This window comes from Trichomycterus rosablanca, chromosome 1 (genome assembly GCF_030014385.1).
Source record: "Trichomycterus rosablanca isolate fTriRos1 chromosome 1, fTriRos1.hap1, whole genome shotgun sequence".
Classification (NCBI taxonomy): domain Eukaryota; kingdom Metazoa; phylum Chordata; class Actinopteri; order Siluriformes; family Trichomycteridae; genus Trichomycterus; species Trichomycterus rosablanca.
In genome coordinates this window covers 38,817,843-38,878,560 of record NC_085988.1, presented here as the reverse complement: position 1 = coordinate 38,878,560, position 60,718 = coordinate 38,817,843, and the positions used below count along the sequence as shown (strand labels likewise).

General features: G+C 37.2%; 1 protein-coding gene and 1 long non-coding RNA gene across 2 annotated transcripts; both read right to left on the bottom strand.

Moving 5' to 3' along the window:
• Window positions 1-3,736: 3,736 nt before the first annotated feature.
• Window positions 3,737-35,446, bottom strand: hsd17b12a (hydroxysteroid (17-beta) dehydrogenase 12a). The gene is made up of 12 exons (XM_063001287.1): window positions 35,436-35,446; window positions 32,744-32,946; window positions 18,508-18,554; window positions 14,009-14,084; window positions 11,337-11,444; window positions 11,180-11,244; window positions 10,198-10,242; window positions 10,024-10,058; window positions 9,516-9,597; window positions 6,123-6,188; window positions 5,868-6,017; window positions 3,737-4,259 (listed from the first exon to the last, which is right to left on the bottom strand). The coding sequence occupies exons 1-12, from the start codon at window positions 35,444-35,446 to the stop codon at window positions 4,152-4,154; spliced, it is 996 nt and encodes a 331-aa protein (XP_062857357.1). The 3' UTR covers window positions 3,737-4,151.
• A 710-nt stretch (window positions 35,447-36,156) lies between these two features.
• Window positions 36,157-45,690, bottom strand: LOC134321077 (uncharacterized). Its single transcript, XR_010013787.1, has 4 exons — window positions 45,631-45,690; window positions 44,042-44,140; window positions 36,906-36,980; window positions 36,157-36,388 (listed from the first exon to the last, which is right to left on the bottom strand). It is a non-coding gene; the product is annotated as an uncharacterized LOC134321077 (long non-coding RNA).
• Between the last annotated feature and the right edge of the window lie 15,028 nt (window positions 45,691-60,718).

The following is a 60,718-nucleotide window of genomic DNA, read 5'->3' as shown; positions in this document are numbered from 1 at the left end:
CCCAGACTGCTCCACCTGGGAATCAAACCCAGGACCTTTTTGCTGTGAGGTGACAGTGCTACCCACTGAGCCACTGTGGCCCCTATGCCGGGTGTTTCTTGGTAAAACTGTGAAACTGGTCTTTTCAGTTACTGTAACTGCTGCAAGGTGTGAATGTCCATTGGAAACAAAATAAACTGCAACACGATCTGAGGCTCTGCTGTGCCATATTCATAAAGAATCACTGCAAAGAGTTGCTCCTAGTAACGAAATTCTAAGATTAATTTTTTTGAGGGTGTATCGTAATAACTCCCAATTAAAGTTAATTTGTAATAAAGTTAATCCTGGTAAAGATAAAGCTTTTCCATAAAGTAACCCACTAAGGCTCCTAAGGTAAAAAAAAATTTTAGGAGTAGGGAACTAAGGAAGGAGGACTTTTAGGAGGATTATGAGAACATAACATAGATAGAAGGGGCGGCATGGTGGCTAAGTGGGTTTGATCCCCAGGTGGGGCGGTCCGGGTCCTTTCTGTGTGGAGTTTGCATGTTCTCCCCATGTCTGCGTGGGTTTCCTCCGGGTGCTCCGGTTTCCTCCCACAGTCATGCAGTCATGTCCATGACTGTGTTCGATATAACCTTGTGAACTGATGAATCTAGTGTACTGATTAACTACTGTTCCTGTCATGAATGTAACCTAAAAGTGTAAAACATGATGTTAAAATCCTAATAAACAAACAAACAAACATAGGTAGAAGATGTGCTCCAACGCTACAGATCAGATCATGCAAAATAAACGTTTGCGGTTGAGCTTATAAGAAATGCAATCACATCTCCTGCCCAGCACAGAAATGCCGTGATGGCAGAAATGAAAGTCATCACAACTCTTAGATATTTGGCAAATATACAAATGGGAAAATGCAACAATGCTGCAGTGATGACTTGGGTCTGTTTGCTCATTAGGACGTTACCGTCATGTTTTACACTTTGCTAACATTCATGACAGGACAGGTAGTTATGTTACACTTAATTAATTAAACTTAAATGTCTTTGGACTGTGAGAAGAAACCAGATGTCCTGGAGGAAACCCACAGAGACACAAAGAGAACATGCAAACTCCTTACAGAAAGGGCCCAGACAGCTCAACCTGGGAATCAAACCCAAGACCTTCTTGCTGTGAGGTGACAGTGCTACCCACCAAGCTGCCGTGCCCTTCCTGACTTGGGTCTGTCACAGCCTTCCATCATCAGAGAGATGACACAAACAATTACAGCACTTTTAGATTCATATTGGGTCGCAGTTCATTCTGTTTCCACTGGACATTCAGACCTTACAGCAATCACAGTAATTGAAAATAGAGAAGCCATTTTCTCCTCTTAATATCATTAATGTAATTAAAATAACTTATTTCTGTGTTTCTTTTAAACCTATCGCAGTCTTCAGAAGAATTTCATACATAGCAAGAGAGTCAGCCCTGCCTCCTAAGTGAGATAAAAGTTTTTGTTGCTCTGAGCTAAAATTTCTAGTTCTCTGAGATTATTTTTCAAAGCTTTATTAATATGGCCCTTGATTTATAATGCAGAGATGGCACTCCATCTAACAGGTTCTCCCATCTCAACAGATAAGTTTTTGTGCTTTTTTTTGAGTGACTGTTGGGTTCTTACTTACCACACTTCTTGCCCAAATGCCAAATTTGGCTGAAGGTTTAAGGTTGTGCCAAGTTTCTTCCATTTCAAATTATTGAGTCCTCTGTGGTCCTGGGAACACTCAAATCCTAAAATATAGTTTATATACTTAATCCACAGATAATACCTATTGTTTGTAGGCTTCTTTTTTTTTAACAGCACAATGCATACACTCAGATGTGAATTAAAATTGCAACTGGTGGACTCCAATTGAGTTCTAGACACATCTTAAGGGTAATTAAAGAAAACATGATGCATCTGACCAAAATCTGGAGTATCACAGCAAAGGGTCTGAACACTTTGCGTTTTTTATTTAAACACATTATTAACCAATGTTTTCAGTTTATCATTATGGGTAAGTGTAGATTAATAGGTAAAATGGCAATTATCATTTTAAATTCAAATCCACAACACAACAGTGTGCAAAAAGTCAATTAGTCCACTAAATGTATAGAATAGTGCACAACTGCAATACCACATTTTAAAACTAGTGCTGCACTTGAATAAACAAGCTTAATTTAAAACATGCTCATGAATATTAAATATCATGAAATAAATTATGGTGTGTAAAAAATAAAAAAATATGGGAATGGTTTAGACTAATACTGGTCAAAAGTATGATAACAGCTAAACTTTAAAGAACAAGATCCAGTTTGTGCAGTAGCATTAATCTGTTCCTGTAGTTTGTTAAGGAGATAAAAGCCAGAACATTGTTTTCAGCAGGTCCAGAACTCTTAAATAAGTTCTCTAACTTTATGATAATCAATAACCTTATTGAACGCTGCATTGTACACCCTATTCTGGGCTGGTAGGAACATAACAGTGCGAAGCATAGTGACTTCTGGGTTAGAGTCCATGAAACCAAAGTTATCCAGCTAGCAGCATTCCTGTGGTTAAAACTAACTAAGCACTAAGTCTAGAAGAATTTTAACATTGGCTTGACACCTGTACTACCACAAACATTAACATGCTGTTATCAGTCCACTACCCACCTAATATCAGCAGTAGTCAGTCTATAGTTGGACCTGGTGATGGGCTGACTTTTGCATGCAATGAAATTGTATTTAATAGTTTATTTTAATTCAACATCCTGGATATTGATGTTAAGAAATACTACATTTCTTCATACTGCAACAAATTTTCCCCCTGGTTTTGTAGTATGATTACTGGCCTATTCCTTGTAAAAATGTGTTTATGCCAAATAAATCAGTGTGCAGTTTATCGTGACAGCTTTATCATAGAGAGCAGTTTGCATGTTGTCTAGGCATGATTCAGATGATGAGTAGATACCCACCTTCAGCATGGTATTTTGAATATGGCATTACTCATGGATTAAAGTGGGCACTTGTTGTGCAGCAGATACTGTAGCTCAAAAAGCAAACATAACCAGGATTTCTGTACCAAAGTAAATTCACATTTATTTAAAAAGACAAAAATGACAAACAATCCATAAATCTATTAAGCAGGACACTAAGCAACATAGGCACATTTGTTTTCCACGCTTAAATATTCTGGAATGTAAAGATTCAAGTTTCAATCTGATGTACCCAGTGAGGGTTAGACACCAGAACATTTTCATTTGACTGCCTCTGACTTAAACAAGTCATACAGAGACCTAGGTCAAGGGTAAACACCTAAAAATGAGACTTTATGAAAATAAAGGCATACTTATTGCATTGCACACTCTTTGGTGAAAGTTGTCAAAACCATTAAGTGCATCGCTATATTTCAGACATACTAGCAGCTAGTAGATATCTTCATGAACATTGAGGAAATCTTTTATTCTCCTAAAAGGCACATCATTCTAAACGATCAGAGATTGACATTGTGTTCGAGGTGGCTCAATATAATAAAAAAAAAAGCACCATTAAATATAATAAGTTTCATGTACAATAACCAAGAATCCCACCACCAGTTTCATAAATACAATAGTAATGTGGTACAAAATGTAAAAAATAGTAAAAAATGTCAATACTCATTTGACCATTCAAGAAATAAAAAGGCACTGCATAAATTACTTTCCTTTTCAATGTAAACAAACATCACAGGGAACTGACATCAGTGGGTAACTATGTAACTATGTACATGTGACTTTTATATACACAGACAAATGTGTCAAACCCACTTTCAAATACCCTCTGCTTGCAACAGCAGTAAAACAGCTCTCAATGCACCAATACAACATTCTACAAATGCTGCTTGTAAAGTTGCACCCCCAATTCCCCAAATCACCCAAGCCAAGAGGAAACCTGTCACCAAGTAAAGCCCAAAATCTGAACTACTTCATTCAAGACATGTCAGTGTGACATCTGTATGGTCAGTAGTTCGTACATGCATGAACTGCTTGTAATGAGATAATACAATACACAGGCCTTGAAACTTAACCTTTTGAACACTGATACAAAGTCCGGCACTCGTGCCTAAACTAGGAAGTATAGGACACTTTGGATGTGGTTTGCATTGTAATTTCTCTTTAGACAATGGCCACGAGCTATCTCAGCTTTCTTCTTCTGAGGTAACCGCTGCGCTGAGCCTTGTTCATCCTCATGGCAAAGTAAATGACCACCCTGATAGGAGCCAGAACAGTGGTCACCCATCCCTGCAGGACGAGACACACAAACACAATGTCAGAAAAAAAATTTAAATATAAATCCAGTTAATACACCTTTTAAAATGATCTTAAAGTTGTATTGGATTACCACACTGTTACTGCTTCCCTACTGAAACTAATCAGTTTGCAGTGCATCAATGGTTCACACAAAGTCTTTGGTGTTTAATAACAGCCTTTACCACAGTAGAATTCTGACAGGTAATTTAGGAGCAAGTTTAATGTTTAGGCTTTTACAAAAATACAGGACGAACACAGTTCATGGCTGTTTAAAGCAAGACTAATCAAATTCCTTGATGGTCAAATTATAAAGCTATAGCTGTCTAAAAACCAAAGACCAAGTCCGAAATCTTGGCGTTCTAATAGACTCAGATTTCACATTCACCAGCCATATAAAAACCATCACCAAAACAGCCTTCTACCATCTTAGAAATATAGCCAAAATCAAGGGTCTAGTGTGCCAACAAGACCTAGAGAAGCTGATCCATGCTTTTATCTCCAGTAGGGTGGACTATTGTAATGGTCTCTTAACTGGACTTCCCAAAAAGACCATTAAACAGTTACAGCTCATTCAGAACGCTGCTGCTAGAGTTTTAACTAAGACGAAGAGAACTGAGCACATCACTCCAGTTCTAAAATCTCTACACTGGCTTCCAGTTAGTTACAGAATAGAATTTAAAGTGCTGCTACTGGTCTATAAATCACTGAATGGGTTCGGCCCAGAATACATCTCAGAAATGTTTAGAGAATATAAACCCAGTGGATCTCTTAGATCCATGGACTCAGGTCAGCTAGTTGAGCCCAGAGTCCAAACTAAACACGGTGAAGCAGCATTTAGCTGTTGGGCTGCATATAACTGGAACAGACTGCCAGGAGATATTAGATGTTCCTTAAATGTAGAAATCTTTAAATCCAGGTTAAAAACTTTTCTTTTTTCTTGTGCCTATGATTGAGCTTAAAATTTTTGCTATTACCCTCATTTTACCATTTTTCTTTTAGTTTTTCATGCTCTTCTAAATTGTAGTGTATATTTTACTATATTTTCTTTTAGTTTTCATGTTCTTAATTTTTTATCTCTTGTTTTAATTTCATATTCCCTAAATTGTAGGTTATATTTTACAATATTTTCTTTAAATTTTTCATGTCCTTAATTTTTTATCTCTCTTGTTTGAATTTCATGTTGTCTTAATTGTAACTAAATGTTTGCAAGAAGTCTTTCTGAGGTTCTAGATCTCAGGAATGTTTTAATGCTTTTAATTAATTTTTTCCTTATGTAAAGCACTTTGAATTGCCACTGTGTATGAAAGGTGCTATACAAATAAACTTGCCTTGCCTTGCCTTAATCATATCAGTCTTCATTTTCTTAGTCACAAGACCAGTGACCAGAAAATACTTAATAAAAGTAATTCAGAGTAAGTATAATGAAATGTGTCAGTGAACTTGATGAACTGAGGGATGTGGCACATTTACCTCCATGAATTAAATATATTTTTCTTTCCATTCACATTTTAAAATGTAATGTTTTGACCTTATTAAATAAAACTCACTGTCCAAATAATACAGGCTAAGGCATAGCATTTATATAAGTTGTGTCCTTACCATGACTGCATGGGGAAAGTAGCCATTAGTCTGATCTTGAAGCCCCACAGTGGTCAGCTCAGAAGCTACATAGCGATCAGGCAGAGGTTTGTCCAGAGTGGGCTTCCTGATCTTTGTCATCTTGGTGGCCACGAAGAAAGGCAGCACGCTCTGCAGAATAAAACCCCAGGTTTACACTCTAGGTTTCTTAACTGAACCAGATGTTTCAAAAAAGCAAAATACACAACTACAGCAGTTTGTTAAACCATGTCTGACCTGGATAATGATCCCCTTTGACTTGTACTCCGCTTGAAGTCCACGGGAGAAGAAGTCCACAAAAACCTAAAATATAGTAGACAATAACAATTTAATTCACTTAAAAAGCACAGACATACTTTAAAATGTGTGCAATCATACAAACCTTTAAGTCACACTTTCTAAACATGCTATTAAAAACTAAAAACTAATTTGTATTGTATCTTATTTTACCTCGGTCACAACTTTAAGGTTATACTAGTAACACTGTTCTGAAAGATTCCACAATTAGCATCCACCAAACGCTTAGTTTTTGGAAGTAAGGGTGGGTCATGGTTCACCACTTTGTCTTTTATATGACCGTGCTAAACTTAGTGAGAAAGTTGGCAATGTTTCTCAGTGCAAGATTGCAAAGAATTGAGGTCATTAACCATCTATAGTTCATAATATCATAAAAAGATTCAGGGAGTCAGGGGAGATCTTGGTGTGTAAAGGCCAAGGGTGGAAACCACTTCTAAAACGTGCATGACCAACAAGCCCTCAGGTGGTACTGTTTGAGAAATCATCATGCTGCTGTGATGGACCGGGTGTACTTCAATAAAAATGAAATGAAAATAATTGTCATTTAACACAGTCCACCACTGCACCAAGAAATGCAACCCAACATTGTATTATGCAAAGAGACAGCCATATGTTAATTTTGCACAGAAACACCAGCTACAGTGTATCACAAAAGTGAGTACACCCCTCACATTTCAGCAAATATTTTATTATATCTTTTCATGGGACAACACTATAGAAATAAAACTTGGATATAACTTAGAGTAGTTAGTGTACAACTTGTATAGCAGTGTAGATTTACTGTCTTCTGAAAATAACTCAACACACAGCCATTAATGTCTAAATGGCTGGCAACATAAGTGAGTACACCCCACAGTGAACATTTTGTGCCCAAAGTGTCAATATTTTGTGTGACCACTATTATTATACAGCACTGCCTTAACCCTCCTGGGCATGGAATTCACCAGAGCTGCACAGGTTGCTACTGGAATCCTCTTCCACTCCTCCATGATGACATCACGGAGCTGGTGGATGTTAGACACCTTGAACTCCTCCACCTTCCACTTGAGGATGCGCCACAGGTGCTCAATTGGGTTTAGTCCATCACCTTTACCTTCAGCTTCCTCAGCAAGGCAGTTGTCATCTTGGAGGTTGTGTTTGGGGTCGTTATCCTGTTGGAAAACTGCCATGAGGCCCAGTTTTCGAAGGGAGGGGATCATGCTCCGTTTCAGAATGTCACAGTACATGTTGGAATTCATGTTTCCCTCAATGAACTGCAGCTCCCCAGTGCCAGCAACACTCATGCAGCCCAAGACCATGATGCTACCACCACCATGCTTGACTGTAGGCAAGATACAGTTGTCTTGGTACTTCTCACCAGGGCGCCGCCACACATGCTGGACACCATCTGAGCCAAACAAGTTTATCTTGGTCTCGTCAGACCACAGGGCATTCCAGTAATCCATGTTCTTGGACTGCTTGTCTTCAGCAAACTGTTTGCGGGCTTTCTTGTGCATCAGCTTCCTTCTGGGATGACGACCATGCAGACCGAGTTGATGCAGTGTGCGGCGTATGGTCTGAGCACTGACAGGCTGACCTCCCACGTCTTCAACCTCTGCAGCAATGCTGGCAGCACTCATGTGTCTATTTTTTAAAGCCAACCTCTGGATATGACGCAGAACACGTGGACTCAACTTCTTTGGTCGACCCTGGCGAAGCCTGTTCCGAGTGGAACCTGTCCTGGAAAACCGCTGTATGACCTTGGCCACCATGCTGTAGCTCAGTTTCAGGGTGTTAGCAATCTTCTTATAGCCCAGGCCATCTTTGTGGAGAGCAACAATTCTATTTCTCACATCCTCAGAGAGTTCTTTGCCATGAGGTGCCATGTTGAATATCCAGTGGCCAGTATGAGAGAATTGTACCCAAAACACCAAATTTAACAGCCCTGCTCCCCATTTACACCTGGGACCTTGACACATGACACCAGGGAGGGACAACGACACATTTGGGCACAATTTGGACATGTTCACTGTGGGGTGTACTCACTTATGTTGCCAGCTATTTAGACATTAATGGCTGTGTGTTGAGTTATTTTCAGAAGACAGTAAATCTACACTGCTATACAAGCTGTACACTGACTACTCTAAGTTATATCCAAGTTTCATGTCTTTAGTGTTGTCCCATGAAAAGATATAATGAAATATTTGCAGAAATGTGAGGGGTGTATTCACTTTTGTGATACACTGTAGTTCCTCTGGCCAGAAGTCAATAAGCCATCTGAGATGGACTAAAAAGACAGTGAAAACATGTTCTGTGGTAAGACGAGTCCGAGTTTTAGCTTGTTTTTGGTAAAACAGACAAAGATGAAAAAAACCATCCAGACTGTTGCCAATGAAATTCAATTCAATTCAATTCTAGTATTTTGACTGTATAATGCACAGGAAAAACTTCAAGTCTGGACCAAACTGTACTTAGCCCTATTTTACCATTACTGGACTGGACTAAACTTTACTTAGTTCTCCCACCAACACAGGTCTCTCATCTCTTTGACAGCAAAAGATTACAAAACATTTTATGGTTTAAAGTTGATAAATCTTAATTTTTGCATTGTATATGCTGACACATACGCTCCCAATTCTGTAACATACTGTGTATTTAAATTATCACACTCTCTAATAAACAATTTATATCTATAAGTTATGCTTTGACCCTGACTATGACAAATATTAATGAAACAATCTGAAGTAATTAGTTTGCCTGCAGGGTCAGTCCTGACTTTATTTTGTCTATGTTGTACACTAAATAGGGTGTAAAGTGCACAGATGTAAAAAGCATAGGTGAACTCTACTCTAAGCCTACCCAAAACTAACAAAACAAAACAAAAAAAGTACAGGTAAAGCCAAATTGGCTAAAAATATGCGGTCATGTTAAGGATGTTCAGACTGAAAGAACAGGTTTAAGTTGTCATATTGCGGTATAGGTGAAACAAAATGCTGTATAGGAATGTCAACATGCTAGCTTCAGTTCCATACAGTGTATAACATGCTGACTAATATACATCATCTACATTTGTAGATTCAGGTTTAACCCTGACAAAGTTATTGACTTTTTTGCAGGGTTATTAATAATTAAATCTAAAAATACCTGGCTAGTTTTACAACAAAACTGTGGGCAATGTTAGTCTCAAATGACTTAGATGACTCATTTTTCCATTTTATTACATTTTTTAAAAAACACCCTTGTACTGTGAATCTACCACAAAATGTCATTTTTTAAAAATCAGTTAAGCAGAATTGCTTTGTCACCATTTCTTTTTAACTTGGTGTAATATTTGTGTAAATGTGATTGACTTGCCTTAGTGGCAGAATAGACAGTGAGCAGTGGAACTGGGTACATGCCACTGGCAGATGAGATGTTGAGGATAACTCCTTTGGCCCTAAAACAAAAAATAAGTTACAGATTACTGTGCTGCATTTGAACTCAACAGAATATTTAAGCAGAGATAACTTGATTAAGAATCCATGCACTGTACCAAACCAGTGCATTACACAAACTAATTGTGGCTGCTTTGTGCATTGGCACCGGCTCTCACAAACAGTAAACCTGCAGCCACAGTTGTGTGCTTTAGAAACTTTAGGTTGGTCCCATTTGTATAAACATTTTCCAGCTCTGCGTTTGGCCTTACAGAGCCATTTGCAACACCAGAGCCCACAATATAAATAATAATAATACTACATACAATGATCATAATAAGTAATAAATCGTTATAAATATAGAATGATCAAATGAAGTTAGAACTTCTACTGAGAAAAAGGAAGCTGGCTAATTTAGGCTTTGATCTAAAGAAATTGTCTGAACTCACCTAGCTTCCATTCTGGGCAACACCAGTCGAGTCATCTAATAAGAGAAATAGAGCGTTAGAAAGTTATTGCTATTGAAGAGTACTGTTAGGATATAGCCTTCCCTTTATTAAATGACATTTAAACTAGCACAGGATGTATATTGATTTAACCTACTAATAAATAAAAATACTTACATGGCATACTGAAGTAATGTTGACATTGATCATATTGTCAATAAACTAGAAATGGAGGGGAAAAAAAAACAACTTTAATCTTTAGTGTAGATAAGTCATATATGTACAGTACTTTCCTGAAGCCTGAAATAGTTGTTAGACATATGTCAGCAGGATGTTGTACTACTGTCAAACCAAAAACCAATTTATGTCTGTAGGTTATGCTTTGACCCTGACTGACAAATATTAATGAAACAATCTGAAGTAATTAGTCTGAAATAGTTGTTAGACATATGTCAGCAGGATGTTGTACTACTGTCAAACCAAAAACAAATAAATTTGAAGATGTAATTAATTGCTTTGTTTGTTTATTGGGATTTTAACGTCATGTTTCACACTTTAACTACCGTTCCTGTCATGAATGTAACCACTCATTACACAAGGTTCATCAGTTCACAAGGTTATAATCAAACACAGTCATGGACAATTTTGTATCTCCAATTCACCTCACTTGCATGTCTTTGGACTGTGGGAGGAAACCGGAGCACCCGGAGTAAACCCACACAGACACGGGGAGAACATGCAAACTCCACACAGAAAGGACCCAGACTGCCCCACGTGGGGATCTAACCCAGGACCTTCTTGCTGTGAGGCGACTGTGCTACCCACCGAGCCACCGTGCCACCCAGATGTAATTGCAAGCAACATACAACTTTAGATAGATAGATAGATAGATAGATAGATAGATAGATAGATAGATAGATAGATAGATAGATAGACAAACAGAACGAACACCAACTTTAAATAAATTAAAAAAATACCAGGACAAGTACCACCCAGTTTGTTTCACTAAATATTTCTAGCCTCTGGCTTACGTTGTTTTAAGAAAGCAAGGCAACTTGAGCAAAATTTGTCCCAAAACCATAAACTCAGGGGTGCTGTAAGGGGGATGGGTACAGCAGGGGCAGCGGGAGCAGCACTTTACAATCAAAACTGTACTTACAAGGCTCAAGTCAGGAATATGAAGGAAGAACTCTGGGTAGGGGTAGGAAACTCCAACATTATTCACTGTTGAGGAAAGAAGTAATAATATATGAATTAGATAGTAAGTATATAGTGTGAAACCAATACAGAAATCAAATATTAATTAAGCTACTTACCAAGGATTCCTATTTCTATCTCAGCAAGTGCAGTCTCAATTTTAGAATAAATATCATTCTGACCAAAATCTATGGCAACAGTCTTGGTCTCCACATTATACAGGCTCTCTAAATGGAAAAAATAAATATGTTTTATTAAGTTGTTTCGGAAAAACTTAAGACTTATACAAAACAGATCCAGCATATTTAAATGTTTTATTTTAAAGTCTATTTTAAGTCATATATTTTGTGAACATACTAAAAATAACATCGCTTTAGGTTTGAATGACATGTTTTGTACAGTAGATGGCGCTGTGTACCAAGAAATGAGCCACGTTTTTGCTTCCCACACCCTCCTTTACTTTGACGTGTCTGCTGCAATTAGAATGCATTGTCTAAAGAAGCATTTATCTGAAGCCAGTTCGAGGGAGTTCTGAGAGGAACGTTTTCCTGGTGTATCACACACTTACACATGTCAAACACGTATATTAGGACGCACAGAGGAAGGAAAAAGAACCTGTAGATCACTGAAAATGATCAAAAATGACTTCCGTAGCAAAATATGAATACTACTACAAGGCTTTTAGCTTTAAATAGCGTCGTGACTAATAGAAAGTGGTCTTGGTGACTCCAGCGCACTAGGGCTTTTATTAAGGCGTGAGCAGAAGTGCCAGGTTTAGCAGGGAGAGACCCAGCTCGTGACTACCCATAAACTCCCCTCCCTCCTTCTCTCAGATTGCCTCAGCACGACAGTTATGGCAGTATTTTCCATTTTAATCTCTTATCGTCTCCACAGAGCTAAAATATGCCTGGAGGAGGACCTGACTGGAGGTGTAGTTGCACTTTTGGTGATGCTGGGGAGGTGAGCATTAGTATGTGTTATATGTAGGAACATATTGTACTGATATTTATATGTTTGAGCCATATTTAATATGGGAAATCTATATGCATGAGGAGAGGAAATTCAAATTTCCAATCTAATAATAAGTCAAAATATTATGGCTTTAAACCTATGCAGCTATTCAGTACTGGTATGCTGCTGGGCCACTCAACCTGTGCCAACAGAATGCGCATATAGTATTCATTATTGACTAAAATAAATGAATGAATAAATAAATAAAAACTCCCATTCACAGCATTTCTTCATTCAGGCCTCAGAGTTAGTGTTACAGAGCAAGTGACCTGTCAAAATCTTTAGAGACTGCACTCCCATATTCAGAAAAAGTAGGGCAAGGTTTTGTAGAAAAGAGCAACTTGACTAAAATGTCAGTTATTTATTTATTAGGATTTTAACGTCATGTTTGCAACACTTTGGTTACATTTCTGACAGAAACAGTAGTTACTCATTACACAAGGTTCATCATTTCGCAAGTTTAGTGTCAAACACAGTCATGTACAATTTAGTATCTCCAATTCACCTCACTCGCATGTCTTTGGACTGTGAGGAAACCGGAGCTCCTGGAGGAAACACACGCAGACACGGGGAGAACATGCAAACTTCACACAGAAAGAACCCAGACTGCCCCACCTGGGGATCGAACCCAGGACCTTCTTGCTGTGAGGCGACAGTGAGCCACCGTGCCACCCCACTAAGATGTCAAATAAGCTTTTAAGTAAACATCACACGCTCAGCAAAAATAATATTAATTTGATTATTTTTTTTAATTGCTCTTTAGTTACCAACCAAATAACCAGATTCAGCTCTAAGTACATTTGCTTGGTTCTTGCTTGCCCAAGTTGGTAGGAAGCAAACTTGTGTCCAACGTGCATTTTTATTTATAATAAGCTTTATTCTGATTTGAGTCATAATGTAGCACCACCTGGAAACACTGGATAGATGCATAGCTGTAATACATCCTGGATATGGCAAGGTACCACACACTCCCCTTCTTGTTTGGGAAGTGAAAGGGAGTCAGTTTAAACCAAGGAAAAATGTCAAACCCTACAGTGACAGAAGGAGTCACTACATAGGGCACCAGAGTGTCACCTGTTTACTATGCAGTGAGAGCTTATTGGTGACAAATTGTATAACTTGCACAGTCATTTAATTGAACGCACCACCATGTTGATACTATCTGCACCCTAAGCTATAATAAAAGTCAAAACACAGTGATTACCCTTTTATTTCTGACCCATAACCTGATGTAATTTTGTAAAATTGTCCACCATTTCAAAATAACTTATATTCTACACTGCAGGACCATAACATGAAACCTCATTTCCATGGTTAAATCAAATGTATAATGTTTGTGGAGGAACAATCTGGACAGAACAACAGTACATAGCTGGAGAGAAGAGAAGAGTGATGGCAACTGAAAATGGCTTTCCTGCATAAATGCTCAGAAAGAAACAAGTTGAAGGGGCTTCTTAATCTTTTAATCTTAATTGTTTGTTGCGGGGTTGGGTAACTGAAATTCAATACAACTAAATGGATTACATATGTTTGCAACACACATTTAGCCTAGGTGTCGGAGGCAGTTCCATTTAACCTAGGTAGAAGAGGTGCTCAAAAGGCACTAAGGGGCTAGGCAGTGCTTCAACTATGTTTGCCAGGATGCATTAACTAGCCAGTATTCAAAGGTATCAAATCTAGTTCCGTCCAGACACCAAGAAAAATGAACATGGATTCTTTATGTAGGACTGTCCATTATTCAGTATGTTAAAATATTTAGCTTTGCAGCAGAAATACTTACCTAGGGACCTGGCAACATCATCCAGCTTCTCTTGAGAGCGGCTAATGAGCATTACAGAAAATCCTCGCCGAGCAAGCTAAGAAGGAGAAGATTCAATCACATATTGAAACAAACTACAAATTATATACTAAAACGAAACAGTTGCAATCATAAATATTTAAGCCCACTCTAAAAGACCTAGATTTCACCTTAAATAAAGCCTTAGTTTAATGATACAGCAAATGAAGGAAGAAAATGAAAGATTTAATATTTTGGAGTACCAGGATATTTTGTTAGTACTGCCATGTAACATATATTCAACCCCTACATAAGATCACTGAAATTAAAACCTACTGCTAGTCTATATGACTTAAAGTTGGGTAAGAACATGATTAAACCACTGAAACCTCAATAACAGTTCTTAATTTGCTTCAGCTGTGATGTATAATATAAACACCACCTATCGATTCAAGTGTTTACAAGCACTGATGCGTGGATGTTTTTTTTTTGCTGCAGGATCTGGCAATCTTCACCTTGTGACTGGCATAATGGAATCACACAAATGCCAAGGCATTTTGTGGAGAAATGTTATGCCATCTCTGGTGAAAAGTTCAAAGGTTCAAATGATCCCAAGCACACTTCAGTCATCCAAAAAGAATCAAGGAAATCCTTGGTGGGATTTAAAAAAAAAAATAAAAAAAAATATATAGTTGTCACTTGTTAGGACTTAGCGAAATGGTTTATTAGATGTTAACAAGGCAAAAGAATGTTCCACCAAGTACATATGCTGGGAATTGAATAATGAACTAGATTTTTTATTTTAACTCAAAATTGTCAAATTGTTTCTGTTTACCAAGACCTCTACAGTAGGCATGTTATTTATATTAAATTCTATGCACATCACCATAATATAATTGTAATCAGAACTGTTTAACCCCCTTACTTTAAAAGGTATGTTTAGCTTAGATATATACAGTGTATCACAAAAGTGAGTACACCCCTCACATTTCTGCAAATATTTTATTATATCTTTTCATGGGACAACACTATAGAAATAAAACTTGGATATAAGTTAGAGTAGTCAGTGTACAACTTGTATAGCAGTGTAGATTTACTGTCTTCTGAAAATAACTCAACACACAGCCATTAATGTCTAAATGGCTGGCAACATAAGTGAGTACACCCCACAGTGAACATGTCCAAATTGTGCCCAAAGTGTCAATATTTTGTTATTATTATTATTATCCAGCACTGCCTTAACCCTCCTGGGCATGGAATTCACCAGAGCTGCACAGGTTGCTACTGGAATCCTCTTCCACTCCTCCATGATGACATCACGGAGCTGGTGGATGTTAGACACCTTGAACTCCTCCACCTTCCACTTGAGGATGCGCCACAGGTGCTCAATTGGGTTTAGTCCATCACCTTTACCTTCAGCTTCCTCAGCAAGGCAGTTGTCATCTTGGAGGTTGTGTTTGGGGTCGTTATCCTGTTGGAAAACTGCCATGAGGCCCAGTTTTCGAAGGGAGGGGATCATGCTCTGTTTCAGAATGTCACAGTACATGTTGGAATTCATGTTTCCCTCAATGAACTGCAGCTCCCCAGTGCCAGCAACACTCATGCAGCCCAAGACCATGATGCTACCACCACCATGCTTGACTGTAGGCAATATACAGTTGTCTTGGTACTTCTCACCAGGGTGCCGCCACACATGCTGGACACCATCTGAGCCAAACAAGTTTATCTTGGTCTCGTCAGACCACAGGGCATTCCAGTAATCCATGTTCTTGGACTGCTTGTCTTCAGCAAACTGTTTGCGGGCTTTCTTGTGCGTCAGCTTCCTTCTGGGATGACGACCATGCAGACCGAGTTGATGCACTGTGCAGCGTATGGTCTGAGCACTGACAGGCTGACCTCCCACGTCTTCAACCTCTGCAGCAATGCTGGCAGCACTCATGTGTCTATTTTTTAAAGCCAACCTCTGGATATGACGCCGAACACGTGGACTCAACTTCTTTGGTCGACCCTGGCGAAGCCTGTTCCGAGTGGAACCTGTCCTGGAAAACCGCTGTATGACCTTGGCCACCATGCTGTAGCTCAGTTTCAGGGTGTTAGCAATCTTCTTATAGCCCAGGCCATCTTTGTGGAGAGCAACAATTCTATTTCTCACATCCTCAGAGAGTTCTTTGCCATGAGGTGCCATGTTGAATATCCAGTGGCCAGTATGAGAGAATTGTACCCAAAACACCAAATTTAACAGCCCTGCTCCCCATTTACACCTGGGACCTTGACACATGACACCAGGGAGGGACAACGACACATTTGGGCACAATTTGGACATGTTCACTGTGGGGTGTACTCACTTATGTTGCCAGCTATTTAGACATTAATGGCTGTGTGTTGAGTTATTTTCAGAAGACAGTAAATCTACACTGCTATACAAGCTGTACACTGACTACTCTAAGTTATATCCAAGTTTCATGTCTATAGTGTTGTCCCATGAAAAGATATAATGAAATATTTGCAGAAATGTGAGGGGTGTACTCACTTTTGTGATACATTGTATATACAGTGTATCACAAAAGTGAGTACACCCCTCACATTTCTGCAGATATTTAAGTATATCTTTTCATGGGACAACACTGACAAAATGACACTTTGACACAATGAAAAGTAGTCTGTGTGCAGCTTATATAACAGTGTAAATTTATTCTTCCCTCAAAATAACTCAATATACAGCCATTAATGTCTAAACCACCGGCAACAAAAGTGAGTACACCCCTAAGAGACTACACGCCTAAATGTCCAAATTGAGCACTGCTTGTCATTTTCCCTCCAAAATGTCAAGTGATTTGTTAGTGTTACTAGGTCTCAGGTGTGCATAGGGAGCAGGTGTGTTCAATTTAGTAGTACAGCTCTCACACTCTCTCATACTGGTCACTGAAAGTTCCAACATGGCACCTCATGGCAAAGAACTCTCTGAGGATCTTAAAAGACGAATTGTTGCGCTACATGAAGATGGCCAAGGCTACAAGAAGATTGCCAACACCCTGAAACTGAGCTGCAGCACAGTGGCCAAGATCATCCAGCGTTTTAAAAGAGCAGGGTCCACTTAGAACAGACCTCGCGTTGGTCGTCCAAAGAAGCTGAGTGCACGTGCTCAGCGTCACATCCAACTGCTGTCTTTGAAAGATAGGCGCAGGAGTGCTGTCAGCATTGCTGCAGAGATTGAAAAGGTGGGGGGTCAGCCTGTCAGTGCTCAGACCATACGCCGCACACTACATCAAATTGGTCTGCATGGCTGTCACCCCAGAAGGAAGCCTCTTCTGAAGTCTCTACACAAGAAAGCCCGCAAACAGTTTGCTGAAGACATGTCAACAAAGGACATGGATTACTGGAACCATGTCCTATGGTCTGATGAGACCAAGATTAATTTGTTTGGTTCAGATGGTCTCAAGCATGTGTGGCGGCAATCAGGTGAGGAGTACAAAGATAAGTGTGTCATGCCTACAGTCAAGCATGGTGGTGGGAATGCCATGGTCTGGGGCTGCATGAGTGCAGCAGGTGTTGGGGAGTTACATTTCATTGACGGACACATAAACTCCAATATGTACTGTGAAATATTGAAGCAGAGCATGATCCCCTCACTCCGGAAACTGGGTCGCAGGGCAGTGTTCCAGCATGATAATGACCCCAAACACACCTCTAAGACGACCACTGCTTTATTGAAGAGGCTGAGGGTAAAGGTGATGGACTGGCCAAGCATGTCTCCAGACCTAAACCCAATAGAACATCTTTGGGGCATCCTCAAGCGGAAGGTGGAGGAGCGCAAAGTCTCGAATATCCGCCAGCTCCGTGATGTCGTCATGGAGGAGTGGAAAAGCATTCCAGTGGCAACCTGTGAAGCTCTGGTAAACTTCATGCCCAGGAGAGTTAAGGCAGTTCTGGGAAATAATGGTAGCCACACAAAATATTGACACTTCAGGAACTTTCACTAAGGGGTGTACTCACTTTTGTTGCCGGTGGTTTAGACATTAATGGCTGTATATTGAGTTATTTTGAGGGAAGAATAAATTTACACTGTTATATAAGCTGCACACAGACTACTTTTCATTGTGTCAAAGTGTCATTTAGTCAGTGTTGTCCCATGAAAAGATATACTTCAATATCTGCAGAAATGTGAGGGGTGTACTCACTTTTGTGATACACTGTATGTAATCAAATTCAATGCATAAGACATTCATACAAAAAAGCTCATTTTCTGCTCATCTTCGGAACAGTACTGATCTTAATCTAACAAATGTCCAGCTATCCAGTATTAGTTAACATATTTGCAATGTCATATTGTTTAAGCACACTGCTTTGCACTGTTTGCAAGTACTTGTTGACAGCAGTCTGCTTTTATAGGTTGTCCTTTAGTTGCCCTTTCTCTTATGGCAACAGAGAGAAACCCATCTCCTGTGATGAGTCACTGTGCTTTTCATGATGGGATGGAAATAAATAAGAAGAGGAACCCTTACCTCCTCTGCATAGGATTTCCCAATTCCATCTGTGGCACCAGTCACAACTGGAAAACAAAACAGGAGACGGGTTATAACGTAATCTTTGCTTTGCTTCAGTGCCCTCACATTAAAACACTACTATAGGAGTGGTAGCATGGTGGATTTGACTTTTCCAAATCTGACACATTTTTACTTTGTTACATGTAACCATTGCCCTGTAACATCACATCTGCTTGCAAAGATTTAGATGAATTACTAAGGAGTGAAAATTAATAAATCAATGAAATAAAATTGATGATACATTTATTGGTTAACAATTAATACAATGCAAGTCACCATTACCCAAAACTAACACTACACAAAGGAAAAAAAAATGACTAAAAAACAAAACTGTGCAGTGGATATTCTAATCTAATGTTGATTCCATTTAGATTCCATAGAATCTAGTCTTCCACATGTGAACATAATACAATTCCCACAATTTCAATTAAATCCAGCTAAAAAAACATTGTGAAAATAAATTTTGTACTCATCAGTATTTTATTTCATTTAGTTGTAGTACTGCACCTGAAAACACCTGCTAAAACATGCAAATCATTTTTTTTTTAATCAAGTCAGTACTGCCATCTTGTATCAGATGTTAAATTAAGTTACTAGTCTCCATATCAATCTTTTAAGGGGTCATACAATAAAATAATGTGTATATGTTGAGGGGTAGGGGTAAAGAACAAATTGGTTACATAAGCAGTCATGTTCATCATACCCAAAAAGAAAGCCCTTAACTCATAAAATATCTAGGCAGAAGCCATTCACTACAGAAAAGCTGGGAAGAGAAGGGAGGGAGTGATGACGTTCACAGAACCCAGCAGAACAGGAGGGGTAAAGAGGGATCCTAGGGACTGCCAAAAATAGTAACAAGAGGAGCGGAGTAGAGAGGGAGACTGCGCAAAGTCAAGGGATGAAGAGGGAGAACTCAATTCACTAGCTATATTTAAACATGCTAAGAACGGGCTCAGAAATATCCAAAGTTAAAGAGAAAAGTTTGAAATGGTTTGGTGTGCAAAAAGACAGTCAGAATAGTGCAAGATGGGGACAAATGATCCACTGAAGGGACCCTAAATGGGAGCCGCTAATAGAAGTAGTATTTTCTGTATTCTTAAGAAATCACTGCTGCAACTGTGATACATTACTTTAGCAAGTGGCACACATTTTTGGCAGCAGATTTTGATTTTACATTTAGATTTATTAAAGATGCAATATAAGTTATTTGATTTACTATTACTTTTAGTCCAGTTTTAGCTGACAAGTACAGCAATGCATCCACATCTGATAACTTATCCAATAACTTGATACTTTGCAAAAATAGCACTGTGCAAAATTCCACATCTGTTCAAAGGATGGTTTTATTAATTGAAAATTAAATTATAAAGGTTAAGCACAATGATTTCTGTGTAAAATCTTCAAAAGCAACTTCTCTAATAGACCCTTCCTCTAACACCCCCCCCACCAAGTCCACAGCAGTCTTCCCTGAGAGTGTCATTGCCCTCATGTAAGCAATGCCACGGTGAGGAGCTATTCAGGGTGCCATGTGAGTACTCCTTATGTTGATGCTTCAACTGGGACATGCTACATACAAAAGGTGACATTACCTTAATGCATGTACGAGTCTGTATGTGTATATGTGGTGCGTGTGTATTAGGGCTGAATGGTTAGATAATTGGAGATGTACCATAAACTGCAACAATGTTTTTACCAAGTGAAATGTACTTTACTTAGCAGAGGAAAGTACATTTTAATTACAGAGAACTCCAAATAAATCAATGTTATTTATTATTACAAGGAACACCACAGTAATCACATATGGTGTATATCTGACCAAGAATAGAAAAATGAGAAAGCAGTTCCAACAGCTTTCTATAAAATTACTATTGCCAGACATGTACTGTTACCATAATTTAAAATGATATATGTCGTGATAGAAGCACCCCTTGAGTGTACCTTTCAAATGATTAAGATATTACTTGCAACTTAGAACTGCGGCTTGCTTGATAAGGTTGGGATGGGTGGACGAAACAGGACGAGGATGCTGTAAGAAAAGTAATTATTTTCTCATTTTCTTTCCACTCCAACATGGAGGTCACATGTTATGCTCACGAACATTATGTTCGGAAATATGTACTGTCGCTGCACTGCACAGGCGCATTGGCCCTGCTTCCTAGGCTAAAAAAAGCAGTGGAGTGAGTAAAAATAGCTGCCGTGTCTGGAACAGCCACTGCACCTGAATACCAACAACATGCCACCCTCCCTCCCTCTATCCATCGGTTCCCCTCCACCTCCACCCACTCTCTGCTTTCCCCAGCAACCCAGCTCACCACCGAGTGCTTGCTGCACTACATTAGTGCCAGAACAGCACTCGGAGCTTTACTGCAGAATTCTGCTTCATTCAACAGGGCATTTCCACCTAACCAAAAAAAGATCAGCAGAATGACCTAGCTTGTGCTTAAGCATTTGGTTGTATGCTGATGTATTTATTTATTTTATTTACAAAATACAAAGCTAATCATAATGGTTGGTAAAATCTTTGATCCAAGATTAACAGGGTAAAGGTATACGAGTTATACACCCTCAATCTGGCTTTGACTATATGCAGTCTGTCGCATCCCCCTCAAATGAATGAGCTAGTCTATCTCTGGCTCTGTACCTCTGCAGAATGTTAAAACACCCACTCGTGCACCTCCTCCCACTGCCAAAAGCAGCAGCTCACGCTTTAAATAGCATAAGCCTGTCACATGGCCAAGAAAAAAAAAAAACTACACAGCAAAGCAGTTCAACACCCAAAATAGCATTGCTACTCAGATGAAGGTGTTTTTTTTTAACTGACAATGTCAGGAATAGTACCGAGAAGTTACAACTTTTTAAAAAAGACAATAATTCACATTTCTGTTCTCCCTGCAAGTCAAAATTAGAATGGACTGAAAATAAATATGGTGTAGAAAAAGCAGGATCAATTATTCCAAACCAGTCAAACCGCTTTTAATTACACAGAGTCAATGATGCCAACACCTCATTATTCACAGTATGATGCAATTTAGGTGTGCATAAGTATGTTTAATACAAAATTATGAGATTTTTATACTAGGGGAAGATTAACACACATTGTGCATGACACAAGAAAATAGCACTCGGAAAGGCACATTTAGAGGCCTAAGAGTTAGTGTCAATGCAGTGCTGAGAACGTCCATCTCCATTTCAATTAAACAGGGTACAGGTAAGTGACAAAGTGCACAGAGCAACAGATGGGCTACAGTCAGTAATTGTATATGTGTATGCACATAATGTGTGTGTAGTGTATATAATATATACACCGATCAAACATTAAAACCACCTCCTTGTTTCTACACTCACTATCCATTTTATCAGCTCCACTTACCATATAGAAGCACTTTGTAGTTCTACAATTACTGACTGTAGTCCATCTGTTTCTCTACATACCTTTTTAGCCTGCTTTCACCCTGTTCTTTAATGGTCAGGACCACCACAGAGCAGGTATTATTTAGGTGTTGGATCATTCTCAGCACTGCTGTGACACTGACATGGTGGTGGTGTGTTAGTGTGTGTTGTGCTGGTATGAGTGGATCAGACACAGCAGCGCTGCTGGAGTTTTTAAATACTGTGTCTACTCACTGTCCACTCTATTAGATACTCCTACCTAGTTGGTCCACCTTGTAGATGTAAAGTCAGAGACGATCACTCATCTATTGCTGCTGTTTGTGTTGGTCATCTTCTAGACCTTCATCAGTGGTCACAGGACGCTGCCCACAAGGCGCTGTTGGCTGGATATTTTTGGTTGGTGGACTATTCTCAGTCCAGCAGTGACAGTGAGGTGTTTAAAGACTCCATCTGCATTGTTGTGTCTTATCCACTCATACCAGCACAACACACACCACCACAATACCTACTCTGTGGTGGTCCTGGGAGAGTCCTGACCATTAAAGAACAGCATGAAAGGGGGCTAACAAAGCATGCAGAGAAATAAATGGACTACAGTCAGTAATTGTAGAACTACAAAGTGCTTCTATATGGTAAGTGGAGCTGATAAAATGGACAGTGAGTGTAGAAACAAGGAGGTGGTTTTAATGTTATGGCTGATCGGTGTATATACATACACTTTAAGCCACATACACATATTAAATATTGGGCTAATAGTAGTTATTTGTAGTGCATGTGCTGAATGCAGCAGACCTGAGTAACTTTGATCATTTTGGCCAAAAAACTGGATTGAAGTATCTTCGAAACAGCAAGAGGTGTTCACAGGCAGCCTTGGCGAGTATCCACAGACATTGTATCCAGACATTGAGTTTTGACCACCCAAAAGGTTTGTCCCTCCTCAGACCAATGATGCCAGAAAACATGAAGACTATTGAGTCTGGTCTAGACCAACAGAGGAGTTACTGGGGTTCAAGTTGCAGATCATTCTAATACTAGTAAAGAGGTGAATGCATCAAACCTTTCTGTGTATGAGGCTGAATAATCACAGGCCAGTCAAAGTGCCCATGTCCATGCAGGCATCAGAGCTATGAGCTATGAGGAAAAAAAGGTTGACTGGTCTTACGAATCCTATGAGATGGCATCAGGGTACACAGGTGCACAAGTTAAAGGACCTGGTACCAAATACCACAAGACTCCTTTACATGTCTTGTTGAGTCCATGTCTCAGCAGGTGACAATGTATAGTGGGTAGTCCTAATGTTTTGACTTATTGAGGGGGTGTAAACACACATACACTTATTATCTAAAATAATAACTTATTGTTCATTAAAGAATCTTTATGTGGTGTATTATTACAGTTCTATATTATATTGTGTGAAACAATGTAAGTTGAAAACAGGAAACAATAATCTAATCATTAATCAGTATTATTTGTATGACAATTAGTAAAAACAAGAATGTTAGCATCAACTCATTACTTAACTAAAGCAGAAAAGTTACCAAACTGTGCTGGACCCAAGACAGCTATAAAGAACAGCTAAATGACATCCTTCATTAACTGACAGTTTTTAACGTCTGCCTCAGGCTCAAAATGTCAAGATGCAGATGACATGGACTACATGCACTACATACTGTAGATGCCATGAGTACTTTCGAGTAAACATGCACACTTTTTTACCATGACACCATGAATAGTCGCTATAAAGCATATACAACAAGTCTACAAAACTAGACTAACATAACATTATTGCAAAGGCATAAAGCCATTTTAAAGGGAAACGCCAGATGGAAGCCTCCCTTTACTGGAAATATATAAATAAAAGTGACTGAGTCGTGACAGAACAGAAAAGGGAGGGAGGGGGTCTTGGAGGGCAAACAAGTGAGAGAGAAGGGGGTGGGTTTAATGAAGATTGAGTGAGAGAGCGAGAGAGAGAGAGAGAGAGAGAGACGAGGAGGAGACAGTAAAGGAGGTTTGAGATTTTTACCCAGCATCCCTCTGCAGCACATGACAGTGAGCGTGTTGGTCACATGAATGGCTGCGCACACTTGGAAAAGCTACCCTGTTCTCTCTGTAATGGCAGCCCCCAGCATCTATCCAGCCCCCTCTGCCTTAAAGCACTTCTACCACCACTGGTACAGGAGCCAGCCACATTTTGTTCTCATTCACAGAACACTGCGCTTACATTCACAAGCACACGGCCAGAGACGGTTGACATTCACTGACAGACACAAGGGAATACATTTCATTCATGCAGCTTTGCCTTACATGAATGGGATTTTACCTATTCACATAATATAGAACTGGTCCTTACTTAAACAATTAAAAACTAAATCATGTTTAAAAGCTGTATTTTCACATACTGATATTCCTAAACTAGATAATTAATAAAATATTTAGAAATAAGCTAAAAGCAATACATTTTGGGTTCAACAGCTCAGGGTTAAACATTTTGAGACCAGTGAAAGAATGGCATCTGAGCAAATGCCCTGTAGTATTACCATTCACAGCCCACGCAGTCTTAATATAACTGAACAAGATTTCAGGTCAGTGACATCCTTATATAACTTTACCCTGTCTGGAAAAATTTTAGGGCTGGGCTTTAAATTAATGGAGGCATGATTTCTCCAGCATAAACATTCTAATAGAAGTCACACCGAATTAAATGTATTCAAATAAAATATTTACCCCATTTTCACATGACTAAAATGCTACAAACAGTTGTTCTCTGTTTACTTGCTTTTGGTAATGGTGTTAATTACGGGAGCACTGACCCAATATAAAGTAACAGCACAAGGGCCAATTTTGGTCTGAAATGTTAAATCTATATTTTCTGATCAACTGGAACACTTATATAAACACTAACTGTCAGTGGCATGCCATAACCACTTTGATCTGATTAATGTAATAGTTTGAGATTAGTACTAGTGCAGCTTGATCTTTAGATAATCAAAAATAGATCATGAAATGTATTGTTAATTTATTGTTTTAATTAAGGAAAAATGTACAAACTTGCACTATATGAGCAGAATTATGTCAAAACCACTCCTAAATTTTACGTTTCTGCAAAAAATGACATTCATAAAATGTCAGTTATATAAGATATGCTTTATAAAATTGTGTCAAACTTTGTGGCAAATGTTTGGGAAAGGGCTTTCCATGTGCACACTGCAAGGAATTCCATCCTTGACCTCAACTACACTGAACATTTTTATGATTGGCACAAATTCTCATAGACACACTTAAAAATTTTGTGAAACACATTCTCAGAAGTGTCAAGGCTGTAGAAATGGCAAAGAGGGTTTGTTTCACAACTCTATATTAATGCAAACAGTTTTGGAATAGGATGTCCAATACATCTATAGTCAGGTGTACACTCATATTTGCCCATACACTGTATATCACTAATTGGTATGAGTATTAAAATATCCTTCAAAAAATGATAAATGGTTATAAAGTGTCTGCCCAATCGTTTTTAGGCTAAAGGCAATACCACTGATTGTTTTTGGACTTTAAGATGCAGTCACGTTTGTAGTCTTTTTGATAATTTGATGTGTTTACATAAAGTTGGTATTGCAGAATGACGAAGTAAAATATCTTGAGCACAAAGTGATTTACCACGTCATAAAAACGTGTCTGATTGAAAACTACAAGAGGCCAATACTAAAAACATCCGTTACTGCACCCGACAGGTTGGTTTACAAGTAGTAATAAAGCCTACGAAAACAACACTTTACACTTGAACAAAACTTGACCACATTCGAACCTAGTTTAACCTGAATCACCGGTTTGTGGAGTTTCCAACTATTGCGCATTACTCAAGTTGACCAGAAGAGGTCTCCTGTTGACTGAACATAATAGACTCTGTATGTACAGTGTATCACAAAAGTGAGTACACCCCTCACATTTCTGCAAATATTTCATTATATCTTTTCATGGGACAACACTATAGACATGAAACTTGGATATAACTTAGAGTAGTCAGTGTACAGCTTGTATAGCAGTGTAGATTTACTGTCTTCTGAAAATAACTCAACACACAGCCATTAATGTCTAAATAGCTGGCAACATAAGTGAGTACACCCCACAGTGAACATGTCCAAATTGTGCCCAAATGTGTCGTTGTCCCTCCCTGGTGTCATGTGTCAAGGTCCCAGGTGTAAATGGGGAGCAGGGCTGTTAAATTTGGTGTTTTGGGTACAATTCTCTCATACTGGCCACTGGATATTCAACATGGCACCTCATGGCAAAGAACTCTCTGAGGATGTGAGAAATAGAATTGTTGCTCTCCACAAAGATGGCCTGGGCTATAAGAAGATTGCTAACACCCTGAAACTGAGCTACAGCATGGTGGCCAAGGTCATACAGCGGTTTTCCAGGACAGGTTCCACTCGGAACAGGCTTCGCCAGGGTCGACCAAAGAAGTTGAGTCCACGTGTTCGGCGTCATATCCAGAGGTTGACTTTAAAAAATAGACACATGAGTGCTGCCAGCATTGCTGCAGAGGTTGAAGACGTGGGAGGTCAGCCTGTCAGTGCTCAGACCATACGCTGCACAGTGCATCAACTCGGTCTGCATGGTCGTCATCCCAGAAGGAAGCAGACGCACAAGAAAGCCCGCAAACAGTTTGCTGAAGACAAGCAGTCCAAGAACATGGATTACTGGAATGCCCTGTGGTCTGACGAGACCAAGATAAACTTGTTTGGCTCAGATGGTGTCCAGCATGTGTGGCGGCGACCTGGTGAGAAGTACCAAGACAACTGTATCTTGCCTACAGTCAAGCATGGTGGTGGTAGCATCATGGTCTTGGGCTGCATGAGGGTTGCTGGCACTGGGGAGCTGCCTTTCATTGAGGGAAACATGAATTCCAACATGTACTGTGACATTCTGAAACAGAGCATGATCCCCTCCCTTCGAAAACTGGGCCTCATGGCAGTTTTCCAACAGGATAACGACCCCAAACACAACCTCCAAGATGACAACTGCCTTGCTGAGGAAGCTGAAGGTAAAGGTGATGGACTAAACCCAATTGAGCACCTGTGGCACATCCTCAAGTGGAAGGTGGAGGAGTTCAAGGTGTCTAACATCCACCAGCTCCGTGATGTCATCATGGAGGAGTGGAAGAGGATTCCAGTAGCAACCTGTGCAGCTCTGGTGAATTCCATGCCCAGGAGGGTTAAGGCAGTGCTGGATAATAATGGTGGTTACACAAAATATTGACACTTTGGGCACAATTTTTACATGTTCACTGTGGGGTGTACTCACTTATGTTGCCAGCCATTTAGACATTATTGGCTGTGTGTTGAGTTATTTTCAGAAGACAGTAAATCTACACTGCTATACAAGCTGTACACTGACTACTCTAAATTATATCCAAGTTTCATGTCTATAGCGTTGTCCCATGAAAAGATATAATAAAATATTTACAGAAATGTGAGGGGTGTACTCACTTTTGTGATACACTGTATGTATAAAGAAACATTAATCTTTATGCTTTAGTATCATACCAGAGATCACTACACTATTACTGCAAAATGAAAAGGCAAAGTAAAACGATTCGCACTGTACTACATATTGGGCAATATGTTTTAACAGGGGGTTACTCTTTAAAAAAAGACTATTATTCAGAAAAACCTGCTGGGAGGGGGAAACTTGTTGGTCTGGATGAGACAGGCTGTGCAAGATGATAAAAAAAACCACCCTGCGTTTTGAAATCTAACTAAGTACAATCTTCTTTCTGAAAGTAAATGATTGACCGGACAGTTTCCACCGCAGAAACATACACCTCATTGCTTGTTACCCACAACCTCCTATGTCTTTGTAGATATGTATCACTTCATAAAACATTTTACACTGCCAACAATTACACCATGTGCAGTATAGGATATGTACATGTTGCAGGGTGTAAGTCTTGATGTTCTCATTCATACACCATTATTTAATATGATTATCGTGATATATTGTAACTGTACTGTGCATTTTGCTTTCTTAAAATAATTCCATTAATGGCATATATTACAATATTCTACAATAGATGCTTTGTGATTAATGCATTTTAATGCATTTTTATTCAGTTCAAACATCTATTTAGATAATATTCCCTAAATATAGTTTGGCATGATTGTATTGCATTGTATGTTAGTGTTTTTAAAGACTTTCAGACCTAAATTTTATGTCCTTTGGTATAGCTAAACACAAAACCTGTTAGTAAATAATAAAAGAAGCCAAATGACATTTGTAGTACTTCCTTGGTAGTAAGTATACTCTAGAGGTGACGATTCTACACAATTTCTTGACAATATAATTAGCAAGATCTACTTGAAAATGGGTCATAAAACAAACACATACAGTGTATCACAAAAGTGAGTACACCCCTCACATTTCTGCAGATATTTAAGTATATCTTTTCATGGGACAACACTGACAAAATGACACTTGAACACAATGAAAAGTAGTCTGTGTGCAGCTTATATAACAGTGTAAATTTATTCTTCCCTCAAAATAACTCAATATACAGCCATTAATGTCTAAACCACCGGCAACAAAAGTGAGTACACCCCTAAATGTCCAAATTGAGCACTGCTTGTCATTTTCCCTCCAAAATGTCAAGTGACTCGCTAGTGTTACTAGGTCTCAGGTGTGCATAGGGAGCAGGTGTGTTCAATTTAGTAGTACAGCTCTCACACTCTCTCATACTGGTCACTGAAAGTTCCAACATGGCACCTCATGGCAAAGAACTCTCTGAGGATCTTAAAAGACGAATTGTTGCGCTACATGAAGATGGCCAAGGCTACAAGAAGATTGCCAACACCCTGAAACTGAGCTGCAGCACAGTGGCCAAGATCATCCAGCGTTTTAAAAGAGCAGGGTCCACTCAGAACAGACCTCGCGTTGGTCGTCCAAAGAAGCTGAGTGCACGTGCTCAGCGTCACATCCAACTGCTGTCTTTGAAAGATAGGCGCAGGAGTGCTGTCAGCATTGCTGCAGAGATTGAAAAGGTGGGGGGTCAGCCTGTCAGTGCTCAGACCATTCGCCGCACACTACATCAAATTGGTCTGCATGGCTGTCACCCCAGAAGGAAGCCTCTTCTGAAGTCTCTACACAAGAAAGGCCGCAAACAGTTTGCTGAAGACATGTCAACAAAGGACATGGATTACTGGAACCATGTCCTATGGTCTGATGAGACCAAGATTAATTTGTTTGGTTCAGATGGTCTCAAGCATGTGTGGCGGCAATCAGGTGAGGAGTACAAAGAGAAGTGTGTCATGCCTACAGTCAAGCATGGTGGTGGGAATGCCATGGTCTGGGGCTGCATGAGTGCAGCAGGTGTTGGGGAGTTACATTTCATTGAGGGACACATGAACTCCAATATGTACTGTGAAATACTGAAGCAGAGCATGATCCCCTCCCTCTGGAAACTGGGTCGCAGGGCAGTGTTCCAGCATGATAATGACCCCAAACACACCTCTAAGACGACCACTGCTTTATTGAAGAGGCTGAGGGTAAAGGCGATGGACTGGCCAAGCATGTCTCAAGACCTGAACCCAATAGAACATCTTTGGGGCATCCTCAAACGGAAGGTGGAGGAGCGCAAAGTCTCGAATATCCGCCAGCTCCGTGATGTCGTCATGGAGGAGTGGAAAAGCATTCCAGTGGCAACCTGTGAAGCTCTGGTAAACTCCATGCCCAGGAGAGTTAAGGCAGTTCTGGGAAATAATGGTGGCCAAACAAAATATTGACACTTCAGGAACTTTCACTAAGGGGTGTACTCACTTTTGTTGCCGGTGGTTTAGACATTAATGGCTGTATGTTGAGTTATTTTGAGGGAAGAATAAATTTACACTGTTATATAAGCTGCACACAGACTACTTTTCATTGTGTCAAAGTGTCATTTTGTCAGTGTTGTCCCATGAAAAGATATACTTAAATATCTGCAGAAATGTGAGGGGTGTACCCAGTTTTGTGATACACTGTACATTTGATTCATACACATACAAATGTATTGTATTCATTTAAATACATTATTAAAATAAGATACATTACAATTATTATACTTTTATGTCAATGATCCATAACTGTTATGAACATTCTAACAATTCCAATGCACCTGTATTTTTAAATAACATGTCTGAATAGAACTAAAAAGCTCTTTGGAGTAATAATTCTTAACTGGTGGTTATTTCAGGAATTATGGGTAGGATGTGGGCATCTGAGAAAGTTAAATATAAGTACACCTAAAATGTTAACACTGCAGTTACTTTTATTAAAATAGTCATATTGGATTGTTAAGTAATGTTAAATAATGGTGATCATCAAGACTTAGACCCTGCAACATGTACATATCCTATACTGCACATGGTGTAATTGCTGGTGGTGTAAAATGTTTTATGAAGTGATAAGTATCTACAAAGACATTAAATATTGGATTTAGGATTGTGAGGCTGAATAGTGTAAGCCTTCAGTAGGTACACCTATAGCATCTTAACCCACAGCTTAGCCAGTGCTCGATCTACGCTAGTACATGATAAAGTTCTACTGTACAAACAATAATGTGCAAAACACTGCAAACTAATGTTTTATGTTTATATTTCTTAGTTACTTTATAAATGATACACTAACTCTTGGCTCGGGACATGACTTTAGATCCCTGATAAAATAACACGACGTTTAAAGATTATGGTATAAATGTATTTATTAGGATTTTAACGTCATGTTACATTCATGACAGAAACGATAGTTACTCATTACACAAGGTTCATCAGTCAAACAGTCATGGACAATTTAGTATCTCCAATTCACCTCACTTGCATGTCTTTGGACTGTGGGAGGAAACCGGAACTCCCGGAGGAAACCCACGCAGACACGGGGAGAACATGCAAACCACACAGAAAGGACCCGGACCGCCCCAGCTGGGGATCAAACCCAGGACCTTCTTGGTGTGAGGCGACAGTGCTACCCACTGAGCCACCGTGCCCCTACTTATGGTTTAAATAGCAATAAAGGCAGTTTAATCAATTACTCAATTCTAACGTGTTGGATACAAAAGGTTAAATTGGTCCAAATAAGTCAGACATTTTGGTTGTTAAAATTTAAACTTGGTCATTGAAGTAACTTTGTCATGTAATATGCAGTAAGTTTATAAAATGTATCAGTTTTCTTTAAAAACTAAATTTGAAATTGTACTGGTGCTTCAAAAAGAAAGAACAGGAGCAATTTAATACTTATTTTAAAGGCAGCATATGTTTGACATTGCTTTGTGCTTAATTTCCAACTTTAGATTGGGGAGAGGGAGAGGGATTTGTGAGTCGAGTCAGTTCTCAACGCCTGGAATCGGTGAATCGATACCTTTACCTGCTAACTGAACTAAACGCTGTCTGACATTAAAGCAAGTAACAAGCATGTAGACAGTTGCGTAACTAAAGATAATTATAACGGACATGCACTTCATATATGAGGTGAAGGTACATAGTTGTAGGAGGAACAAAGCTGAAACTGGCTGTTGCTCAATGTGACAGGACCGGCGCTGCAGGAATTACAGGAAGAGAATCGTTTCGCCTTCCACCTGCATTGAGTCACCCCCAACTCAACTGCACTTAACATGCTTTGTACATGACGTTCACTAGAATAAAATGCAGGACGAGTCGAACTGGTCCCCGGAATCAGCGTTTCAGGGAGTGGTGCGACCACTTGTCATCATTCCAAAACGCGCTGATGTTACTTGTGGGCTGCCAAGGTACAAGTTACCTTCAAGCACCAGTTCTCAGTGCTCTAGGCCAAGACCATGTCTGGCTTTTGGTGGGTTTGAGGGGGAGTCTGAACTCTAAATGGCTCTCAGCTAAGACGTGTTCTTAATTCAACGCAGTGTGTTTTTATTTACTATGTAGGCTATGTCGAAGGGTCTTAAACGTGTTCCTGAACTTGTATGCTTGGAATGTATACTAGGACTATCAAGAGCCGCACGTGGTATGGACCCGCATTATAATTAGGATTGGCGTTTTAAACTGCGTCACGTTGCCAAAACCAACCAAGATTCCCCTGGGTAGCGAGTGAAGTTGGTGCAGTCGCCAAATCTGACCATAAGTAGCCCAGTAGGCGTTCAAACTCTTGCTTTTTTATTTGAAAAACCGACGCGTTTGGAAAGACGCGCCTCAACCAGATCTGAACCAGAAACAAGCAACACATAATTGGGTCAGACTAGGCCGATTAAATATATGGTAGCATTCTACACGATATTAAATAAGGAAAATAGTTACAGCCATAATGATTATAATGATGACACCGCTCATTTGTGTTAACGTCCAAATATATAAAGGCATTATTATTATTATTATTATTATTTTTGATTGGCTGATTTATCCAGTTAGTATGACAAAGTTAATAATGCCAGGTGAAGTGTTATGAGCTGGCACTTGCAGCACTGATCTAGTCTGACTTCATCTGTGAGTCAGACCCTGCTATTATGTGCGCATGGAGGTATGGCGTAATCTGTCAACCTGAGACCCTGAGCCTCTGGACCGTTTATGTGAATATTGTGCTCGTTTTTAATAATACACCAGTCTTTTCTTACAAATTTGAAATCCAACAAAAAAACCTAATTGTATTGGTGTATATATACACATAATAAAACGTAAATTAATGGCACAGCTAACATGAATGAAAGTTTATTTTGAATTGATCATTCAAAATTGCCATCCATTCATATGTTGTTGACGAACTTACTGAAGCCTCTCGGTTAAAGCGAATGAATTAAACCAGGAACTGAACTCACCTGCCCATTTCCCCAATTTAGGGGAGAGTAAATCTCCATTTCCCAGCACCCATATCCTGAAGCCGGTGAGGATGTGGTAGAGGAGCCAGAGCACCAGCGAGGCCGTGGTTATTGCACCGACCCAGTACAGAGGAGTCTCGGCACGCTGCAACATCTCCACTACGTTAAACAGCTCCGTGTCCGCGGTTTGGCGAGCGTGCTGTCTGACCCAGAAAATTAGGCGTTTTGCACTGATTTAACGCCACAACGTGCGAACCCCTTTATAAGCAGGTTGTACCATCACACCCCCACAACTCCTTTAACATACTAGTCTATCCAGATTGAAGCACACCCCGCCTACTCCTTGCCTACCTGAGCCCACCCACACGCGCCGCTGATTGGTTGAGCCTCGTGTCTGTCAGCAGTAACTCGCTCCGCTTTGGCTCATTCTCACGTCAGTCATTAGACCTCCTTTCTCATTCAGGTTCGGAAAGGGCGGGTCGAAAGAACTGGCTACCCAAACGCGATTGGACAAGCTTTACAGCCGAGCTCCAATCGGAGCATTTTATTGGTTGTCATTCACAACAGGTTCTGTGTTTCGCTCAGAATTACGAAACCTTCAAATCCACGTTTTCCCGAATAGCAGTTTTTATGAATGGTGCTCTTTAGCGATTGGTTAGACTCGAGTCTATTCACCCGCCTACTTGTGTAGCCACAGAATGACACGATTCGTTCACAGGGATGCCATTTATAATCATTCACGACCGCTTTTTCGCTGATGACTCACGCGATATTCATTGAAGATATAACCGCGTATTCTGTAACAAACTAAAAAGCAGACTAAAAATACATTCTTTTTTTTAAAACATAGAAATCCTCCCCAATAACAACAATGCAGACACGTTTTGCTTTGCTGTACAGGTTTGCATACAACAAGTGACGGTCAAAAAACTACGAAGACCAGAGACGCGCTCCTAAAATCTCGCGAGAAATAGTGATAACTGGAGTTTACAAATACGGAAGAGCCTGCCAGGCGTTATGTAAACTCTGAGCTATAGACGGTGAATTATTTAGGTTACGAGACATAAAATTCGCCTACTGATAGAAATCGATCTGGCATGGATGGAGAAAGCTGTCAGGTTTACAGTGTGTGTCTGTATGTCACTCGCTGTCACCCTGTTTAGCTCGTCGGGTCTCATATTTTGGTTTGGTTACACAGCAGAGATTTAGTAGACATTTTTGTACTAACTCGAGTCCTGACATCTAACCTAAAATACAAGCATATGTGGATTCAGAATGCTCTAGAAACACTTGGAATTTGTCAGCTACGTACAAAATAGTACAAAAAAAGTGAAATAACTGAATCATGCTGCTTTTATAATGTAGTATTTTATTTCATCAATCAGGTTATCACTTTGTTTGCCCCAGCTTGAAGTTTATACATTAAAAAAAGAGTTGCACTAAATGTACCTAAATCCCAGTGTTTATACACAAAACATATTACGTTAACACAAATGTCCTCCAGCCTAATTACTTCATAAATATAGTATATTTTATTCAAGTGTAAACGTGAAAATGTAAACCAAGTATTTATTGTGTCAGTTTTCTCCAGTAAAAATCCGCATATGGAAAACACAAAACAAGATTTTTTTACTTGACTCATATGTGGACATCAGTTCAATAGGAATACATTATATTATACCAATAAAACTGGCCAAACTAAGTAAACTGAAAGACAAATTGGTAGTGACGCATATTTATAGAAATGGATCTGTTGTACATTTAATTGATCAAATCTTCATTGTATGTATTAAGTTAAAAATTGTGGTGTGATAAAATAAGACACCTAAACACAATCCAGTGAATGCAAATAATGACAACCTTTTATTTCAGCAACGTAAACAAGTAAAGCAGTTAGACAAGGGCATGGTACTGACTCAATGTCAAAATAGAACAATACACAAAAAACATCTCATATAATAAAGCTTGTATTTCCATAACTTAAATGTGTAAGTAATTTCCACATAAATAACAGATCTTCATTTACAGAATTGTGGATTGCATTAGCACTAATTCAATGCTATGAACGTTTAATTAAATTTGGTAATGCTCACACATAATACACAGGTACAGAGACAGGTGTAAACAATTTTGTCTGGTGTATTAAAACCTTTTTTTTGCCATACGATCTTAACACACACACACACACACACACACACACACACACACACACGACAGACTAAAATATACAGTAACACTGCTTCCGCATTTATATAACCTTCTAAGAACAACACTTTCAGCTTTAAACATTTTAGCACATTTAGTAGACGTACAGTTTAAAAAATTACAATTCATTTTTTATATAATACTTCTGTCTAGGGTTTGGGATATAGTGTGTGAAGGTGAGTATACGATGTTTTCTTCCACTGCGTGTGCATATCATTCTAAAATAAATCATCAATCTGTCTGAAGTAAAAAGTTTCATTTGTTCTGTTGTCTCTGATCTGTACATATAAGCTGCAAAGCTCCTAATTCACTGCATCCTCACTGATCAGCAATGAAACTAACATTTTACATTGAAATATATTTTTGAACACTGATTTTTGGCTTGCATGACGTGCTTAGACGAGTGGCCCTGATGTCCACTTCGTGTTCATTTTTATGTCAAATAAAATCATTCGTATTTAGAAAGGTCTCCACCCAAAGGCTATACCTGACACCCATCTTTCACCACACCTACAGTATCGATACACTCACACGTACAGCCCTCTTTATTCAAATGCTTTCACCTTATTTTCTACAGGAGCTTTATTATCTGTGTGTGTCTTTCATTAAAATGCATTTTGGATAATGTATGCAGAGACAGAATTAATAGTAAATTAGAAATGTGTTAAACGTACGACAACGCATAAATACTTAAAATTGTTTACCATAGAATTACTTCAAGTATGTACACCTTCTCCAAATAAATAAAAAATATTACTTAGGAGCAGTTGTGGCTTGTTAAAATGGTCCACACGTTTATTTTTATTTTTTTTAGATTTTCAGCACCGTTGCACTACTCAAACGACTCCTTCGACTTTTACACCCTTTAAACAAACTATAGTCCTCAAAACCACTATGTATTTATATAGCACAGTTGTAACATATTAACTATGTGCTGTATGTGTTATGTGCTGCTTTGAATTGCATAAATTCCATAAAAACGTATCCTAATACTACAAGTACATATATATTTGCTCAGAAACCACATTGCTATTCTGTGTAATAACTTATACGACTAGACGTCCCACATCAAATGGTCATAACACATCATCTCCTGCTCATGTCATGAGTATAGTGCATCCAAACACGCCATACACACGCAGACATGACCCAGCAAGCCAAAACCAAGCTTACTTATACTTCAGAACAAAGGATAGCATATAACCCATACTCGACTACATACATTCGACCTTGATTTGAAACGTAGTAAAAGCATTATATGCATTCATAAATAACAAGGATTTACTGCGTCTATAATATACCTCTTGCTTCAAACGCTGCAGCCGTATAGAGACTTAAATACCTGACTGTGCTAATTTGCTCCTTAATTAACCAGATGCCATCGATGTATATATAACAGGCAGAAATCCAAATCCCAGTGCACATTTTCTTCACATCCGTCTGTAAACAAAATACACAGGATTTTTTAGTCGTAACATTAGCACGATTTACCATATACTTATAAATCAAGCTATCAAATGATCTGAAAATGTCGTGCAGAGTATCTATACAAGTAAAACCACTCATATTTGCACTTAAAGTAAAAACTGACACCTTTATTGTTCAAAACAGGTTAAATCACCTTAATCCATATCTAAAAATATATTAATAAAAGAGCAGGAACTAAATCAATTAAGTGTAAATTAAATAAATCTGTTTCAGTTAAGAGTTGAGAGCTTATTTTCTCATTTTATTTAAGTTTTATAAATTAAACAAGCGATACATAAAAAAACCCTACAGTAAATTTTACACACCCAAATATAATTGTATTGTATATAATTGGATTGTTCAAAAAGAACTATCTAGTTGTTACCTAAAGTCTAAATGGTTTCTTTACACGTGTAGCCATGTTCATAGCCTCACAGTCTATAATAGAAATGTTACTAATATTAATTCATACACGGTTCTAAATTGCTACCTGCTTATATGCCAACTTTCAGGCTTGTGCAAATCCATAACTTCCAAAACGTCCAGTTAAGACATTCAGATAGGCCTACAATATAAACAAAAAAAAACAGAAAACATTATTCCACACATAAAATAAGACCAGTAATAAACAATACAAAATATTATTTTGTCAGTTTCAAACACATATAGAAAAAGCATACACAAACATGCACATACAAGTGTACAACTTTAAAATATCTTTATGGCCATTGAACAGTAGCAAAAACTGTTTCGACAAATTGACACTGCTTTTTGTCTAAATATGCCAAACAAGAAATAATTACACATTTGACACATCCAGCTGTGGACTTTACCTTTAAACGTGTTATTTATCTTGTTGTACATTATACAGTTAAACAGTATATATTTTTTTGTTATAAGAAGCATTTTATACACTCCCAGGCTTACCCTAAATCAACTATGTATTTTCTCACACTAATCAGTTATACTCAAACTTAAAATACACTTAACACACACTCAGGACTCATTTTACACACACACACACACACACACACACACACACACACACACACACACACACACACACACACACACACACACACACACACACACACTGTACATATGTGCAGACTTACATCATCACAACAAATGCATGGCAGGCAATAATCATGGCTCTGCGTAACCATTTAAGCCCTCAAAATGACATTAACATTAACTAAAACATAACAAACACAAGATTACACGCCCAAACTTTCTTTTATATTATAGAATAGGCCTGCCAAAATTCTGAGCATGTTAATATTTTGACACCAATTTATGTAATTACTAATACCAGCATTAACAACAGAATAATTTTAGTAATTCAGTAAAGTTTTATCTACATGGAAGTTGCTTGTAAGGGGCAGTTTACAATTACAGCCACACCATACATTTTAGATACATTTTTCCAAAGAAAACTTTATTTAATCAAAAGCAGATACTAACATATTACATTAAATATGTGATGTAAATATGTTGCTCTTTTTTGTACTAACAACAATTCTGCTACAAACACTAAACTCATCCACTCATTAACTGTGCCTGTGTCCGAATGCTGCTTTCCCTGTCTTGTGCATTTTATAAATGTTCACCTCCATGATATATACACTCTGTCTATCATTAGGAGTCTTAAGCATATTCTCTGAAACCTGTGTAAAAGGAGCAGACTGATTTGTATGTCCAACTAATAGCAGTTCCAGTTTTTAAACAACGAGAATGACAAAGAGACCTAAAGATGCTCAAAGAGCTTTGAAGTATAGAAACAAATTCTTACGACATTGTCATGACCAGAAAATGGTCAGAGAAAATGAGAAATGCATAAATTACAAATTTGTACATAATGTTTATTTATAGTAAAAATGAAAATAAATTAATAAAGTGGGGCAATTCCTGCATGACATGATACGTTATTCTACCTCCGTCTGTATCTGAACTCTGATACACACGTTTATAATGTTCAGCACAACAGTCTCGGTCACACAGCAGCTGGTACACACACCAAACCTATTTATATGTAACAAATAATCCCTACGTCATTCTCAAAATGGTCATTTCACATTATAACAGCACAACAAAATGTTTATCTGAACAGAGATGGCTTATAAGGGTCAACTTGAAATAATGACATGGGCATACATGTTAGGCGTGGAAAAAAATCTATATCTAACCAAACCCTAACCTGAAATATTTAATTAAACCTATATGAAGTGATCTGGTATGTCCTACCAATTGCAGTCTACATGTTATTCTAATGAAAAGGCTTTAAAGTCCTAGTCAAAAGAAAATAGTTAAAAATAGTAAAAAAAAGGTTAATTTATTCATCCATAGACATCTCTGTCTGTGTCAAAATTCTGAATCAGACATCTTGAGAACGTGCAGCACCATACTCTTGGTAATACAGCAGCCAAAACACACTGTTGAAATTAATACACTACATTAAAAAACATACAAGACACAGAGTACACAAACAACAAACTTGTCTATATGTAATCAGTAGTCCATATGTAACTGTGGACATGCTCATATACAATTGTTACCAGTAACAGCATGGCAACTTAATTTTTCCATTAATTAAATGTTTTCCTAAACCTAGATTTTTCGTAATGGTCAATTTAAACTGACAGCAGTACACTGCACATTTATACATAGAGGAATCTATACCTGCCTATTGAGAGAATCCTACACTGACATATTTCCTTAGGACTGTGTGATGTAAACACACCGTTTCTGTGTCCTATTAATGGCATTTACAAAACTAAGCATGATACTCTAAGAAATTACTTTGATTTCACAATCACAAATCTCATAGTCAGAGCAAACTTAATGTACATAATAAACATATGACTAATGTGTATGGCCAAACATTAATTCAGAAGAAATAAAATAAAATAAAAACACTTCTTAACAACATTCAGTAATCTTTCGTAACCTACCCATATATTCCTGCCATGTGGCTTAACTCTAGAACACGCCTTGCACGATCTGAAAATGCACAATAACCCATTCTATCAAGAAAGGCCCTAATTGGCACATTTATAATAACACTGTTCTGTGTCCAACCAATGTCAGATTAAACAATATGATTTATTTAAGTAAAGATGCAATACATTCCCAATAACAACAGCATGGCCAGAACATGTAACAGCATAAATAGATGCACATATTTATGTTATGGGAGTCATATGTTATGGGAGGCAAATAAAATTACAAACATGTTACCATTATAAGGTGGTGTGACTGCTACACGGATCATTCTGCTATCATTTTTAACATCTGTTTTGAGAACATTCAGCACTACACTCTTGATTAGAAACGTAAAATATACACACTGCTGCAATTCATTTATTTCCTAATCCATGTCATTCTGTACATGCTTCTGTATATTCTTTCAGCTCACCATAACATCATGAACAACAAAATAATCTGAGTATTTTAACGTTATCTAACAGAAATAAATTCAAAGCAGTACTCCCTGGGAGCACTGAATACTCCCAGGCCTAACCTAAATCAACTACGTATTTTCCTACACTAATCAATAATACTCAAACTTAAAATACACTTAACACACAATTAGGACTAAATTTTACAAACACACAGACACACACACTACGTATGTGCAGACTCACAGCATCACAGCAAATGCACGGCAGACAATAATCATGGCTGTGTGCAACCATTGAAACCCTCAAAAATGACATTATTTCCGTGTGAAAACATAACAAGCACAAGATTACTTGGGCCTGCCGTAATTCTATACATGCTTCTGTGTATTCTACCAGTTCACCAATAACAGCATTAACAACTAAATTATCTTAGTATTTAAATGTTATCTAAACAGAAATAAACTCACAACTGTCAGCATAAAATGACAAGATCAAACACTTAAGTCATGTAGAAATCTATACAGAATTATTGGGAGGGACCTTTCACAAACAAAAACATACACCCATATGCACGTAACCCCCTTTAAAAAAAATTGCACACACACTTTTAATGTATTCTTATATAGTACACAATTACGTTTAACATATACCTTACACTAAACCACGTCTAGATAGTACTGCAGATATTTAGGTACAACCTTACAACATGCAAATAAACTCACAACTGTCAGCTTAAAATGACAAGATCAAACACTTAAGTCATGTAGAAATCTATACAGAATTATTGGGAGGGACCTTTCACAAACAAAAACATACACCCATATGCACGTAACCCCCTTTAAAAAAAATTGCACACACACTTTTAATGTATTCTTATATAGTACACAATTACGTTTAACATATACCTTACACTAAACCACGTCTAGATAGTACTGCAGATATTTAGGTACAACCTTACAACATGCAAATAAACTCACAACTGTCAGCTTAAAATGACAAGATCAAACACTTAAGTCATGTAGAAATCCATACAGAATTATTGGGAGGGACCTAAACTAATATATTTATTTTAATCTGTGCAACGACAGTGATAGAAATGAGTACTGTAAATAATAAATTAATAAATAACAAATTACATGGTCATAACAAACTCTGAACATATGAAAAGAACATGATTCCACCCCCACATTATATCCTCTGTAACCTATGTCCACTCCTGCTTACGTGTCTAAACTCTAAAACCCATGTCTTGCACACCCTAAAATGTTTAACACTAAGCTTTAAAGTCCCAGTCACCAATTAATGGCCAGTACAAGGTCTGATTAAAATAGCCTAGGTACATTTACAATTTCTTTATTATTATAACATCGGGTCTGTGCTTTAAAATATTCTATATAATCATTTTTTTCACTCATTACACATCTGCATCTGTATTTCAACTCAAAAACCAGCTAACACACAGACAGCTGTAAATAATATATTTTTGTAAAAACAATAAGCGCACAAGGTAACCTAAACATAAAGCTATTTGAAACAACAGTACAGCAATATTACCTGTAACAGGGCAGGTCACAACTCAGTACTGAACCAAGAATGAAATGGAACCCAAGTGCAAATGATTTTACCCAAGGTAGAACAATACTGTGGCTAAAAAGCCACACACAAAAAAGAGGACGAACGCAAAGAGGGTGGCCAAAATAACGGAAACAAAGTCATAAATAAAATACACAAAAACTAAGAAAGCGGCTCAGTATCATAGATACAGCAAAAAGAAGGTGTGCCAACAAAGGAGATGGCAAGTGTGAGAGGGAGAACATGTTATTTATTAACCTGAAGCAAGGTGCAGCTTACGAGAAGCAGGTGATTGTCAATCAAGCCCTTTCTGCCAGCCTAAATGGCAACACAGACGGATAAAACTCTTAACATGGGTCAGCTGCCAAACTACTTTAGTAGCTGCTACGTTACAATTATCATACATTTTACACACTCTGATAGGTCACTCTTTTCATCCATGAAGAGAATTGTACTATAATTCCCACAGAGCACCTACAATAAATGATCATTTGTTTCTTCTTTTCAGTTTTTAAATGTTGGCACTCCTTTATAATACCCTCTGTTTTCTGCCCACAAACTGTCTCAGATATGCTCATTTTGAAACGTACCACACTCTGATGATCCAACAGTCAACAGACATTAAGAGACCCACAACAAACAGGTACACTAAATACGTACCCTATAAATATTATCCTTCACTGACTTTCAGCCACTCATTGGAAATTTACTGATATGCACACAGACTGTGCACTTCATATTTTATTTTGGTTTAGACCAGTATACATAGTATACACCTTCATACTTAGTAGACTAAACAACACACACTTACAGACACAACAGTGCTCTCACAAACTAAAACATACACCCATGTGTACGTACCCCCCTTTAAAAAAAAACTGGACACACACTTTCAATGTATTCTTACATAGTACACAATTATGTTTACCATATACCTTACACTAAACCACATGTCTAGATAGTTCTGCAGATATTTAGGTACAACCTTACCCTGATAGTCTCACAATCATGCATACATATGTACACATACGTAAATGCAAAAATACCCTTTTTAAACCGAGTAATGAACCATATGTTACTTTTTAATTTAACCTACTAAACAACCATCTCTAAGTAGATAACACCCCTACAAATATATACATACATACAGTCTCAAAGCACTTTATTTGGTTGATCTCCCTTATACATACATTTATCTGCCATTTTATGAGCTACACCTACAAATGCACTTTGTATAGTTACTAACTCTAGTTCAGCTGTTACTCTGTTGTGTCAATGCATCTTATCCTATGCCATTCACCAATAAAAAGGAGCCCCCATAGAACCCCTACTAAACAGAAATTATATGAGTGGTCATTATCAGTACTGTAATAACATTTGTGGTGTGTGATATTCTGGTGTTATTGTATTAAGTACATAGCAGCATCGCTGGGGAATTTTAATACTGTTAACACTCACTGGCCTTTACCCACACTTATCCTGTTATTATGTACTGTAGTTACAGACTATACCTGTTTTATTTATTTTATATAAACAATGTGTGCTTATGTTTTAGCATTTTATAATTTAATGTAGCAAGATACAAAAAGACATGTTTTGATGACTTTGCTGTGGAGGAACACCAGTGACCTGCCTCAACACCTTTGGGATGAGTTGGAATGGAATTATGAGCTAAGCTTTTTTTGTCCAACATCGGTGCCTGACCTCACAAATGCTCTTTCAAATGAATGGGCACAACTTTTCACACACATTCCACAATTTTGTAGGAGACCTTGCCTGAACAGCAGAGGCTGTTATAGTAATACAGATCATCCATATTAACTCCATATTAATGCCCATGGTTTGGATTATGATGACCAAGAAGCTTATGTACTTTTGACCATATAGTATACTTACTAATAGTATATACACTAATATTAGCACAACACGTTTGCACGTACATACTAAACAAAATCACAAAGCACATTTACTTACTTATATAACCTATTGCACAGTTATATTTAAACTTAAACCCTAAAAGACTAAACTACATCAACACTCTATAGTCTTGCAAACATACACATATGCACATACACCCTTAAAAAAAAACTGTACACTGGAACACACAATCTTCACTTATTCATATAAACTACAAAGCACCATATTTAAACCTAACACCTTAATCCACTCCAACAACCCTAGACAAACACACACACACACACACGCACACACACACGCACACACACACACACACACACACACACACCTGAGTTCTTATGTCAATGAAATGTCTATTCATAGTGGTCAGCTTGGGTATATTTCTTTATCCTGCTAATAATTAAATGCCACCAAAACTAAACTTTCTACTTTTTGGAGTAAGATGCAAAAACTACAACTGAGCTTCTTTTACAGCTTGATTTTGGCAAAATCTAGTGACTTTTCAATTAATAGACTGTGTGGGCAACTGTCACATCCCAGTTATAAATATATAGAAACTGCTTGAACAAAGTAACAACTTTTACAGGAATCTTCTTTCATTTTAATATATTCTTTCAAATATATCTTCTAAACTTTAGTATTTTAGAAATGCCATGGAACCAAAATGATCAAATTCCCAGTAAACGACAAATTCAATAACATCCAACTATTACTCCAAAAACAAATGTTTAAATACCTGTTATGCCTCTGTCCCCTTGTAGCTTGATCAATCAGCTAAAATATCCTTAAGAAGTGTGTGAACAATCCGTCTTCTTCAGCATGGTTTAAAACGTGCCTAAAAACATGAACAGATTAAATTAATAAAACGTGATTTCAAGTATATAGTAAATTTATGTACTTGATCTGTGTGTTTTTTTTTTCAGATGAAGTGAACCTAAATGTATGTGTTTTGATAGTAACACTGTGAGTGACATTTTCAGGAAAAAGTCATAATTAGAAATAACACAGAGTAAGGTCTGCGTACATGAGAAAAGCAGATATGCATACATTTTACTGTATATGTCAGGCTTAATTTAGTGTAAATTACCTTAAATCATACACCACATGTTCTAGAACTAGCTGTCGGAGAAGTGTGAATATAATTCTTTATAATATGGGAGTTTGTCTTATTAATAAAGTGCAAACAAACAGATAAAAAGAAAATCATTTTAATGATGATGATCCTCTCCACAATCTTTCCCCCCATTATTTATGAATATGATCTTGCATTTATGTTCTTATGTTCCTATTCCTATTAATATGATCTAATATGATCTGCACTTGACATGCTTTAGATTCTTACATCCATACGCACCCAAGTGCTAACCGTTTTACAGTGACACTTCTTGAACCAAGTAGTTTGCCTCAAACATGGAGAGCTGATCGTTGAATACTACATGAGACTTACTCATTTGAAACTAAAGGTTATTTTAAATTGTGTAGTTGTACTAAACACTACATGTAATTCTCATGAAAGAGGTTTGAAAGAAGCCCTGGTTACAAATCACATAGCCAGCATGTACTCATGAGTCCATGATAAATGCACATACACTATTTTACACAATGAGAGTCAGTTGTATATGAGTAAACCTACAACCAATTTAATAAAAAGTATAAGCAACAAAAATAAATAATTATTTTGGATGAAAAGAAAATGTATCTGTTGCAAGAAAATTTTTTTAAAACTCTCAGCACCACAATTTACTGACGACACAAAAGCCAACACACACACACACACACACACACACACACACTAAAACATTTACTTATAATTAACAGCACACACAGGTAGCCTGGGAGCCCAATTTAATATACAATAATAATTTAGTATTAAATAATTTGTTTACCCACTTACGTTAGTATAAGATTTGTGCCAGAACTACCTCTGAGTACATGAAAAATCAACTGTGAATGCATTTTCTCAATATTACAGTTAATGCTAAATTAGTGCACATTTATATGATTTATTGTCAGGAAATCATACACATCTTGAGAGTCAGACCATATTTAGTACCAAGCTTTGTTGGTTATATAAAAGCCAGTATAGATACTAGGACAGTCCCATTTACATCTTTATGTACCATTTAAACATAATCCTGTACTCATTTTTTATAAACCAGTCTGCACTTACTATCAGCTTTTGATACATATGTGCAATGTGAATAAATGTATACCTTTTTGTTTGGTTTTAGGAAAAAAGGCATAAAAGAAATTGAAAGGAACTGACAGGCATTAAAATAAACATACTTTTTGTACATGCAGATACAGACAGACGTATATACTCACGCAGACAGGATGCTCCCTTACTCACACACTCTAGCAAAATAGGAAAACAATGTGAATACATGTAAACATGTAAAATGTTTTTTTTAATATATATTTTAATAAAAAAGCTTCACAAAACATTGTTAAAAAGTCAATATTTGATTAATATATTTGTAGAATTTAAAACTGTATTAACCCTGATTATTAAGGGTTAAAAAGGAGCACAGTATAGAATTGAGTTCACCCAATTGACGGAATCACAAGTGCAATAAATAAAACACATACTGTAAGTATCAGCTACTTATGACCAATATATTACTCTAAAATATTAATAAATGTACTTGTTATTAAATATATAGTGGAATTGTTTAAATGATCAATTAGTTTCACATAAAAACATTATGTTTCTTTAAATGTAAATTAAACTTTACTTATAAAGCAAATGCTTTAGTGCAAAGTATAAAATATGATGCAAATCAAGCACTTCTTGATTGACTGTCAGGGGCTAAAGACAATCTATACAAATATTATTATGAAGCCACAATTAAAAGATTAAAATAGTTTTATAATCTCATCCTAAAATTCATTATAAAACATAATATCACCTCCTGTTTATATGATTATATGTCATGCAAAAATTCAACCTGCTAAATCTGCCCTTACCTCTGATTTATTCTCTAAGGAGTTTATATTGTTCTTTATGTGTCTGTGTGGGATAACGCCAGGTAGTCTGATAATCTCCCACCCCTGAATACATATAGAAGGTGACCTGGCTGCTCTATATTGTCTCTGGGTGTGAGTAAATGTGTTAATGACTGGTGCAATGTGAGTGACTGGTGTGTGACTTTCTAGGGTGTATTCCCAATGGCACCCAAGGTGACCCTGACCAGAATTAAATGGTTACTAACATAGTCAAATTTGCTGTTTGACACACTCTTAGTGATCATTTACAGCAGTCATAAAAAAACCCAAACATTTTGGTTTAAACATGCATATTCCACATATCAGATCATAGTTAATATTTTTGATATAAACTATAATAGTTTATAATCTATAAAGGTACTTAGTTTACATATTTACTACTCTACAAAACCTTTCACAAATATTTACAAATTTAATTGTAGCATAAGCCTAGGGGAAAAACACATAACTTTACCTGCACACATCTATGCACATTTGCCAAAAATATTATAGATTTTTTATAATTAGTCATTCATACATCTTTATGTGAATTATAATGTTGTAATGTGTTGGGATTTATTAATATAAATTCACCTGCTGTAAGAAATAGTTTTAGACCACATATACAAAACATTTTTAAATAAATTAATAATCTCAGATTATTACAGAAACATACATAATGCATTGCAGTCTTTTTTGCACATGCTCAATCTAATAACTTGAACTGGAAAAACTGGGCATTTAAGAAGAATACACTGGATAACATGGTGGTCAGATTTCACTTCGTGTGCATCCTGACTAACGACTAATATAATATAAAAGTATTTAAACTAAATTTAAACTCTTCTTTAAAACACGTTTATTTTCTGGCTGTCCCTAAAGATCCAATATGCAAATATTCTGCCTCTGGCTAAGACATTAGATACACTAAACCAGGGAAAACACACACACACACACACACACACACACACACACACACACACACATACATACAGTTACAAATATACATATACTGTATATGCACAGTTTGTGCCAAACCTTGTGAAAGACAATGTTTTTGAGCACAAGATTGCAAAATAATGTAGGTCTTTCACCATCTACAGTTTATAATATAATAAAAAGATTCAAGAAGTGCAAAGGCCAAGGGCGGTACCAGCGCCTCAGTGAGAGTAACCATGGAACCCTCAGACAGTACTGTCATGCTATCGTGATGAATGTAGCCACATGGGCTCGGGAGTATTTTTAAAAAATCATTGTCACTCAACATATTCATGAAATGCAACCCAAAACTGTATTTTATATTCTACATATTACATTCTACATATTATATTAACTTTTCACTCTTTCTTGCTCTGTCCCAACTTTTTGGAGTGAGTTGCAGGCATTACATTTTAAATGTGTTCAAAAAAAAGTACAATGAAGTTGATCAGTGGAAATATTGAAAATCTTTTCCTTCTACTTTTAAATTAAATATTAAAATGTAAAAGAAATTAGGAAATCACAGGTTCCTCTTTTTACTGTGTTTAACAAAACATACCAAACTTTTTTCAGAAATGTTTTTAATGTGTGTATTTCAAAGAAAAACATATTTAATTCATTTATATTTGTTTGGTGAATATCTAAATTGTATACATTATGTTTATTGTATAAATCTGTATACATTTTTTAACAGGAGCATCACTGTAACCAATCTGAAAATGTTAGATGGTGCAGCCACATATCTATCTATCTATCTATCTATCTATCTATCTATCTATCTATCTATCTATCTATCTATCTATCTATCTATCTATCTATCTATCTATCTATCTATCTATCTATCTATCTATCTATCTATCTGCACACGCACACACACACACACACACACACACTCTAAAATGGCTACCCATGGTAGTTAGTCAGGTTGCACAGCCAGACCCTAGTACTTAAACATCCACATATCTTTGGTCATAAAGCATACAGCACATAAAAACATCTGCTTAGTTAAAGTAATGCTCTAGTTTTAAAAATAAAGTACTGAATTTAGGAAGCTACAAAACAAATGTAAATGCATTGGATAGGTTTCATTTGACATTGACCCACATGTGTACACTTTTCAATGGACAATTTAATGTGTGACTATTTATTGCTCATCCACTGCCACTACTACTGTTTCATTAACTGTAATTTCAGCTCAGTTACATATTACAAATCCACTCAAAAGCATAGATATTTAAATCAAACTTGCTTCATGTCTTAATTTCTGATAAGACGTTTCCAAAAACCCTCTTAAAAAATAAACAATACTAATATATTGGTTTCCATTACACTGAAACCGTTTATTTGATATTTTAGTCTATGTAGACCTGACTGCATTATGTTACTGTTGCAGATTTGTTGACTGGGATGCCATATCAGATTCAGATCTGGTGACTGGGGGGTCATTGCAGAGCTCTGAACTAACCATTATAAGATGGGTAAATTGTTTATATGGTCAACAACAATATTTACATGGGCAATTAAATGAGGGACCCAATAATTGGCAAAACATTAATTATCTCTTATATAAAGCTTTTTTACCTGCACAACTGCTGCTCACTAGATGTTTATTTTTTTCATCCTGTGTAAACTGTAAAGACTTTTCTAAAAGATTTCTGTCATATTTAAACCAGCTCAATTGGCACTAACAACCATGTTGTGATCTTAATTTACATTATCGTGTTTAAAGAAAACATTAAATGAATGTCACAGTGCCGGCTAATTTGATAATTACATAAATGTAAGGTATTCCTAATAAAATGGACAGTGATTATTTATATACTGTATATATTTGTATATATATATATATATACATTTAAAATGATTTAGGGTAAGTTATTCACATTTGGTCATTTATTTAAAGTCTACTTTTTATGTGACTATCTATTATTTACAGTATTTACTATTGTTTTGTTAATGTTTTTAGCAATTATTTCATAAATATATGAAAACACAACTTTTTCATTAGTCTAATGTAAAACTTCTGATTTCCCCAAAACAAATAGCTTTGGTTCCATAATTAAGCTCCAAACATATTCCTACAAGTTTACTTGTGGTTGAATTAAATAAAAGCCCACTGAATTAGTGGGTAAAACGTTGAAACAGAAAGTCTAAATGATGTGCTGTATGTATTTAACAATTGGATGTATCAATAAAATAGAAAATATGTCAAAAAATTACCTTACGTTTTAAAAAGATTTTTAAAAAAATCTAGTGCTTACTTTAAAATTAGTCAGAACTAACCCCTATCAAACAGGCTCTATATGTATTACTATATATGGACATATTTATATATCTTTATCCGTATTACATCCACTAGCACTGCTACTGTTTCTGAAATCCTACATAATCACTTACAAACCCTATTTCTGAAAAAAATAGGACATTTTGTAAAAAGAGAAGAATCTGTGATTTCTTAATTCTGTTAAATCTTCATTCTACTGATCAACTTCATTGTTCTTTGTAAATAAAATCACATTCAGAATTTGATGCCTGTAACACACTCAGAAAAGTAGGAAAGTAGGAGGCAAAATAAGAGTAAAAATTAATAGAAAATTCAAGTTGAAGTATTCCATAATAAGCAGGTGAATAGGTAACAAGTGAAGGAATCAGTCTTATAAGCAATGATGGATTGTGGCTCACAACTTTGGGACAAACTTCAGGAAAGATTGCCAATCAGTTCAAAAAGAACATTTCCTAATCCAAGATTGCAAATAATTCAGTCTTTCACAAACTATTGTTCATAATATTGTAAAAAGATTTAGGAATCTGGAGAGATTTTAGTCTGCGTAGGGCAAAGCCAGAAACCACTGGTGAATGTGCGTGACCTTTGAGCTTTGTGCGTGAGAGGCCGCCATGCTACTTGATAAATAGCTGCATGGGCACTGGAGTACTTCAGAAAATTACTGTCACTTAATACAGCCCAACGCTGCATCAAGAAATGCAATCTGAAACTCTGTTACACAAAGAGAATACTGAAAGCTGTAAATCTTTTCTTTCTACTTTTGTCTATTAAATAAAGATTGAAGAGAATTATTTTTAATGTTTTACAAAAGGTATTTTTGTATTGTGCAAATCTGGATTTCTGTGTCAAATTTGTCAAATCATGTTTGTGCCATAGATGAGCTCCAAGAAATATTTTTACAAGTCCCCTTGTAGTTTAATTAAACTGAATATGTTCAATAATTAAACACATTAATTTGATTTGATTATGTTTTAAAATCATGTATGGATACATTTTCTTAAATCTATGGATAAAGGCTACTAATAATTTAAACTGTGCAAAAAACCTTATATGAGTGCAGTTCTTATATGAACACTATCATATGTGACTATATCACTCTGCTACTACTACTACTGTTTATTTAACTTTTATTCTTCCTCTTGTTAAAACACAGATACTGTGTTAGTGCAAGGTCCTTTTATATCTTTGTACAAACTGTTCTTTTTTGTATTAACAGTCATTTTGGTAAATACGTAGCTCTGAGGTTTTATTATTAAAGCATATATGTGCATTTTGCTAATAAAATTAATACAGGTTTTAAATTTGTGGTTAAATATCAATGTCAGGTTACATCTATTTAATATCTTTTGACGATATTAAATAAAATGGAAAGAATCAGCGTCAAACTCTTTCAGCGTAGAAATTGTATACTAGAAAAAGAATTTTGCATGTTAACAGTAAATACGATCATCTTAAGCCCAAATTGTTCACTGCATGTTTGCTATATAGAGATGTCAAGTGATACGTAACTGTCATAACTGATTCATCCATTCATTCTGGATTTCAGTGCACTTTGGATCCAAGCCCCTTTCTTACTCTCACGGCTCTGTGAAGAAACATGGTACAGTACTGCAACTTCTTGCTCTGGTCTGGAACACTTAGCATTCAGTAATGTCCTAGAATTGGAAAATAAAAATGAATAAATACATTAATAGCTTATATAATTAATTTATACACACATTAGATAAGCTGACACCCAGTAAATTGCGTAAATTACTTACTGCATCATTGTGTAGTGCTGACCTGCTTCTAAAACAATTTTGTTTATTAACAGAATCAATTGAAAATGACCTATAGTACAACCCCAAATCAGAGTTGGGACAGTATGATAAATGCAAATAATAATAAAAAAACATTTACTTAAACTTTTATTTCATTGCCGACAGTTTGAACCCAAAATATTTCATGTTTTATCTGCTCAACTTCATTTAATTTGTTAATATACCTCCAGTTCTGCATTTCAGGTAAAGAAAATAAAGTATGAATGATATGTATTGTTTAATATTGTAAAGAATCCTTACACACCACCACTTGATCACTGTTACCATGTTATTGCAGTGCTGAGAATGGTCCACCACCCAAACATCATCCGGTCAGTTGTGGTCCTATAGGGATCCCTTTCAACTGATAAATGGGATATGGAGGGTGACAAAGTGTACAGAGCAACAAATAAGCTACAGTCAATAACTAAAATGTTATACATAAACGTATAATATTTTTTTCTATTTTATAGAATGTTGATCTGTGATGTATAGAAAAGCATATTTATTTAATTAATACAGCTGTAGTGGTTTTTTCATTGGGTCCTGTAGGGAGTGTATGCATATATGCGCTTGCAGTGCAAATGTAAGCATGCATTAACTAAAGAAATACACAAGTGTTTAATACAGAAACAACAATGAAATAAATCTATAGAAGATCATTTACAAAGAGAATAGATAACATTTTCATTTAAACTGTTGCTTGAATTGTGAATTACTTTAAGTTTATTCTATGTAAGAGCCAATCATCTAAAATATCTAAGAATTTAAAAAGGATATATATATAACTGATTATATAATTTAACTTTTTTGTACATGCTAAACCGTAATACAATCAGAAAAAATGGAAAATGATGAACTGGCAAAACTTTCCAAGATAAATCAATGTATTCACTAATTTATTAAATTATAAAGTAGGACGATATTTCAACAAATTATTAATTAATTTCTCTTTTCTTATCTCATTATCTTTAAAACCATAAAACAAATGTAAATATGAGTAAGCTCTGTCTACGTTCATAAAAGGGAAAAGTCTTACCAGTTAGCCAAACTCTTAGCACGTTTAGATCACCCTAATGCTACGTGCTATAATATTTTTTATATTTTATATTACACTCAGAAATAAAGCAGATGGTTTCTTACATGGACCACAACTAACTCTGGAGCATCAGTGCCATACAGTTTGTTGTAAAATGGTGACTCCTGCAAAACTTCAATTGGTAAAAATAAATATATAAATAAATAACCCTAGAGTTTGCAGATACATTTAGATTAATGAACATAAGAGCTGAACGTTTGCATATGTCTATGAATGTCAGTATGTAAGTCAATGTTTTAGATAAGTTGTTACTTATTAACTGATAATATAAAAAGGAACATACACTCCGAAACCAAGTTACACTTACTTAATATAAATACATGCGTTCCAAATAATGTAAAAGCTCAATTTGTATTTTAAATGTTTATCATGTATTTTAAATAGATGTTAAACAACCTTCTATTTAAACAATTTAACATAAAAGATGGGAACATTATATAGAATTGGCAGTGAGGCAATAAAAGTGAAAGAGTCTGTCGGATGGTGAAAATCTCTAACTAAGTATAAACTGTAAAGACTGAGGTTTTGCTTTAAAACTGCATGAAGTGCTTAGATTATTATTATGAGTACATTATTTTCTCATCTTACTGCACCTGATGAAGTCACAGGACCCCCTTATAAGAGGATGCTGCTTCCAAACCTGTCCTGACTCTGACTCATCTCTCACACCTTGTCTGACTCATATGCTCAAATGTTCAAATTTCAACCCAACACCCTTAAGTCATTATGGGTATCAGCTTTCTGTATTGTGACATAGATCATTTAATATTCACTCACACCATGCATGAAGCATGGTAATGATATCATTATGTTATGTGGATGTGGACAGTTGTTCAGAATTGAAGGGAAAGTACATTAAATATTTTGGGGAAAACATATGAGCCTCTGCTAGACAGCTGAAGGAGGTTTATCTTTTAGCGCAACAACCCTAAACACATCGCCAAAAAACAAAGTAGGGGTTTAGATAAAGCATGGATGTTCCTCAGTGGCCAAGTCAGAGCCCTAACACCTATAGAAAATCTGTGGATAGACCTGGAGAGCAGTGCATTGCTGATCACCACAAAATTTGATTTGAATCGAAAAATTCTGCAAGAAAGAATGGTCAAATATTCTCTTATCTAAGTGTGCAAAAGCTGGTAGAGACATACCCAAACCGACTGATGGCTGTATAAAGCAAGCCATTAAAGCAAAATGTGTCCCTACAAAGTACTAAATCAGGGGACTGATCCCTTTTATGTTATTTGTTTTTTTTTTGTTTTTTTTCTTGTTGTTGAATGTCAATGTTGGCAAATGTGTAAATAAAGGTGAGGAAAGTTTCTTTTTGTGAGTTTTGATTTCAGGCGGTAAAACAAAACATTTTTTATAAGCACTGATTTTTTTTTGAGGATTTTTTGTAGGCATTGTATATATTTCCATTGCCATGGTCTGTCATAGACTGTCTTTCACAGTCACCTGACCTAAACCTCATCAAAAATGTATAGGGCATCTTAAGATATCTCCAGACAAAGACAGAGAAAACTGAGCATTAGGAACTTCACAAAATGCTTTTTGGAATGTTGTAAAATTATCCTGGGATAACAAGAATCATTGTGGAGTCCATGCCAGCTTGTGAATGTTGTAATTATATAAAAGGAGGACCCTACCAAACATTAAGATACGTGCAAACATGCCCACAGATTACACTACATTGTCAGGACAAAAACAAAGCCATGAAGTTCAAAGTAATGTCTCCACGATCAAATTGTGGCAAGGCATAGATCATCTCAATGATATAAAACAATATCTAAGGCTAATCTTTAAGTGTTCCCAGAACCACAGTGTCTTCAATAATTTTGATATTAAAAAAGCTTGACACACAATCTTAAGTATGGCCTTGCAAGAAGGTCCTTGGTCAAGAAGGAAAAACCCAGCAGTCACTCTAAAAGAGCTCAAAAAAAATCTTGTAAAGAAATGCGACAACCTGTTGAATGGAATGGAATCTCCGCAGCAGTCCCTAAATCAGGCCTTTATGTCAGTGTGGCAAGAAGGAGGCCACTGTTGAGTAAAAATATGACAGCCTGCTTGGAGTTTGCTAAATGGCATGTAAATGACTATGGCAACATGAGAAAAGTGATTTCATTGGCCTGATGTAATTATAGTTGAATTCTATAGTTTAACAGTAAGCACTATGTCTGGTAAAAACAAGCACTGCACTTCACTTGGCTAATACCATCCCTATTGTAAAACATGGTGGTGGCAGCATCATATTGTAGAGGTGGGTCACAGTGGCAGAGGCAAGCAGACTGGAAAGAATTAAGGGAATTGCGGGTACTCAGCTGATACAGTGGTCTATTACGCTAGTCCACCATCACTGAGATCTGAGTGTCTACATATATATGATTGGCTATGTCTGAGTAAGGCTGTCAAAAGCCTTTCAATGAAGTGGCACCCTCTCCAGGGTTATCCTGCCCTGCGCCCAGTGTTTCCAAGTGACCTGTCAAAACCGTTACTGGGATAAAGTGGTTAGTGAAAACAAAACTAAATAAATACAGACAAATACAAAAACATTTCAGAACCAAACCTTCTCCACAACTCAGACTGGAGCAACAATTCAACTTTCGACAACCCCTGGATGTCCCTGAGTTCTCTAGGCAAAGCCCAAAAAAGCCTTTTAAACTTCTGAGGTCTGGGACAGTTCTTTGGAGTACAGAATAAAAACTGGAACTGTTTGGCCATGTGGATCAGTGGTTGTCTGGTGCAAGAAAATGAGATCTACAAACACAAAAAAAATCTATTCCCATGATCAAACATGGAGGTGGGTCAGTGATGACATAGGAATGTTTTTCCGCTGCAGGAACTGGCAGTTTGACCATGTGAGTGGCATCATGGACATATTGAAATACCAAGGCAATTTGAGGTGGAAGGTTATGCCTTTGTGGTAAACTTAAACCTTGGGGATAGATATACTTTCCAGCAAGACAATGATCCCAAGCACACTTCCAAGTCAACCAAAGCTTGGTAAAGATCTAAAATATCCAGGTGTGGCCTTCTCAGTCTCCAGATTTAAATCCCATAGACAATCTTTGGTGGAGTTAAAAAAAAAAGCTGGTTCAGCACACAAACCATCAAACCTCATTGAGCTGAAAGCTTTTGTATGACAAGAATGGGCAAAAACAGGAGTCTAACCAAAATCAATTATTAGAAGTTATCAGGACAAAAGGATAATGGTGCACTATATGGCCTATATGACTTTTTCAGATTGTAACTGTATATATTCACATATACAATTCATATACAGTACATATTGTATATACAGTAACAAATTTTTAAAAACGTTGGGACAGGGTCAGTGCATGACTGTGAAGTTCGTAAAATGAGCCAAATCATTTATTTTGGAGCTTTCTACAGGTAAATAGGGAAATATTTAATTTCACCACTCCAGATGCACTGCATTAAAAACCAACATGTTTCTGTACTAAATATAATTACATGGGCTAGGAAATATGTTGTAAAACTCGTGTCAGTGAAGCCAGTTTGCAACTATACAAAGCAGAATCCAGATTTTAACCATGACCGGAGTGCTGCTGATTTTTTTTAGGCTCAAGCTCAATGACTGACTTAGTGTCATTGAAGGACTCAACGTGTAAACGTGTGCTGTGGTCTGACAATTCCATGTTTCAAATTGTTGTTTGGGAATAATGGATGTTGTGTTCTCTGGGCCAGAGAGAAGAAGGACCATTTAGTTGTCAGCAATGCAAAAATAAAAAGTGGTTGTCATGGTATGGATGCAATGGCATGGGTAACTTGCATATCTGGTAAGGCACCATTGATGATGAGGGGTACATTTTGGAGTAACATAAACCGCCATCAAAGTAAGATCTTTTTACATGACCTACATGCAGTAAAATTAATTTCTGCAAAATGTGTTTTTACCAGAACCATAAAGAAAGCAACTTGTTATTGACTAAGTGATATGTAAGTTTAACCCCTGCAATGTCCTTTTCTAAATGCAAGATTTAAGTTTGTTTAGTATGGACTTACATATGCTGAGGTGAATAACGTGGATGGGGCAGACCCAGCACGTTGCTGTGAAGCCTGTATTGATGAGACATCCTCTTCAACTTTCAGTAAACCCTAAAACAAAGATCAGAAATTACATTTAGAATGTATCTATGTGGAAGTTTAGAGTTCTGAGTGATAACCATTCATCTCACAAAAAAACACAAAACAAAACAGAACAGAAAAAGATTTAAACCGAGACTATTAAATTCATAAAGTATATGTTTAATTTGTGCACAGATACATGAATGCACAATTACACACATAGATGTTTAGAGGTGTTTGAGTGCACAGAGTTTTGCATGACGGAGGAGACGGTATTGCCTTTGTCATACAGACTCGCACGCAGAAAGAGAAAGAGAGAGAGAGAGAGAGAGAGAGGACAGTAAAGTTCAAACACAGGAATAATAACACAACTTTTTAATAGTTTATGACTATATATTTTGTCCGTATAAACACACAAGTTGTAGGCCTATATACTCGCATATCGTAATATGCGTACACAGGGCCATTTATTATTTTTCAGGTTTTCTTTTCTGTGTAATTAATTTAGCCTATTTCATTTACACATATAATTATGTAATATTTATTCTATACGTTTAGAATTACCTAGTATTTAATGCATACTGCTTTTAACAGAACGCTACAGAATGACTGACATATTATAAACACAGACGACACCTGTGCTCTGGAATACTGTAGGTTCACTGCAACAACACAATAACTTATTCGACTTATTTTTCAGGTCTGTGTGTTGTTTTGTCAGGCTGGAAAATAGTATTTAGGAATTAAGGACGCAGAAATGACGACCTGATGAAGCAGGTTATAGAGAAGCCTCGCGAAGGAGTAGTTTTACTTATATCCTCCATAAATAGTAATAATAAGCCTAATAATAATGATAATAATAATCCTAATGGTCCTCCCATTCTTAAACATTACTGCCAAACCTGAGGGGACCACTGATGTACCCTAATGTTACCCAAAGCTAGTGATTGGAATATGTTTATTTATCATTTTTACATTATTATATGGGAAAAGGGGGGGGGGGGTAATTGTAAAAGAGCCACGTGTCTCCCATAATTTAGCATTTTGTCTTAATGTTTTCCTTTTTACACATCCATCAAGTTTACAGTAAACACTATACTATCAAGGTGGTGATATTACAATTCTCTTACAATGCAATGACATAAATATATCTTAATTTCTGTATGTCATAAATGTTTTAATTGTAAACTAAACAACATTGTTTAGTTTTACTAGCTGGATCTTACTCTAGCTGCTACTTGCACAAGTGCACAAGTGATTTAGAGTCAACTCATTTTATCCTGGGCCATAACCTATCGTCATTTTGTGTAAATCATTTATATTAATAAGAGTACAACTGATTCAATTTATTTTACACAAATTTAGTAAATTGTGGAAGTGGCATATCTCCTCTCAACTAGCCTATTTCATCTATAGCTACATATACGCTGTATGGACAAAAGTATTGGAACACCTACACATTACACCTACAGGAGCTTTTATGATATCCCATTCTAAATTCACAGGCATTAATATGGAATTGGTCTCTTACTTGGAGCTATAACTCATAACTTATAATTTTTTTGGGAAGCCGTTGCACAACACAGAATGTTTTGCTTATTCATCCAGAAGGCCATTAGTGAGGTCAGACACTGATGTTGGACAAGAGGACATGGCTTGCAATCTCCGTCCTAGTACATCCCAAAGGTGTTTGATAGGGTTGAGGTCAGAGCTCCCACCCAACCACGCCTTTACGGACTTTGCTTTGTACAATTGCTTGAGGCACAGTTAAGCTGAAACAAAAAGGGACTTCCTTCAATTATTCTTACAAAGTTGAAAGCATACAATTTCCCTTCACTGGAACTAAGGGGTCCAAGCACAAACAAGCCTATAGTGTTATCCCTCATCCACCATTTGGCACAGTGTAGTCAGACAGGTACCATTCTCCTGGTATTCATCAAACCCAGACTCGTCCATCAGCCTGCCAGATAGAGAAGCGTGATTGTCACTCCACGTTTCCACTAAGTCCAGTAGCAAAATGCTTTACACCACTCTATCCACCACTTGGCATTGTGCTTGGTGATGTAAGGCTTGCATGCAGTTGCTCGACCATGGAAACCCATGCCATGAAGCTCCTAGCGCACAGTTTTTGTGCTGATGCTAATGCCAGAGAAGGTTTGGAACTCTAGTGTTAATGAGTCAGCAGAGCATTGGTGACTTTTTTTATGCACTGTGCGCCTCAGCACTCAGCAACCCTATTTTGTAACTTTTGTAACGTGGTTCCTAAATGCTTGCACTTTTCATTAATACCACTTACAGTTGATCATGGAATATATAGGAGGGAAGACATTTCACAAACTGGCTTGTTGCAACTGTGGCATTCTGTTACTGTACCACACTCGAATTCAGTGAGCTCTTTAAAATGATTAATTATTTTACAAATGTATGTAAAGGCAGACTGCATGGCTAGGTGCTTAATTTTATACACCTGTGATGACGGGACTGAATGAAACACCTGAATTCAATGATTAAGAAATGTGTCCCAATACTTTTGTGTGTGTGTGTGTGTGTGTGTGTGTGTGTATTTATTTAATATCTACATCTTTAAGGACTACTGTGTCAGCTATTGTGATCATAATATTAGAACACACACACACACACACACACACAAACAAGGTTAGGGAGAGAGAGAAAGAGTGACTGAAGGGGGGGGGGGGCAAATAAACAGAAAAATCAACACAAAGACTTTCTTCTTTAGGGCCTTATAGTTAGTTGGCAAATAATTTCTTATCAATAGTTACAATAGTGTTTTGTGAATGATAGGAACTGATTGTATGAATTGGGCAAATATGGCCTTGGAAAGTCAAGATTTCGTAAGGGTGTTAAAACTGTGCCTGAGCTAGTGTGTGTGTGTGTGTGTGTGTGTGTGTGTGTGTGTGTGTGTGAGCGAGTAAGTGTTGCGAGTGTGTGTGTGTGTGTGAAACGAAATACTGGAGGAGAGTAATCTTTTCGGGCCCCTACTATGACGTACAGGCACACAGTGACGTTGGCACCTGAAATTGATGTATAACATATGACGTCATAAATAAGCCTGTGTTTGTGTATCTACAATAGTGATTGTAAGTGTGTAAGCTTCGTGTTGTTACAAAAGGGGTGGGGACATTTAAACAGTGTTTGAGTTTTATTTACCCAAACGAGGTGCCCAGCCCATTTTACTTTCCCTTCCGAATGGACCTCAGTGTTTTCCCACGTGTGAACTGGAGCCTACTTGGTGAAAATGTGATGTTTGGGTGACTGTGCGATAGAAATATCTATCGAGAGAAAGAGCTCTGGCAAAGGAGAGCCAGATAACTCAAGATTGTTGTAAAGTTCGTTTTTCACATTTCAGCCGCAAGATAGAGCGGCGTTCATATATTTTAAAATAAATAAATAAATAAAAATAAAATAAAAATAAGTATAATAATAATGATATTAATAATAATAATAAATCGGAGTCTGTGAAGTGTCTTCTGATGGAAATTCGCCGAATGCGTCTTCCGCAAATGCTTTTTGGGGTAAGGGCTTCCCAGCTAGATACTTATGAACAGCAAGCCCAGACCGCAAAAAGATTCGCGAAAGACATATCGCTGTCCGCTCGCAGATTAAGTCCACAGTGGCATCCAGGTGAACCTTGGTCTTGCTTATTTCCTACATCGCGCTGAGTGTATCCAGATATCGGCGAACAGAGGCAGCGAAACCTCTTCCGAAGTGTATTCCCACACATTCTCATTCTACAAGCACGGAAGACGAGTGGGTTTAACATCCAAAACCCGGGCGCCGTATGCGAGTGCTCTCCACGGTCCTGAATACTCTCCTACCCCGAGTTTCCTTCCCATCCTTTTTTCCTTATTTCCAACCTGCCTAGCGCTCTGCATTTTATCACTGCCGTTGTAGTAAATGTGCACAATAAAATCTGTATGATGCATAGTCCGTGTTTTTTATTGCTGTACCAATTTTCGCTGTAGAATAAACATTACATATCCCCTCATCCCGCTATGGTTTAGTAAAGCTAAAAGCAGATAGTGCCACAGGAGTGCTGAGGGTGGGAAGAGAGCAGTCTGTAATCTGCTCGCAATAAATAGGGAGCAGCGAGGGATCTTATTGGACCAAACAAAAAATCGTCATCCACCAATCGGTGCCTTGCTCATATAGGGACCCCCCTTTTTC

What these genes read in the sequence shown, in the direction of transcription:
- hsd17b12a (XM_063001287.1), bottom strand. An exon ending in CAAAGGGGATCATTATCCAG is followed by an intron (nt 6,018 to 6,122) that starts GTCAGACATGGT and finishes TTTATTCTGCAG; the next exon opens with AGCGTGCTGCCTTTCTTCGT. An exon ending in ACTTTCCCCATGCAGTCATG is followed by an intron (nt 4,260 to 5,867) that starts GTAAGGACACAA and finishes CTCGTCCTGCAG; the next exon opens with GGATGGGTGACCACTGTTCT.